This window comes from Pezoporus occidentalis, unplaced genomic scaffold (assembly GCF_034315485.1).
Source record: "Pezoporus occidentalis ecotype Australia unplaced genomic scaffold, CSIRO_AGI_Poc_V1 ctg115, whole genome shotgun sequence".
Classification (NCBI taxonomy): Eukaryota; Metazoa; Chordata; class Aves; order Psittaciformes; family Psittacidae; genus Pezoporus; species Pezoporus occidentalis.
Window position 1 is genome coordinate 1976646 of NW_026912940.1, and position 56322 is coordinate 2032967.

At 39.6% G+C, this 56322-nt stretch overlaps 2 protein-coding genes across 3 annotated transcripts; one reads left to right on the plus strand and one right to left on the minus strand.

Moving 5' to 3' along the window:
• The first annotated feature begins 8078 nt into the window (after nt 1-8078).
• On the plus strand, nt 8079-37709 carry NRDE2 (NRDE-2, necessary for RNA interference, domain containing). Of its 2 annotated transcripts, none has more exons than XM_062638433.1 (14): nt 8079-8245; nt 15039-15156; nt 17151-17378; nt 18266-18415; nt 19878-20340; nt 20546-20948; nt 24495-24628; nt 26651-26771; nt 27011-27189; nt 27888-28274; nt 30002-30930; nt 32786-32924; nt 35830-35901; nt 36841-37709. In XM_062638433.1, the coding sequence occupies exons 1-14, from the start codon at nt 8167-8169 to the stop codon at nt 36964-36966; spliced, it is 3528 nt and encodes a 1175-aa protein (XP_062494417.1). In that variant the 5' UTR covers nt 8079-8166; the 3' UTR covers nt 36967-37709. The 2 variants fall into 2 exon arrangements, with proteins under 2 accessions (XP_062494417.1, XP_062494427.1); XM_062638443.1 differs by having other exon boundaries at nt 8080-8245; nt 15045-15156.
• Nucleotides 37710-40419: 2710 nt separating this feature from the next.
• On the minus strand, nt 40420-49209 carry PSMC1 (proteasome 26S subunit, ATPase 1). The gene is made up of 11 exons (XM_062638553.1): nt 49185-49209; nt 48473-48526; nt 47549-47645; nt 47008-47132; nt 46314-46499; nt 46001-46129; nt 44981-45077; nt 44609-44798; nt 43139-43290; nt 41520-41674; nt 40420-40742 (listed from the first exon to the last, which is right to left on the minus strand). Exons 1-11 carry the CDS (start codon nt 49185-49187, stop codon nt 40608-40610), a joined length of 1323 nt encoding a protein of 440 aa, XP_062494537.1. The 5' UTR covers nt 49188-49209; the 3' UTR covers nt 40420-40607.
• Between the last annotated feature and the right edge of the window lie 7113 nt (nt 49210-56322).

Here is a 56322-nt window from a genome sequence, read left to right on the forward strand (position 1 = left end):
GTGGTGAGGCACTGGAATGGGTTGCACAGGGAAGTTGTGAATGCTCCATCCCTGGCAGTGTTCAAGGCCAGGTTGGACAGAGCCTTGGGTGACATGGTTTAGTGTGAGGTGTCCCTGCCCATGGCAGGGGGGTTGGAACTAGATGATCTTGAGGTCCTTTCCAACCCTAACCATTCTATGATTCTATGATTTTTATCTCAGCAAAGCACTTGACAACATAGTACCTGTGAGATTATTAGCTGAAACAGGAAATAACACAACAAAATATAAGTTAGATAAAGAAGTGGCTAAAAGAAGGATGAAAATAGGTCTGTGCTGGAAAGGGCACTATGAGACCAGAGAGGGATTTCAAGTGGGGCTTCTTATACCAGCATTGGGCCCAGTCTTATTTTCTAAAGGCACTGGCACAAAAATAACAGCATGCTAACTAAACTTGCTGATGGAAAAAACAAATACACCTTGCTCACAACAATCCATATCAAGAATTTAATTCCTAGAAAACAGGTGACCTAGCAACCTGTAGTAACAGAAGTAAAGTTAAATTTACTACAAAATACAAGGTCATGTCCTTAGGGATTAATAACAAGATGTTCTGATATAATGAGGGATTTATCAGAGGAAGTGATAGACTGGAAATGCTCAAGTGTAATTATTGAACCTTATGAGCCACTAGTATGATTCAGCAAACTAAACAATAAATGCAGGGCTGTGGAATATTTTCAGTAGAAAATGAGATGCAGGCCATCCTGCAGACAACCACTTTGTCTGTGTACAATTCTAGTTCAGAATATGATCTGAGAAAAGTGAAAAGAATTCAGGGGACTGAGCAACTGATTTTACAAAATTTTAAAATTGCTTAATGGAAGAAAGGCTGAGTGGCATATGATTACTGTCTGTGCATAGATTACATCCAGGTTAGCACCCTGGTGAAGCGAAGAGCTATTTTAAGCCACAGGAAAATGCTGGCCCTGAAACAGATGGATATAAACAGAGCATGAATTAAATTAAGGAGGAAATCAGGATGTTTCTAAGCATCAGAAAATGGAGGTTCTGGACCTGTTTTGCAATGGGGGTTATTGGTAAAAAGCCCAATAAATTTAAAAATTGCATATATGAACAGACTTATGTGGTAGGTTTTCTGCAGAGAAAGCTAAACTCAGACCATCCCTTCCAGACTTACGTTCATAAAAGCTTACAGACTAGGGATAAATGGCTAGAGAAACTTGGGGAAAAATCTAATGAGAAATTAGCATGGATTTTACGTAAGAAATCATGAAACCCAAGGAAAATGCAGCAGAATTGCTAACTGCAATAGAAAATGGAAAATCTCATCAGTTAGTATATACTATGTTTTAAAATGCTAACTATTTAAGTATGCTAACTGTGTTTCATAGGCTGCATTTTAAGAGTTTCATCAGGAATATTACCTCTCCCCCAAATGAAAATATCTGAACCTATGATCCCAAGACACAAAAAGCCCACCCCATTACAGGAACTGGAAGCTTCACCTGTGGCTGCATGATGAAGTCACAAAGCCACATCAAAATGCTGCAAGAAGTTTAATGTTTTCTGTTGGAATGGTATCTAATGCTTCCTTGTTTTGATTTGAGAATAAAAGAAGTATGTCAAATGCAATTTTCTATTCTTGTATTGTTTTAAAAGGAAGGATGGTGGGTCTCCAGGGTGAAAGATAAAAATAGGCCAAAAATAAGGGTTGAGGTGGGGTAGATTTTTTGGTTGGGTGGGTTGGTTTTTTTTCAGGAGTCAAACTCCTTGCCTTGTTTCTCTATGAAAAGTGTGTAAAGTGGCATGGTTTGGGGTATATAGAAAGTTCTGATAATTCAGAATTTCTTATAATTCTCTAGTGTTCATCCTGGGAAAGCTTGTGTAAAATGCTAGGGGGTATTTCTAGCAAACAGAATGCTCTGCTTTTTTCTGTAAAATACCTGCTTCCTCTTCTCTGTGTAGTTTTGTTCACAGCAAAATTCTCAGTAAATACACTGGGAGCAATATCAAGACCTTCAGTTTTTGTAACCTATATAGAAAGACAGATTTATATTCACATATGCGTACATGCATGTACATCAAAAGTTAAAATACAAGTCACAGGTTTATGTCTAAACTAATAGGCTTATCTACAGTATGGCTTTGAAACAAAGGTTTTTCATATTAATTTGGTTGCTTTTTCTGTTGTGTATTATGGAACAGCATACACGTATTTCATACATGCACACAGGGTCAATCTGACCATGGCTTTAGTTCAAAATTCAAGGAAAGCACTATCATGTGGCTTCAGTAATCAAGTGCAAAAATCTGCTTTAGGTTTTTGAAGTGTAGAACCAGAAGGTATTTCTGAACTGATCCAGTAATCATTATTACATATCCATCAAACATAGCTGTAATAGCTGGTCTACCCAGCAAGCGTTTGATAACCCACCAAGTTTCTCATAACTGAAGATTTTACAGATAGAACTTGGATCAGTAAATAAATCTTCAGATTTATTAAAACATCAGAAAGATGGCCTGACAGCCTTTGTAAAAGTATTAGCAGTAATGCATCTCTGAATAAGATCAACTTATATATGTTTATTTTCTATTTAATTTTATATGTTGAAAGAAAAATATTTGCACCACTTCCCTGCAATTTTATATTCCTTTTTTATTAATAATTTAAACTGCTAAGATTTTATTCAAGTGTTATTTATTAAATTGTAAGAAGAAGGTGGGAGTAGAATTGCATATTTTCAATGAGCAATAACGTAATTTTCAAAATCTTTGTATAAGACTCTACAAAGTATATACACAATGACCTGCAAAATAGGTACTTCACAGGTAAAATATAATGCATAAAATTTAATAGCGGTATAATAGCCTCATCTAGCATATTTACTGTAAGTGTAATATAATATATAATTAAAACCTGAAGAGAAAGTTAGTAATTGGAATTTGTGGCTAAATATGAGTCAGCTCATTTCCCTTTAAAGATACAATTGAAATGTTTTTTGAAAGACAGATGCAAAATTATTACACCTTTGTATCAAACTGTGTTCAGTTTTGATCTGTTAGTTTTGAGGATTGGGAGAATAATATCTAGACATTTAAGAATATTTTCTTAGAAGACGTCTTCTTGAGCTGCTACTCTCAAACAAAGGCAATGCATGAGAAAATGAAGAGCTCTACAGTTCCCTATGCAAAATGATCCAGCGATGCCACATCTAATGTTTACAGAGTTGAATCTGGTTGCCTGGGAAAGAAAGCAGGCGGGGAGGAGAGCTGGGAGCATGGCAGTGGTGCTACAAGGCCACATCCAGATTCAGGTGAGGCCAGTCCTCTCCCTCTTCAAGTGAAGGGCAGAGATGGGAAGGGTGAAGGGGTGGGAAGTGCAACAGCACCTTCAAAGGGGAACGGCATCATTAAAGTCCCAAACACACAATGCTCCTGCAGGATATCATCTCTTCTGTGCTGTTCTTCTGGTGCAGCTGGCCATGGGACAGTGCTGAGGTTAAAGCCCTGTGGCAGTGCGCTGCACCTGGCAGAGCTGAAACTGGAGCTCTCACGTTTCTGTCTGCTGAGTGGGTCTCAGTAAAAAATTAGCCCTTGATAAAATTACTCAGTAGATCTCAATACATCTGAGGAGTGTTGGCATAGACAAAAGGATTTCTTAGTGAGAGAAACCTGAGAAGGGGCTGGGAAAATGCAGAGGAAGGCTGGAAACTTGGCACGCCATCAGAACAGGAACGTGTTATTGGAAACCCTGTTGTGCTCTATAGGTCTCACTGCAGGGAGATACAGCTATAGCACCCCGTTTTACATTTGCCCAGTTCCTCTCACTGTTGGAACATGCCAAACATGTCATATTAAAAACACGTATTTTCTTATTAAGAGTAACCTGCATAAGCGTTATTATCATGAGACAAGTACATTGTCACATGATGCTGGCAACACTCGGTATGTCAACAAGGCTTGAAAAGGCTGGTGGAACACTGAGGTGAAAGCCTGGTAATCCATCCCATGAGGGTTGTTCAGGCAGGCCAAAGGCGGCACACATAAATACATCAAATTGTCCCTCTAGCTCTGTGTGAACACAGAATTCCTTTTTTTGTCCTCCCTAATGTGATCACTGCTCCTACAGTCTTACAAAATTTTATGCTATTTTAGGGATGCTTATTCCTTTAAATGAGTGCAATGTAGCCCTTACTCAGAATAGCTGCCTTTACTTCTGATGCTTTTATTCACGGTACCCGCTGTGTATGTTTTAAATTACACCATTTAATAGCTCTATACTATTAGCACTTGTTCTGTAATTTTCTGCATACAAGAACAAACCCTTGTTTGTAAAGAGGACAATATTTTGATGTTTTATAGAGAGATATCAAAGAGAGATACCAAAGAGAGATGAAACTAGCAGCACCTCCTCCATCATCAGACTGGAAGGAAAAACTAACTACAGGATTTACTACAGAGGAAGTAGAAAGTCTGGAGAAGCAAGAGAAAATATGAAAGATATGAAAGGCATGATATCACAGGCTGTAAAGTTAGGGTGTGGAGAGAATGACAGAGAAAAATGTGAATGTGTGAGGCCAAGAATTAAACCATCCCTTTGTGGCCCTTCAGGCCCTGATGAGGGGCCTGAATTACTGCCTCATATGGCACCCATTCAACAACAGTCAGATTCACAAATGTCTGCTACAGTTTTATTGTAATAAGGAAAATATTATGGACCTGATGAGAGGTTTGTGGTGGTTTTTTTTTTTTTTTTGGTCCCTATAGATAGAATGTTATAATTTTCATCAAGATATACAAAAAAATTCAAGTCCCAAATCTACTGAAAACTGTTGCTCTCACATCTGCTTAGGCAGTGCAGTACATGACTCACTGTAAGGCTTGTAAGGCTTTTCAAAGAAGAAAAAATCTTAAAATGGATTACTAATTAAAAAAAAAAAATTTAATATGTTAAATAGGTAGATACTATGTAAAAAAGTGGACCAGAGTGTTTTTAAGTAAGGAACTTATTAGTTCCTCTAGTTAGTTAGTTGTTCCTTCTTATTAGCAAGGAATCCTTGTTGTATACTGCTCCTGTAGTTTTGTCCATCTTGTAAAAGGCTTAATGGTTTGCTGTTATTAGGCTAGAGCTGAAAAAACAATGCTGAGTGCTTCGGGTAACTTAACTGTAGACATAAAGAGATGTTTTGGTCATGTCCTTCATTAAATCCTAAGAAACATCTTGGCTCAACAACTGTTGAGGAAAACAATTTTTTATAATATTACTTTTTGCCAGTAAAGACTTATAAAATATCTATATAAAATTATTAAAATGTATTTTGCAGAGTTTTAAGACAAAAGGTATGAAATAAAACTTGGCAGACATGAGGCTAAATAGACTACAGAAAACTACATTTCATCAGAATGGGCATTGCTCAGTCAGTAAATCAAGGAAATGTCAATGTAGAAGATTTTATTGCATAGCCAATTTCTACTAATGATAAATAGAAATTACTTGTACAAATAAATGCAATAATCTAAAAGCAACATTCATGCCAGTTTAACTTCCACTTGTGGTAATGGAAAATACTGCCTGCATTTATATGGTAGTGTTAAATATGGTGGTGGTGGGGTGTTGAATTTTTTTCTTGTTTTTGTTTGTTTGTTTGTTTGCTTTGTGGTTTTTGTTTGTTTTTTTTAAATGTCACAGTAATATATGTATGGCAACAATAATAACACCTTTATTAATTTATCCATCTATCCAGATTATGGACTGATTTCTAGGGATGCAGGGCATAAATCTGTAGTTAGGATTCTTATAAACTCTTTCTTCATTTACTTTACTCTTGAAAAGCACATTTTCTGTATTCTCTTTGTTAAGAAGCTGTTAGCTACCATCACTATGAGCAGCTGAGAGACAATGTAATGATATCCAGTAAATAAAATCAAAGATTTTGTTATGAAATCCATTTTGTTTATCCTGCACCTAGAGCATTTTGAAAGGGCTTTGAGTTTGGTTCATAACAGAATAGGAAAATAATTCATTTTTTATATAGGTGGTAGTTTTCCCAGTACGCAAGCATGCAGAATAAATGCAATCACAAACTTCCATAAGTACCCAAATAAGATTATAACAAGTGTTACCATGAGCAGGAGAGTTCTGACTCAACTCTCCCAGTAGGTTAGACTCCCAACATGAACTACATGCACACTGGTGTTTTCCTCCCACTGAAAATCCTGCTCTGCATTGCCATCTGTTTTCATGTAATTTGAAGTAATGTAATAACCTGTAACCTCCTGTTAAACTTGGTTGAAATTGGTCACAAGTTCTAAAAGTACTTGGAGAAATTATGCCTGGGAGACAGAAAGACACATGTTCAGGTGGCATAGTTACACAGGCTTTCTCTTCTCAGGAAAAAGGCTAAAAAGTACATGTGACGAGACAGGTTTTATTTGGGTTTTTAAATTGACTCTTCAGAATTTGGTCACAAATTGGTAATGTGCTTCTTTTAGATTTTTTCCTTATCTTCTGTATCAGTTCTAGGCAGATAAATATTTCTGTGTTTTATGCACTGCATTTTCCACATTCTAATGTTTTACTAACAGACTTGAACAAAAACATTGCTCCACATCAGTATGTAAGCATATATTTTAAAGCCCGTTCTTTCCAAGCTAGCAATCAAGCCTTATTCATTTGATGACTTCCGGACTATTAGCTCCCAGGACCACCATTTTGTTCTGAATCCTTTTTTCTCTGTACTTAATATTATTCTCTCCTGTTGATAAAAATTAATAGCATTTTATGGATTATTAATAAATTAAAGGTGGGAAACAAGGATTAAGGAACAGTTTTATAGTTTTCTAAAAGAAGAAGCCACCGACGGGATCCTTCGGAATCTGACAGTTCAACATCTACAAAATGGCTGCAAACAGTAGTGAACATAAAGTTGTAAAAGTCTGCAGATGGTGCAAAAGTATTCAGGCTAATCAGCTGGAAAGCTGAGTGAGAAAAGTTGCTGAAGTATTTCAGAAATAAAGAATGATCAAATAGACCAGTTTGGCAAGTGCGAACTGGTGTGTATAGGGAAGCTAATCCTGACATCTATACACAATAGTTACTTATTATCTTTTGCCACTCAGGAATAGGCTCTTAGGAGACACTGTAGCTCAGGAGAAGCCAAAAGCCAAACAGAATGATCAGAAGGTAGGTATTGGGAAAGGAGCAGAAAGCGAACCAGCCATTGTAATTCCATATAATCCCTAAACCCATGGTACATATATATCTTAATCACTACATGAAATTCTGGTCATGCAGTAGTATTAGTGTAGGAGTTAGAAAAACAAAAGAAATTCAACAAGGAGAACATTATGGATTAGCATTAATACAGAAAGAAAAAAGGCAGACTTTCCAGCCCAGACAGGAGAATACTGAAGCGAAATATTTTAACAGTGTATAAAATTTTGCAAAGAAAGTGAGTATGGACGCTTATTTTCCCTCACAATGCAACAATCAGGCACTGGGCTTGAGAGAAAAAGGAAATACTGTTTCAGACAATGCATAATTAATTTTCCTTTCTGCCCAAGAAGGCGGAAATGTAACAGCATAAAAAATTATTTTTCCAGTTCCTTTATGGAGGGTAGGCTCATGAATACTATTAAACATGATGGGCAACTCCCTGGTCAGGAGCTCACAAAGGACTAAGTGCAGGAAGTTGTTTGTTCCCTAAGCCCTTGCTGCTGGCGTTGAGGCAGGCTGCCTGGCTAGATGAGCCTTCAAACATTCAGTGGCTACTAACTGAAAGGATGCATGGCTTCTTACAACATTCTCCTTTATACAACTGAACGTTCCAGTCCCAAGGAGACTTGTTGCTCCTGTGTTCCCGAGAACACAGGGTGGTAAAGGAAAGGCTAGCTCTGGAAACCCCATCCCCTCCTATTCCCCCCGCAGTTCCCTTCTCTAGTCCCCTTAGTGACGGCAGCGGAAGGCGCAGGATACGCAAATTCCACGAAAAAACAACCCCAACACTAAACCTTATTTCCCTCACCAACCACCGGGAGCCGCAGCCATTTTAAGAGGTCGGTAGGGCGAACTACACCTCCCAGAGTGCCCGGCGCCGCGGCGCCATCTTGCCCCGCCGGCCCGCGGGTCAGTTCGGGCAGACAGTACTGATAGTAAGCTGAGACATGGCATTGTTCCCGGCTTTTGCTTGTGCCGCCGAGCCCGGGGAGCCCTCAACCAGCAGCGGCGAGGGCTCCAGGAAAGGTAAAGTCCTAGGAGAATCCTCTTTCCCCCAACAGCCCTCCGCGGCCCGGTCCTCGGGAAGCTCATCCGCTTCCCTTCGCCTATTACACGGAGTCGTATGCACCGTGGGGCCCTTCTGCGTTCCCCGCCGGGCCTGCTCCGGCCGCCGGAGCCCGCGTTGCAGGCCGTGCCGCTCCGCCCACCGGCCCGGCTTGTGGCATGGGCGGTGCTACCGCTAGGGCCCGAGCTCCCGACAGGGGTGGGCCGTACCCCGCGCTTCTGGAGGCTCGTGGGCGCGGCGCGGGGTTTGTTTGCCCGGCCGGACCCCGCTTCCCCAGTGCCGTGTGCCCCTCAGCCGCGTTCCGCTCACATGTGCGGTGTGCCCTGCGCAAGGCGTGTCGCTCTCGCGCTGAATAAAGTTACTTTCCGTGAGATAACTTTGGGGAGAGCCTGAAATAGGGTACTTTTTTTTTATGAAAACTGTGTTGTTCGGTCATTGGCGGGTTCTCAAGGGTGTTCAGATTTCCTTCCAGCTGTCGGTTGGTGGGTGTTGGAGGCATGGTTGTTGAGATACTTTTGGAAAAATCAATGTATGTTAACTTCATGTGTGGTGGAGCAGACTTGCTTTATGCAGAAAATTAGGTGATTGTGGTTTTATTTTTAACCACTAGCCTTGGGTAACTTGAAAAGTGTCTTTTCATTTCCGTGTTTATTAAGCCAAATTTTAATGTTTGTTTTTTTTTTTTTTTTTTTTTTGTGGAAGATCATGAGATTATGATTCAGTTTATCACTTTGACTGGCATGGTTGCTGTCTAGCAAGTTGAGGTTTTATTAAATGAGTAAAGAACCCTGTGTGGTCTATTGACAAACTGCAATATACACATTCCCTAATTCTACTGGGTGAGGTTTTGAGCTAGGCTTTCTACTCACCAGCCTCGAGTCTGCCCATCCTCTAGGCACTACAGCAAGGGGAAACACTAAGATAATTGTTTACCTAGGCTGAATTTATTGTATATTTGGTTCAGTCAGTATGGTGACTTTTTGAAGCTTTTAGCAGTGCAGATGGGGGTTAGTTCTTGTTCACCTGTTGATACTTAGTCTGCTAGTACAGAGATAAGGAGCCTTTCTGGTAATAACACTTGGTGCAGGGACTAGTGGACATAAGATCCCAAATTACAGCTTCTAGGAAGGGAGGAGCTGCTCTGCCAGGCAGGAGTACAGTAGCATTCTCTAGAAGTAAGACCTTGTTTATATTGTAAAACTCTGGGAATTTATCCTTTAGGACAGATGTATTAGGTTTAGTCTGTGTCACTGCAGACCACCTGTCTGGAAGATGAGATTACACTGAAAGGATGTTAAAACTATTTTTTTGATCTATATTTCAGTTATTAGCACTGTTTGTGAGCTGTATTTTGATCTACTGGAAGTTTTTTGTATAAGAATTACTGACAAAACTTTAAGGAACATTATTTATGGAGCTTTTTTTAGTTAATATTGTACTCTGTTTTTAACAGCTGCACTTCAGTACAAATTATAAAAATTAAGTATCAACTCAGAACCACATTTATGGTGGCATATATCAAATTTCACACTTTCAGCTTGTGAGAACTTGAGAACTTGATGAACAACTTTGGTATCTCTCTGATAGATGGCTCTCTTTCCTCAGAGCTGATAGGAAGCCAAAGTCTATCGTAATACAACAGTCAGAGTATGTTGTATTTATGCAACACTGAGGTATCTTTTGCAGTCATTTAGGACTGCTTCATAGTTTTATTGTAGAATTTGAGGTAATAGTGTAAATAATGCTGGCCATGTTTCATTCCTCTGTATCATACTCTTACAAACCTTCCTAAACCATTTGTAAGTGCTACCTGGAACAGAAGTGTTGCTGTACACTCTTCCAGCCCTGCTAGATTGCAGCAGCAACCTCTAGAGCACAAAGTAATTTTGTATATGGTTTCTTACAATTATGTTGTCAAGCTTAATTAGCTTTAGATAGAAGATAAATTGCAAGTTTATCAGTAGCCATGAACAAAATGGGGGTAATAATTAACCCTACTGACAGTAGTAAGCATTCTGCACAGCATTATTTTATTTAGAATCTGAACTATTCTATGGGTAGGATGATGCAGTGATTTTTTTTTTTGCTGAAAACAGATTTTCAGGATTCTGAGAGGCAGCAAAAGGCTTTGCATAACTCTTTACAATTGCCTCTGTAGGCATGCACTGTACACTTAATTTTCTTGGATTTTTTTTGCTTGGGAAGGTATAAAAAGAATGCAGTTGGATTTCTTCTACTGTTGTGCTCAGAAATGTGGGTGATAGAGTAGAACAATAACGGGTACAGGCATGTTATCACAAAAGAAGTTTTATAATCCTTTTTATTCTTTTTGCTCACGTAAGTCTCATCTGTAAAAACGATAAACTTTTTAGACACCTGACAAGAAAAGATAACAGATTGAAAGGTAGACTTTTAAAGTTTGGAACGCATTTTGATTTTTCAAATGCTTGTATCCAGCTAACTGATTCACTGGAGATTATTTACAAGGAGGTCTGGACTTGCATGTTGTGTCATGGAAAAAATGGTTCAGCGCTTTCCAAAGTATTAGGTCAGTTTGATTAAATTGCTCAGAAAATACTGTAATTGGAGAATTCTGAACATTTCCCTGGTGTATCCACAGAGGCATACTGAGTATGCTACAGGGTTGGTTCTTGCAGCGTGATCCTTCAGTGTTTTAAAAATGCATTTTGGTCTCACCTGCTCAGGTAGAACCAAGTTACAGGCACAGTCAGGGGATTAATGTTTATGACTCAATTTCTCAAGGTGAGTTTTCCTTGGAGGCCCTAAAACAGTAATTTAAAATATAAAAAAAAACTTTATTCTCCTTGTGCTCTTTTAATTGTGTTGCACCAACTTAGTGAGTAATTTTAAGTCAAGATGACATCTTGGAAGTTTATTTCTAATAGTTAATGGTGATAATAGACATTATTTTACTATATTTAAGGCAAATATTCTGTAGAAATTGATCTTGTGCATGCTTGGTGTGCATCTGTCTGCTAGCTTACTTCCTCAATATCTCTCTCTTCCTGGTCACATTTTAACTGTTTCAGTCATGTTTGTTGTAGTGAGAGAGAGAAATTGCGAAAACAGAGGAGGTCTGTGAAAATCTACATTTGCTCAGGAAAGATAAGTCTAGATAAAGTGCCACTGCTCCAAGAGAGGCTATAATATGAATTGAACTGTTACCAGGATAGATGGGCTTGGCAATGAGCGTCTGTACATTAACCAAGTAGGAAACATTTTTGAGATCACAATCTGACATGGCAGAGGCACCCTCTTGCCCAGCTGATAATCAGGGGACCTGAGAAAGTACTATAGAAGGGTCTAGAGAACCTAGATAAATTCCTGAAGCTGTGGTAGCAGTGGGGAGTGTAAAGGATGGGAGGGTACAATTCAGAAATACAGGCTTCATCCTTCTGTTTGAACACCTTAAAACCCTTAATTCTGAGTTAATTTGCAGAAGGGAAGAGGGGAATTAAAAACTTTACCAATGCACTCTTTAAGAATGTGGTTTGGTCTTAGAACAGGCTTTTAAAAAGATAAATATAAGGATAACTGCTTTCCACTGTTCTGCCTGTTCAGGTCTAGCCTCTTTTGTTTAATTTGTGTTTTGTGCCTCAGGGAAATTTATATCATTGGTCAGCCCCATGTCTTACTGTGTCTTCTAAACAGCTGGACCTTTACTGCCTTTTTCTTTTTTTTTTCCCCTCTCCATTTTGTCAGTATGACTGGTAATGTCATTTTAAAAATAAATCTGTTGCTTTATAGTTTTCAGTTTTTAAGACTGAAGCTCTTAGTGCTCCTTAGGATCTGAATCTCCATTTGGAGGTTATTTGGCACTGTAGTGCCATAAGGCTGAAGGTTATAACATTCAGCATACTTGATGTTGTTTGCAAACACCTTTTTCCTGGTTCAGGCTGGTCTGTATCTAAATATTATTCGTCACTGATGAATAATATTTAAGAATGCATTATTTGCATCAATCTTTGGAGGACCTGACATTATTCTCTTGAAATTAACAAAAAGCCTGTTCTAATGTATACAGTGTTTTAAGAGATTTTGGTCATGATCTTAAATGTCAAACATATTGAGACTTTTTTCTTAGTGGTCTGAATATTGTTAAGTCTTGAATTCGAAACTCTGTATGTCTAAAGGCAAATTATTTAACTTCATTCTGCCTTCGAGCTTACTTTTAGAAAAACACATAACCCAGTGTTTTGTTAAGCATCATGGGTGTCAGTATTAATATGTATCAGGTGATTTCTGAATCATAATTCTTCATTCAAATCACTGCAGAACTACCTTACAATAAATTTATTTCTATCAAAAAATAGAAAGCAGATCTGTCTGGCTAATAAGTTAGTTTTGTGCTGTTAAGTGATACACATTTAGACCAGAGACTGCCAACCAGTAATGTTTTGTGTTTTGTTAGGTAGATGTGGGTAATACAACACAAAACAAAACAAAGATGGATTTTTGTTTTAAGGAACTGTCTCCTTTATTTCTTAAATAAATAAAAGGCTTTATTCACAGATTAGTTGCATTTACTGAAATCTGGAGTGCTCTGGACCATTGTAGTTTCTCTGAATTTGTCTGTTTAATGAAAACCAGTGTGAATAGTGGAAAAACATTGTAGGGTTGCAGTTTGTTCCTGCATTCCTTTACACCTGATCCTCATTACCAAATGAGCAGAAATAATTGAATATAAGGAAGATAATAATTTTTAAAATCAGTATCACATTTAATAAATGTACCTCAAAAAATTCGGGTATAAAACGGCACTTAGTATACTGTGTGACATATATTGAATTATTAACTCAAATTTAATTATGTAGTTACCAGGTACATGAATTTGACTCCTTGTGTTTTAAATATGTAGTAGTTACAGAATTATCCATGAGAAACATTTTAGTATTTCATGGAGAAAATACTAAATGCAAGTTTTCTAAGAAGTAATTCTGATTTTAGGTTGGCTCTTAATACATCTCTTACAAGATTGAAATAAGAAAGTAACATTGTTGCATAACACTTTATCCCCCAACAGGGGGGAATAATTAGGCTAGTGAAGTGTTGCTTGGATTTTATCCTGCATAAATCTTTCTCCTCTAAGCTCACCAAAGGTTATGGAAGATTGTAAATCTGCTGTTTACTGTTGTGATAGATTTACAGTTTTGAAGTCACAGACATATGCTTAAAAGGAAGGCATTTGTGCCTGGGTGGGTTAATTTAAATGGTAGATTTTGATGATATTTTGGATAGGCAACTGAGGATCATGGTTTTAAGGTTTCAAATTTTATTCTAATTTTGCATTGATGTATCTTAACTATTTTCCTGGAAGGGAAAATAAAAAATCTCCTGTTGATTTGCAGGTTTTGAGATTCTGCTTTCCAGGCAGAAGGTTACAATAATATATGTGTATATTACACAGCTGAATTTTTATTTTTCAGTCTTTATATTGTGTTTTGGTGAACTGGTGCATAGTGTGGGAGTGTTCTGCAGCCTGTTATTGGGGTGCTCGTGGGTTTGTGTTCTGACAGTGCCATGAATGGTGGGTTCTCTTCTGTCCAGAGGTGGAGGTTCAAGATGAACCAGGGAAGGTGGCCCTCCCTGCAGGCCTTTGGTAGCAGGGACAGTCTCTTGGGAAATGTGAACTGGAGCTTTGCTTGGTTGTGCATACCACTTGAGTTTAATTTAGGCTAACAGACTGTTCTGCAGCCTGCTTCAGTTTAAATCCTTTTGTGGACAGCAATTCAGGGACTTGAGACAGAAGAAAGAATTTGGTATGAAGAGCTATTTCTGAAAGAAATACTTTAGAAGGAGGAGAGATGTATGGCTTGGCAGACAATGAGTTCGTGCTGTTTAAGGATTACAGGTCAATGTAGTCAAAAGCACAAAGACAGAAGTGTGACAGGAAGAACACCAAGGCAAAAATGGTTGTAAAGAGTGTGCAGAACAGGCGGAGACCAGATTCTTTTAGTTGTTACCTTCTGTGGTCTGGCGCCAGAGAGGCTGCTGTTAAATTTTGTGCTTGTGAGAAATAATGTTGTTAATATGTTAGAAAATTTCATATACTTAAAAGAATTCTAGAAATGAAATTGCTATTAAATTTGTTATGAAAGTTTTAATATAAGTAAAATTATAGCAAAAAATTCCCCCTCCACATCCTGCTAGTATCTGATCTGATGACTGAAATGGCTGAGGTCTAGATGCAGAATGCTTAATGCTAATATATCAAAATTAGCATCAAATAACCTTTTCTCACACTATTTAAAAGTCTAATACATTCTGTAGTTAGAGAACTGAGAATCCGGTAACTTATTTTGACCTTGTATAAAACATTTGAGTAGTATTATTAGTACTGGGTGTCCCTATCAATAACATTGTGTCCATGCTGTGAGTGAAGTACATTTTATAAAAATTAATATTGGACAGGTTGGGTTTTTTTTAAAGTATATAGCAGTGTATGAAACATATTATCTGCTTTTGGTATGAACTTTCAAGTACTCTTGTATAGTGGGTTTTTGAAAGCTTATATTGATGTCAAGGGAAGATTCCAGCTCCTTAAATATTTTACCTCATTACAACCTCGTGTTCTGCTAAATGGGAATTTCATGGACTGTTTTCCAATATGCTCCATTTTTACGCATGACTCAATGACATTTGCTGTGAATTTAGCTGTCTGTCAACTAGATTAACCCTGAACTTCAGAAAGCACAGCATGCTAATTTATATAGATCTCACACTTCTCTTTACCTGCAGAATTGGACTGGCTTAGTAACCGAAGCTTTTTCTCAGAAGATGCGCTGTTATTGCATCAGCGTGCTACAGAAGGTGCGAATCTTACCCGTGAAAAATCGCCACTACTGACAAGGTAGAATATACTTCTGTATCCTTTAAAACAGGCTCTTTCTTTTGTCCTGCTTATCTTTTGTTATGTGAGACCAAAATCAGGAGATTTTAGGGCTGCTTTTCATTCCACTGTTCTCTATTTTAAAAGTCCTGAACTGAGTCATGTATAAAAGTATGAATAATGTTTCCATGTCCTTCGACTTAAAATAATGAGAAGTTATGCAGTTACATTCCCATGTTCTTTTTCTCACAGCTGCATTTACATCATTTTTATCTTGGAATGGAAGGGGAACTGAGTGATCGTAATTCTTCATTAGCTTTTGAATGTCCTAAGTGACCCTTGAAATAATGTAAAGATTAAGCATGATCTTTGTGATTTCTTTGTGAAAATCAGTTCAGTCAGCCATTTCATAGTCGAGTTTTTTTACTTTTTAAAAATCAGTTGAAGATGTGAATTAATGAAATAGTTCATGTATCAGGTTGTGCTGTTAAAACATGCTGATCACTCAAGTGGGTGATTGCATTTTTTACAAAAATTAGCTTTAAGCAACCATGTTTGCTGAACAACTGATTTTAATACCTTCACTAGAATAGTTGCTATACTTGACATATCTGCGCTGTAACTAGTACTTAATAATTAATGGAATCAAGTTGCAGTTGCTGAGTTCAAAATCTGAGTAATTTTTAATTTGATACAAGCTGCTATGTTTACAATATGTGTTGGTGGTCATGATAGAATATACCTTTATACTAATAAGCACTGCTGAATGCATTTTTTTTGTATACTTATTCTTACATTTATATGCATTGTGTGATTGAAGTGCAGCATTGCTCTGTTCATCAGTCAATATATTCTGCTTGCATTTCTTCAAACCTTTTCTGGACTTTCATGTCATAAACCTAAGGAATTTGCAAATTATCATTCAGATAGGATGACATAGTAAACCCACCATATTTAATTAATCTTTGAAAAATAATTTGTCAAAAACTAGTGTGCAGGTAAATGTCTTTTTGCCAATTACTAGGGTGCATTCTTGGTTTACTATAAACCAATTACTCCACATGATTGGTATTTTTGTGGAGAGGTTGTTCTAGTTTTTTGGTTTGGTGGGTGTGTTTATTTTTAAGGTCTGCTAACGGTTCTCTCATGGCTTTTTTTTATCATGGTGCCCTTAGACTGTGTAAGTTGGTTGGGTTTTTTTGAGATGCCTTGCTATTGAAATGCTGAATTTCTTTTATTGACATATTAGGGATATTGAGACTTGTCACTCCTTTATTGAAAGACTCCAGAAAAACTGCTTAAAAAGAGCTTGTGCTTGTAAGGGTTAGAGAAGACCTCCATTATTTCAGTTGATTATTAAATACAGGAGTGTTAATAGTATGTGCAATGCTATACATATGTTTTGCCAAAACTATCTGTACTTTGAGTGATCTCAAGTCAGTTGTCTGTTGCATGTAGTGTTTGTTGCTACATTATATTATGTAATAACATTAATTCAGTAGTTATCAAAAATGGCTCCTTAATTGGTGAGATTTGTGTTTGTAATCTGAAAGTGATTTTAAAAGTATGTTTTTTGATATGTCTTATGTAAATCATAAAGAAACAAGGAAAAAAAGAAGTGAAGATTTTTTCACTTTTGCAGATCATCCTGAAAGATTTCTTATCCTTTTTAGCTTGACCTAAGTTGTCCTGGCAAAATCAGGAAATTTTATCAGCTCAGTCATATTCTTTAATTTGGCAGTGATAACAGATGGATATTTATACAGATCACACATCAAAATGCTTTTGACAATTAAAACTTAAATTGGTTGTCAGTAATTCCAGCAGCTGAAAAAACAAAGTTGTTATTTAATACAGATTTATATTCTTTGTATTTTGTGTTGCTGCTAATTCTTTTCTCAAAAAATACAGAGAGAATAAAGGGTAAAATGATTCTGAACTTCCTTATGGTGGTATTTCTTTACAGTTCTACTGTTCAGGTATGTATAGCTATATATGTACTTGTTTCCAAGCAGGAGTACATCAAGATCAGAGTTGTCAGGGGAAAGCGATACAGATGAGAGTCTGAAACAGTCAAGTAAGAAAAGAAAAAAAAAAAAGAAGAAAAAGCATCACCGCTATAAGAAGGCAAAAAAGAAAACCAGAGAGGACTCCAGTAACAGTGAATCGGATGTGGACATTAAGGACATCAAGGACAAAGGTGCAGGAGGTGGCAGAAATCAAAAAAAGGGAGCAGCAGCAAAGTATGTATTTATTACTAATATGAAAGATGTAAATTCATTGTATTATTGTACTTGGTACTCATCTCTTCAACTTTATGGATGAAATTCTTACCACTGGGAGGATTTGATTTTTTTTTTTTTTTTTTTTCTTTGCTAAGCTGTATATGCTTAAACCTGCATTCAGAGCAATGAAAATAGAATTAAAACCACTTGTTTAATATGCCCAGATGAAAGAGTTGAAATCGTTTCAGGGTGCTTATTTTTACTTTTTTCCATAAATTGTTGTTGCCGAGAGAATAGAGAGTTTTCAGGAGACTGTTATTGAAACCTGAACCACAAAATTGCTCTAAATGCAGTAGGTCTATTGAAGTTTTAGAAAGCTTCCCAGGACAGTAAAACTCATTTACTTAGTTACATATTTGTAGCATGAATTCAGATTGGAGGTTCATAGTTGTCTACAGTTTGGAGGCAGGTGGCAATTTCCACTTACATTCTTCTGCATAACTGTAATCCATAAACCACTTTGATGTGCATTGTTTTGTCAAATGCATGGGTATAATTACAGCTAATCAGTAAAGTTTTCGTACAGATGATCCTCTTTTTTCTGAATTGTAGCATCTTACTAAGAAAAGTAATATATGGCTTTTAGATGATAGTTTGCCAAGTGATTGATTTAATCTGACTATTGCTTTCCATAATCATAAATCTAATTTTTGGAAGTGCAAGCAGTGTTTGTGTTCTGTTTTGATGGTCCTGTTAATGTATTTCTAGTTGTTGCTTATCCAAGCATGTGACTGATTTTGCAAGAATGGTCATATACCATAACTTTGAGAAAATTAAATAACTGGCAAAATGTAATGTTTCCTGGGTTTGGGGAATGCTTAGAATATACTTCTCCTTCTCTGCAGTTTAGATAAGAAAACATCAAATCCTACCAGCAGTCGCATTGTTTGGCTTGATGATATCCAGGCTTCTACCACCGAAACCTTCATAATAGACAAGAAGCCAGACCCTTCAAACTGGGCCTACAAATCCCTGCATCAAAGGGACATACCAAGGTACAGTATGTTGGTTTCTATTGGTATTCAAGCTATCATAAAGTCAGTATCTCAAGATTCATTAACTTAAGTCTGGCTGTGACATTTTGGTGTTGGAGACGAGAAGTTAGGATACCTGAATAGTTTGGTTGGTTTTTGTTTTTTTCAAAATTTTGCTTTACACTGGGCATAGATATTTTCAAAGGGAAAAGATGGCATGAAGTAATGGAATAAAGTGCATGATTTTAATTTTTTTCTAAAAGTATTCCCTGTATCCTTGCAGACTACAGGCATGTGACCTTATAGAACTTCCAGCTGGAGGTGCCCGCATGGGGCAGATTCAAAAGCATGATTTTGCTGTCAGAAATCCCAGGTTCTGTTATAAATCATTGGGCAAGTGCCCCTTTTGATCTCTGTTGTTCTGTTTCTGTCAGAAAGAGAAAAGAAGGTACTGATTATTTCATGTTAGATTTTTCAGGTTTCTTTAGTAGCTTGATATCCTTGCACAGAGTACAAGTACTTTGTTAGCAAACAGATTCTGTGTTAGATCACCCAGACATTATACCAAAGGGTATCTTATGCATTGCTGCATTTCAAATGAGTGTAGATGAAATTGCATATTCAACATCGTTGGTGGGTTACTGGTACTATGATGACCCTTCAGAACATTTCGCCATGTTAACAAGCCCATCCAAGGGAACCTATGCTGGGCTCATGCATTATGTATGTGCACCCAGTTCTTGATGTTTTGTAAGAAAATTGTATATATAAAAAGTAATCATCTGTAGAGGAGGGAGGATTTATGGATTTTATTTTTGTAGTGTATATACCTTTGCAGTAAAATTGCCTGGTTACAATCCATTCCAATTTTCTGCTACCTTCAGATTGTCTGCTGTTGTTTGAGATGAAAACTGTTATTTTAGCATTGCACATCACTATGTCTGACACTTTACTGAAATGGCATTCTTGCTAATGGTTTAAGATGTTGTTTTCCTTTCTTAATCCATAATTATTGTCGCCTTTATGAACCTGGTCTCTCTTTCTTCTCCAGCCCACTGCCTACATGGTGTATAGTATGGATAGAGGCTTAGGGATACAGAAAGATATTACCAGACTGAACTACTGTTAATTTCTTAATTAATTACTGAATTTCAGTTTAAAATAATCTAATTTAAATAGCCTCAAATAATGTTCTCTGATGTTCTTTGTCCAGGTTTGTCTATATGGCTTAAAATGATAGGAGAAAAAAAATCTTCTGAGTATGGCAGATACTGTTGAATTCTGAGGAAGCTTAGTATGACAAAAATAAAAGTTATGATGGCACTGAAAAAATACATAATTTGAAATCTTAAATAAAGAGAAAGTCACCGAGTTCCTACACTTTTAAAGGTGTATGCATACATTATTTGGGTTAATTTGTATTACTTATTCCATTTTCTCATGTGTATTTTAGAAGATGTTTAATTGTATTTTTGCTTCTAAGATATAAAAGGAAAGGAGAGTCCTATCGCGGCATAGATGCCAAGAAACAGTCTGTAACTTTGGACAGTTCTGCATCAAAAAAGAAGCAATCACAGAGGCAACCTGAGCGTTACTTCACAAAGGACAATGTGAAGATGCTGAGCACTGATGGTGTGCCTGTTTGCAGCAAAATTTCTCCATCTGGCCCAACTACTTTTATACCAATTTTCCAAGTGGAAACTGATGATCCTTCAGACACAACAGAGTTAAATCCTCTTGGGATTTATGATTCATCAACTTTACAGTGGCTACAAGGAAAAGGGTGCAAGAGTGCAGACCGTGAGCCTGAAACTACACAGCAAACAATTCAAGAGCCTGGGATAAACATTAAGTCTGAACTAATGACAAAAGTGGAAGAACATAACAAGAAAGTCAGAGAAAACCCAGGAGATATTAATGCTTGGATGGAATTTGTTTCTTTTCAGGTATGTGTTCTGACAGACCTGCTTGCTTATTGTAAATAATAAATACATGAACATTTTAATTGTAGTTTCATTTGTTAGGACTGTGTATCTTCCATTGGTGAAGTAAGAGCTGTTAATTCATCTTCACAATTGTCAGCATTCTGCTTGTGATTCTAGTGATGATTCTTTCTAATGTAAAAATGTTGATTTTCCTTTTTGTTTTAAGGATGAATTGATGGGAGGACCTGGCCCTTATGCCAGTAAGGGAGAGCAGGAAGTAAGACGAAAATCACTGAAGTTTATCTTAGAAAAGAAACTAGCAATTTTGGAGAGGGCAATTGAAAGCAATCCAAGTAATGTTGATCTGAAACTTGCCAGGCTGAAGATTTGTGCAGAATTCTGGGAGCCACCAGCTTTGATCAAGGAATGGCAGAAGCTAATTTTCTTACATCCCAATAGTCCAGAGCTGTGGAAGAAATATCTCCTGTTCTGTCAAAGTCAGTTTACTACCTTTTCCGTTTCAAAAATCAATAGCCTCTACGGAAAATGTTTGACTACATTGGCAGCTGTGCAGGATGGCAGCATGGTATCACATCCTCTTCTGCCTGGTACGGAAGAAGCTATGCTAGGTAAGGCTCCTTCTGTTTCACGTTATGGTCAGAACTTCATAGGAGTTAACTAGATTTTCTAGAAGAATAGACTTTCCTATGTATTACAGGAAGTGTTTATTCTCTTCAAAATGCCTGTCATCCTGACTCCTTAGCTGAGAATTAAAGCAGATATTCCAGCCAAATATGGATATAACAGATGCTTTTTTTCCCAAAGGGAATTTGCGATATAACATCCAGTGAAGTCTAACGTGCTGAGTGGTTTACAGTACGAATGTCAAGGCTGAAGAATTGCAGCCCACAGCCAAGAGATATGCTTTTACCTTTGAGAAATATTTATTAAGAAAAATAAGAAGTTGGCTTGTGAAAGAGTCAGTTCTCTCTTGTTCAGAGGTTTTATAGGTAATTACTTTAATCCAGAAAAGAGAAGGGACATGAGAAGTCTCTTGTGAAATTTTCTTTAGCATCCCAGTAGATGAAGAATTCTAAACTTTGTGATCATGTCTTTTTATTTACTGTATGCATGTATCTACTACTTACAATTTATGATGTAATTATCCCTGGAAAGAAAATTAGTCGGTTGGGATGCTGGACTGGATTCAGGGAAGAAATGAGTTCATGCTCAGTTCTGGCATGGCCTTTAAATTTATTTGAAGCTAAATGACTTAACCTATCCCTTTTCAATTTTGCTTCTCTGCCTCAGGGGTCATTGTGATTATTAATCTATGAATACACTGCGGGTGGGAAAATATTAGTGTTACTATGAATATGGTAGGTTTCTTTCCTTTTAGAATTTATCTTAAATATAGAGGAGACTATTATGAAGCAGTCCACGTTTCTTCAAGTCCTGTAATTGCTGTTTGAGCAGTGATGCTATGTTATGCAATATCTAGTCTGGACTTACAGATCGAGATGCTGGGTTACAGATTGTTAGATCGAGATGCTGGGTTACAGGTGTTCAGATCTTTTGTGGTCTTCAGCTGATTCCTCTTGGATCAAGCACTGGAAAACTGCTGGAAAGGAAAAATCCTGTGCTGACAGGTGGATATTATATTGCCTGATAGCTTCTGATTTCCAAAGCTTCAGTCCTTTGGGCACGTGGGTGCAATCACAATGAATGATTCTCAGGACAGATTTTTATTCAGCATTACCCTCCCCACCCCACCCCCCCCCGGCCGGTCAGGAAGGTTTTCCTTTCATTTGGTTTGCCTGCACAGAACATACTTGACATGTTAAATACTATTTATCCATTGGTATAAGGTTACTGTTTTTTTAAATTGAGTTTCTTTAAACTGATTTACGTATTTTAAAATACTTGTTTGCTGGCAATGCCTATAGATAGGTTAAAATGAAAATGAGCTGAACTTTGTGTTTCTGTTCCACTCTTAATGTCTTGTTCTGTATTCATACGGCAATTTGTTTCTGAACACCGAGGTTTTTTTTTGTGTGTTGTTTTTTTTTTTTTTTTTTTGTTTTGTTGACTTACTGATCTGAGATTTTTTTTTTTAGTGACTCAGCTATCTAATTCTTGGGCTGAATTTGCATTATCAGGTTTAGGAAGATTACCAAAATTTTCATTAAGATAAACATACAAAGAATTTCACAGGTTAATTAGGATGTAAGTAGCAGTGTGGAAATCTGGTAGGCTTGTCTTCAACCTTTGACCTTTGGGATGACAAAGTGTAAGAGGCAATTTTAAATAGTGGTGGACCCTGCCATCTAGTGTTCAAGTCAGTACGCTGTACTACCTGCTTGAATAGATGGGGGTTTTTTACAACATGAAATTTAAGACAGCAGGTCAAAATTAAGTTTAGATCAGTTTTACTTAAATTTTGAGATAAGTTGTAATGTTTTACATTTACTAAGACCTGTTAATATAAAGCAGATGAAGGTAAGCATTCTCAAATTTTGCTGTGAGAAAGGAGTCTTGATTTTCATATTATACCTACTGGCTGGGGAGAAACAACCTTGTATTTCAGGTCAGTTCAGCTGCAGAACTGTCATAGCATCATGACCTGAATTAAGTGTGTATTCAGGATTTTTTCAGCTTTCACCACAAAAACAAAAAAAAAAACCAAAAAAACCCCAACCAGACAAAAAGCTGATCTTTGCATTTCTTCAAATATCTTTCTTTTTTATCCTGCAGAAAATCTTATGCTAGAATTTATTTTTGGCTTCAGTTTGGCAGCAAGTCCTGATGAGAGATTCTCTACATTCAGATTATTTTAATCAAAGCTGTTTGAAGCTGAGAGGCGAGGAAAGGACAACTCCGTGTCATTTGGATACACTGACTAAATGGGTTAAAATACTTTGGAAGGTTCTGTTATGTACTTAAGCATACTTTCTGTTGTTTAAATACCTTCAGAAGTTGCAGGGTTTTCGTTATCAGAAACAATCACTGACTCTGAGGGAAAGTCAGATGAAATGCCTAGTTTGTATATTCTGTCTGAATTCAGATTTTTGTGTGTACGCATCTGATGCAAATCTGAATAGCGGTAAAAGGAGGAAATTATTTACCACTTTGTATTAAAAAAATAAGATCTTCATTAAGAAGCAATTGATGTGTCTATGTAGCCACTTAAATATTTTGATTGTTTAAAATCCTCCAAAGCAAATTAATTTAATGAAGAAACAGTAGTTTTTGAAGAACTGTTTTCAAAACTATAATTATTTAAGACTTGATTTATGGGGTTTGAGTTTTTTTCTTAAGCCCATTAATATAATAATTTAAAGCAATTTGGTTTTTGAACAGCCACTGTTTTTTAAGACTTGAGTGTAATTTGGAGTGATGGAGTATCTTTGAAATGTCCTTGAACAACATAGAGGTTTTCATAATACTGTTATTTCTCCAGCTCTTTAGTTTAAGACTCTGGTTGCAAATATATGAATAGAGAAGCTGGGGCTTCACTTCCCTTTCTAAGCTGAGAATTGAGACTCACTGTGTGGTAGGGATATGACAGTGATTACAGAATAATTTATTGAAAAGCAAGGGTAGTTTTAAGCAATTTTAAGCTAGTTTTAAGCAGTAATACTTTGACCAAAAGACCAGACTTCTCTTAACAGAGTTATTATGTAAAGGAATAGAAAACAGGAATGACAGTTGAAATGAAATGGAATGTTACTGACATACTACTGATGTAAATAGCTCATCCAGCATAGAGGCACAAAGGGTTTTTGTTCTGATCACTTACTCTGTGAATTGTAATAATGCCCAGCATCTTCAGAGGTGGCAGTGACCCGCTCTAACAGATGTTGGATAAACCGAAGTTAGGACCATTGAATATATACTTTTATTCATCAACAAGAACAGTGCTTGTTTGGCATGAATAAAAACTCATCTCTTGGTGCATTTGAAGTGGGAGGTCTTAAAGTTAATTAAACTATAACAGTTTTGACATGAATTTTTGACATGCAATTTCTGCTCCCTGTGTTTTGGATTTTGATACTGTTCAATAACATTTACACTCTACAGCACTTACTTATGTCTTCTTTATTACAGCCCACAAATATACAATACTTGACAACAAGATTTATTTGAAATATTAAAATTTTATCTTTATTTTACAGCTATATTTGTTCAGCAGTGCCACTTTCTGAGACAGGCTGGTCATTCTGAGAAAGCAGTGTCTTTGTTTCAGGCTCTGATTGACTTCACCTTCTTTAAACCTGACAGTGTAAAAGATCTGCCAACAAGGGGACAGGTAACAATTTCTATTTAAATGGATGTTATGTCCTTCTGCATTACAGAGAATGTTGAGACAGATAAATGTTGATTAATTTTAAAGGGCATGGGGAAATATTTTGAATCACAAGTTACTTTGTGGTTCTTCAAGGTGATGCTTGCATTGGAAAAATGCTTCTGAGTCCTCTGGAACTACCTGCCAAATTGCTGCTTCTGCTGTATGTAGTGGAAGTGTGATAACCAGTCATTTCATGTCTCTTTTTTTTTTATATATAATTACACATGAAAAAAAATGAGCTGGGTGACCAGTGTCTGTATCTAGTTAGCACTTCCCCTGCTTCTTTTCCCAAAAACTACTGCTGTGTTTTGTTACTGTTGATGGAGAAAGCTAATAGGACCTATAATCTCTGTTCCGCACAGTTCTTGCAAACTTTTCTTAGGTTCTCCTTTATTTAATATTTTCAGTAATTCTTTGATGGCTACATTAGGAATACCTTTATTCTTTAAAATATCTTTTATTTGACGCATGAGATTCTATTCAGTTTATTCTGTTAAAGTATTAAATCACATTTTCTCTTCATTTGCTCAGGAGGATATTGGGTGTGAACCCCAGTAATAATCAGTAAGTTAATATTAGAGGAGGCAGTTGCCAGTGTAGCAGTACCCCACTGAATTGCCAGGAGGTGCTTTCTTTTTAATGAGTGGTAGGGAGGGCCACCAGTTAGGCAGCTGGGCTACCACAGAGGACAGAAATGCGATTTCCTTCTGTTACCTCACTTCTTGCCCAGCAGCTACTAATGAGACTCCATTTTCGCTCTTTAGATTAATGCACCAATGGGCCAGTCTTGTAGTTCAAATAATAGCAGTGTTCTCTTAAAGAGCCAAAACTTTGAACGGAACAAGAAAATTGTAAACAAGAGTCCAAATCATAATTGCCATGCAGGATAGGAGATTAGGTGTAGTTAAACAGATAAAGCTAGAGTTATACTTCCAATAATTTGAAAAACTTCAGGATTATCTATAATGTTTAAAAACTCTTAGGAAAGCAGGATGCAAAGGAATCTCAGTTTAAAAGGACAGTATTTAGGTTGGAAGGTGCAGTTTTTGAAAACAGAAAATGCCAGTTATACAGCTGATTGCACATTCTGCCCTGTTACGGAAGTGTTATGGCTCAGTCTTGAGTTACTTGTTTCTGTAATGTTTTCACATTTCACTTTCTCACTTGGAGCAAAGAATGAATCCATGAGGAACTGCTGTAAGCCCTGCATTTTCTGATATGTTGATAATTTTTCTTGGAGTAAAATCTATTGTTAATATTTGTATTAACAGTGACATATGTGTGTCCAAGCCAAGGTTTGGTATACAGCAGAACATACAGTAGGAAGGTGACAATCATTAGAGCCAAGTATACACAAAGCAGGGGCAATTGATGATTGTGAAGGTGACAGATTGCATACTGGCATTGACAAAATCAGGACTAGAACTCTGGACCTCTGATTCACTGGAAAATGCCCTGAAGTTGTTGGCTATCCTGAAACCTGAGAGGTGAATGGCCTTACTGATCTTTTCCTCTTGTCCTCAGTCTGGTCATATTTATGTTCAACTTTAACATTTCAATTTGACCATAGGTGTACGGTTGTCCGAATTATGATTCCATTAGCCATATTCTTCATGGTCCCATGGAAGATAGGGAGAAGGAGAGATTTGGTTTCTGAAAGCCACATCTTGGGGACTTTGGCACAGAAGTCTTTTGCTTTCTTTAAAGCCTAATACCTTTAAAAAATAATCTTGTTTCCGTGTTCATGTTTCATGTTCATGAAAAGAGCTGATGACAGTCCTGCTGTACCACAGGCATAATTGAAGTACTCAGTTGTTACTGCTGATTCTTTACCAGCATCTAACAAAGCCTTGAAATACAGAAGTTGCACCCAGATAAATGATTTTAGGGTCTGGAAAACTTAAGTTGACCCAGGTAGTGTCTGTACAACAGCAAAAATAATTTTCCTATGTTTGTTTTGGTTGCCCATGCCCAAACCAGCAGGTGGAATTCTTTGAACCCTTTTGGGATAGTGGAGAACCACGAATTGGAGAAAAAGGAGCAAGAGGCTGGAAAGCATGGATGCACCAACAAGAAAAGGGTGGCTGGATTGCTCTCAAGGCTGGTATGCCCATATCAATATGTGTAGTTGTAAATTCATGTGTTCTTCTGAACATTTTGATTAGAATGATACAGGCTGTTTCTTCTCATGTTTTTGCATTGAACTTTTAAAAAATATTTAGCAAGATGAAGACGTAGTATATCGTGCTTCACCGGGAAAAGCATGTAAGTGAAGTCTGGATTTGCATTTGGTGGATTAATTTTCTTCAGTAATTTTGTGTGCTTGTCCTGATTTGGCTTTAGATGATGATGATGATGATGAAGAGATAGATGAGGATCAAGAAATAAAGGATAAAACTCTTCCCAAGTGGCAAATTTGGTTGGATATTGAACATTCTCGTGAAGCCAGGCATTGGTTACCTTGGAGGCCAGACAAAAACAAAACAGAAGCTGAAGAAGATTGTGAAGATCCAGAAAGACAGGTCACTGTGATATAATAAAATAATAAGATACATTATCCTTTCATTTGAATTCACTGCCAGTGGGTATTTTAGTGGAGTAATCCTTCTCTTCATTTGGAAAAAAAATCTTGTCTTTGTTTGGAACTCAAAATATAGCTGAGGATTTGTGCTGAGACTTGTGAAATCCATGTGAAGCTCAGAGTAAATTTTGGAAAGGTTTGTAAGCAAATAGTCTTGTCTTTGCTCTTCTGTGATTTCTCTCATCTGTATGTGGAAATGTCACAGAAGACTGTCTCTAAGAAGATGCATGTGTTAAATCAGTAAAGATTTTGTTGCCTTCAAGTCAGATAGTTGGATTTTTAATTTTTTTTTTTTCCGTATTGGGAGAAAGGTCAAGTCAGGCATTGATTTTCAAATAAAAATGTGTTAAATGGCAAAAGCAGTAATATTTTCAGACCTTCATTTTGCAGGTTTTTTTATGGAGGTCTTTTGATACTCAAGGGCAAAGAAGTGTCTTGATAGCAAATTCACAGTCTGACTGGAAGAGCACATTGCTTAAGCTGTCTGTTTTGAATTTGAATGACATGCTGTTACCATTTCATACTAATTCTAAATCTTTATTGACTTGAAATGGTTATTTAATTACATAAATTACAAAATTTCTAATTCTATTTGATTGCATAAATTAATGGTGTTTGTTTCAATTTGGATTTTTTTAGGTATTATTTGACGATCTTGGACCATCTTTAATCCAGATTTCTAATCCAGACCTTCAACGTCAAATACTGTACTCATTTTTGCAATTCTTGGGAGTTCCATGTACAAGGAAGCTCTTTCCTTCCAACCTCTATATTGCCATGGATGAAAATAACATCTTTGACAGTGTGCTTTCTGATGAAAAGCCACTCACTTCTGTTGATTTTCCCCTTTCTGGATTCAGCAGTATTGGTCATATGAACACAATGCTACGAGGGAGACATCACATAGGCCACTACAAAGAAGGAGAGGAGTTCATACAGAATGTTTTTCATGTTCTGTTTCCGCTGTTTTCAGGAAAGGAAAAATGTGACCTGTCTATTTGTTGGCTACAGTATGAAATATCTAAGGTAATGAGGAATCTGCATGTAATCACTTATGTGATGTATGGCTTTCTTGTATATTAACGGCTATATTGAATTAGAATAAATATTGCTGAAAATTAAGTCTTGTAGGACTAAGTATTCACATCAGGAAATGACGCTTAAGATTGCGGTGGGTGTAAAGAAAAAAAAACAACCCAACCCTTCAGTATGTGTTACACATGGCATACAATTAACAAAATATTGTTTTGTAATTTTGGATAAAAGTTACTGTATGATGCATCCTATGCTAGCCAGGAATGGATGCAAGTGTTTTTTTTTTCCCCACAAAGGCAAAGTGAGTCAGCCAAGTACTCTTACCAAACTATACTACTAAGCACATAATCCCCAATACCATGTGAGAGCTTATCAAGTAACTTACTACTTCCTATACAAGTTAAATTTGTAATGTTATTGAAGGAAATAACACCTTATCACTTAAATATGGATTTATTTATGTAAAACTGCTTTAATAGATACCCACAGAAGGATGAGAGACCAGGCTGTCTTCCTAACGCTTCAAAAGTCTAGTATTGTGTTTGCTTGTGGAGAAGTTCTCTGCCTCTTACCCAAACATTACCTGACCAGATCTCATGTAATTTTCCCATCCAGTCTCCACATTGGTCTGTTAGCACATTCCCCGGTGGGAAAAGTTACTTAGAGGTTTAATTGTGTTAGTCATAAGCTGCATCTGGCCAGACAGGATCATTTATTTCCTGTTTCTCAACCATTACAGGTTAGCAGCTCTTTATTTGAGCAGTTGGCCTTTTAGAAATGTGAGATTTGATATTACTTAATGGCAGTGGCAGGAGTAAGAATGATAAGCCTGTGTAATTTGGCTGTGTTGGAGTGAACAGACAACAGGCAGGTGTGACAACGTAGAATCATAGAATCGTTAGGGTTGGAAAGGACCTTAAGATCATCTAGTTCCAGCCCCCTGCTGTGGGCAGGGACACCTTACACTAAATCATATCACCCAAGGCCTCGTCCAGCCTGGCCTTGAACACTGCCAGGGATGGAGCATTCACAACCTCCCTGGGCAACCTATTTCAGTGCCTCACCACCCTAACAGGAAAGAATTTCCTTCTTATATCCAATCTAAACTTCCTCTGTTTAAGTTTTAACCCATTACTCCTTGTCCTGTTACTACAGAGCCTAATGAAGAGTCCCTCTCCAGCATCCCTATAGGCCCCCTTCAGATACTGGAAGGCTGCTATGAAGTCTCCACACAGCCTTCTCTTCTCCAGGCTGAACAGCCCCAACTTCCTCAGCCTGTTTTCATACGGGAGGTGCTCCAGTCCCCTGATCATCCTCGTGGCCCTTCTCTGGACTTGTTCCAACAGTTCCATGTCCTTTTTATGTTGAGAACACCAGAACTGCACACAATACTCCAAGTGAGGTCTCACGAGAGCAGAGTAGAGGGGCAGGATCACCTCCTTCGACCTGCTGGTCATGCTCCTTTTAATGCAGCCCAGGATACAGTTGGCTTTCTGGGCTGCAAGGGCACACTGCTGGCTCATGTTCATTTTCTCATCGACCAGTACATGCAGGTACTCAGTAGCAGCAGATCTGGCTGGTGGTGAAATATGGAACAATATGAGAACAAACATAGTAATGAAATCTAAAAAATGCTGTGAGGTTGTGTTTTGGGTTGTTTTTTGTTTTTCCTTTGTTCTCCACCCCTCTCAATTTGTTCTGTTTATTCTCGCCTGCAGGTAGTTCAGTGTCTCCAAGGAAAAAACAAAAAGAAGCTGAAAGCGCAAGGGAGAAAGAGTAAAAAGTTGGCCAAGAGTCTCCTTAAAGCACCTGACAACCGAAACCACCTTTCGCTCTGGAAGCTGTATGCCTACCTGGAGTGGCTGCTTGGTAACATTGATGATGCCAGAAAAGTATTTGACACAGCTCTTTGTGCAGCTGGAGCAGAAGGATTGAAGAGTCCCCAGCTCTGCAGCCTCAGTCTGCTTTATGCTCAGCTGGAAGTTGAAATACTAGAAAGTGTAGAAGTAGCTGTTATGTCACGTGCTGCTCATATATTGACCACATTGGCTGAGGGTGGACCATATGTGCCGTATAGTGGACAAGTGTTATCAGTGAATATGTTGAAAGCTCGTAAAACATACGAGAGAGCACTGCAGGATCATTTAAGTAAAATGCCAGTTTCTGATCAGGGTCAGGGAAGTGATGCTGATCAGCTGGTTAACTTGGTTGGTTGTTATGCACTGTTCCAGTATTTGACTGTTGGGATTGATGCTGCAGTATTGATATATGCACAGACTTCAGAAAAACTTGAAGTTTCTGGTCCACAGAAAGGTGAAAATAATGAAGAGAATTTTGGCATTCAGAATCTTACCACTGCTCTCGAAGGTGTCAAACTGCTGCATACGAATTTACTGAGATTCCACATGAAAATCAGTATTTATCCTTTGAATCCTCTGCGGGAGGCACTAACGGAGGCTCTGAAACGGTATCCTAGCAACCAGTCTCTTTGGAGGTCATATATCCACATCGAAAGGAAGTCTCACAGTGCTAGCAAAGCACGAAGATTTTTTGATGGTGTCACAAGGTCTACTAAGTCTTTAGAGCCATGGCTGTTTGCAATCCAAGCAGAGCAGATGAGAAAAAACCTCACTGACAATGTCCAGAGGTAGTATCTTGCAGCTCTTTATGTTTATGCTTTTTTTTTTTTTAATCTGTCCAATCATTTAACAGAGGAGAAGGAATGCCATCATAGTTCTCGTTTTGCAGATGAAGCTGTAGGTGGGTAAGGTTATTTGTTTGAGAGTCAGTGACAGAATCCTACATAGCATTAAAAGACCTAGGTGATAGTCTCATGTTCTTTCTGCTGGATCACACTGTGTGTGGCTTTGTGTTTGATTACTTGTGACTGATATCAAGATGGTACACACTTCTTGAAGTATTTTTTAAATAACTAATAGCCTGCTTAGATGGCCAAGATAGACCCTGTGAGCTTATAAATTGCTGCATTTTAATATTACAGCAACAAGGAGTGTAATACAGGGCTACGCTGCAGTTTCTGACTGAGCTCGCTGCCCTGCTTTACTCCTGGATCACAGGATACAGTTGTGGCAGATCTGTTTCCATAGTGAGTAGTTTTCATATGGGGTTGTTGCTAGGTAAAAGAGGTGAGAAATTTCCTTAATTCGCAGTCTGGTCTGGGCCCAGATTTTTTGCTCACAGTGCAGGAGATGTGGGGAGCAGAGGTATGCATTCATTCTTAAAGCTCAGTCTGTAACAGTTGTCTAGCCATTGCTTGGAGTTACCTATATGCTGCTACATTTGTATCTCTAATAGCGTTGGCAGTTTGGTTCTTTGTGTCTGCACATAGCAACAGTGATTTCTAGGAAAGTGTTATCTGGAAGCTTTGCATAGCTGTAAGCTTACAATATTCACACTTGATGGAATTACAGAATTATCAGTATACTTTCAAATGACAGTGCGCCCACTGCTTTGATTGCCACAGTCTGGCAAGAGGCATGCATGCATGATAGTGACATTCCTGAGCTGTCAGTGTATGTCATCCTAAATTGTAATAAGAATTCTACAGACACAAAATGTAAAGAAGAATTGTAATTTAATTTATTGTTAATTACAGACTGACACTGTGATAGCTTTTCATTATTGGTACTGGAAACTGATGTTAAAATTCCAGAACAGTTATTTTCTCTGTGACATTTAGTTTCTTTCCAGATTGTTCTCTGCTAGTGTATCCTTTCCTATAGGTTATATTTTTGTAGGGATAAGTTGGATGTTGCAAGAGGAGAGCTGAACTACTGCAACAGAGAGAGAAATGTCCTGTCAGTCATGCATAAAACTACTGGTTTATGATGTTGTGACAAACCAAGAAAACGTCTGTACTATGTGGGACTTATTTCCTATTCTGTTTTGTATTTCTGCTTGTTTAAGTGCTTGGTATTCATTCAAAGACATGAACACAAAGAGTAAAGCAGTAGTCTGTGTAAGCCAGTGTGAGGTACAGTGCTTTAAATGTCTGACTCCCTGCAGAGTAAATTTCATCGTTTTCCCTCATGGAAAGTTTGAGAAGAAATACAACCTCAGAGTCCCTTGAAAAAAGAGGCAAGTTAGGAGCAAGTGTTAAGGGTGGGTAGAGGAACAAGCTGGCAGGCTGAGAGAGTGCACACAGGCAAAAGTGATGTTGCCATGAGTGCTCCAGGCTGTCTCTTCAAGCTTAAGCATCAAAAATAAGCCTGTCTGTAGATAGAAATCAGTGCTTCAATGAAAGATACATATCTGCTTTTGTATTATACTGATTTTCCTATTTAGAGCTGTGTTGACTAGATTAGCAAGTGCTAAAAGTCTGCTTTATGGCATTCACAATTTGTAGCATGAAATGCAAAAAAATGGCAGTACACAGTGCTGTGTGAACAGAGAGTACATTAATCTTTATGATCTTTTACCTGGGTGTGGTCCTTTATCTTGGATTTAAGGGATTCTGGTTTCTTTTTTCCTCTGTGTTTCAGGGCAGATGTTGGTGAAGTACATTCTACTATTCCTGAAACTGGACTAACAAATCGGATTGTAGCTCTGTTTGAACACGCGGTGCAGAGTGAAAATGGTACCCATTGTCCACTGCTGTGGAGAATGTATTTGAACTTTCTGGTAAGAAAAGTAGTAGCGGGTTTGGGTTTGGTTTGTTTGGTGTTTTACTGCTTTTGTTTTTTTTTTTTAATCATATTTGAAATTTCTTATGAACACATTTACAGTACTGTAGATTGAAAAGGAATACTAAATGCTGCCATACCTCATGATTTGCAAGGTGATAATGTTTGAATTTTCATGCTTTTATTGCTGGGAATATTAATGAAATGTAATGCTATGGATTAAAAAGAATAATAGCTTCTGGCACTGAAGCGTTAACATAGATGCAGGCAAGTTATTGTGTCTGCCATCTTACATAGACAAAAAATACATCATAAGATGTCAATAGATGGATTGCACCCACTCTTAGTAAGAATATAAAAGTAAGTGGGCAGGGAACAGCAGTCAGCACGCTGTGAAATATGCAGAAGGTAGGGGAAGGAGAAACTTGGTTTGTGTTTGATAACATGTCTTGTGTAGCACTATTACAGTGACCATTTCTAAACAAATCATAGAAGCATAGAATGGTTTGGGTTGGAAGGGACTTTAAAAATCATCTAGTTCCAGCCCTCTGCCATAGGCAAGGACACCTTCCATTAGACCAGGTTGCTCAAAGCCCTGTCCAACTTGGCCTTGAATACTTCCAGGGATGGGGCAGCCACAGCTTCTCTGAGCATCCTGTGCCAGTGCCTCACCACCCTCACTGTAAAGGGTTTAATCCTAATATCTAATCTAAATCTCCCCTTTTTCATCTTAAAGCTATTACCTGTTGTCCTATTATTACTTGCTCTTATAAAGTAAAAAGTACTATAAATTACTATATGAATTACTATAAAAATATGTGCTTGTAAATATTTTATACAACTTGTGTATGGGGATGTACAATTGAATTACTGTTATTCTTTACAAACTACTAATTAGACTTCAGTATGCACAAATGCTGAAGTGAAATCACCCAGTATGCATTCTATCACTAATGAGGCATTCATGGAAGGTATCTTCTTTACAAGAACAAGTATTTATTAGATGCTAATAAGATGGAGGAAAATAATGCTTTTACAGTAATAGCTTTGAATAACATTATTCAGAGAAGAAAAATCAACTAGAAACATTAACATTTTCAGATTTGGAAGACGTTGTTATTGCCCAATATTACCTTAAGATCTGTAGATCTGTTTTTTCTTTGGGTAGTTAGTCTTTGGTATTTTGGGAAAAAGCTTCTCGCTGTTTAAAAACACAGAACTTTTATATATATTTTGAAACAAAATTTTTCTCTCAAATTCCTATTTATTGTTTATGAAATCATGCTTGACCAATCTGGTAGCTGCCCTACGGTGAGATGACTAGCTCAGTGGATGAGGGGATAGCAGTGGATATTGTTTATCTCAACTTTAGCAAGCCTTTTCCATCGTCTCCAGTAACATCCTCACAGACAAGCTGATGAAGCATGGATTAGGGAAGTGGACAGTGAGGTGGGCTGACATCTGGCTGCTCAAAGGAGCGGCTACTGGTGCTGTACCCCAGGGAGCAGAGCCTTTTAACGTCTTCATTAATGATCTGGATTCCAAGAGGACCATCTTCTGCTGTTGGCTTATCCAGGTCCCTTTGAATAGCCAAGAGCCATGAAGATGAGTAAGGGGCTGGAACATGTATTGTACAGAGAGAGGCTGGGAGACTTGTGATCGTTCAGCCTGGGGAAATGAAGGCTCCTGGAAGATGCTGTCCCTGTGTATAAATACCCCATGTGAAGGTGTGAAGACAGAGCCAGACTTCTCAGTGCTGCTGAGTGACAGGACAGGAGGCAATAGCCACTAATTTAAATACAGAAATTTCCATTTAAGCATAAGAAAACGCTTTTTACTGTGTGGGTGATGAAACACTGAAACTGGTTGTGCAAAGGTTATGGAGTCTTCATCATGGAGATACTCAAAACCCAAATAGACATGGTTTTGAGCAGCCTGCTTTTGCTGACCCTGCTTTGAGCGAGCAGAGGGGTTGAAGCAGATGGCCTCCAGAGGTTCCTTCCAAATTCAGTGATTCTGTGAAAATGTAGAGGCAGAATGCTACTGACAGCTCTTTGCGGAGCTGCAAAAGATGTGTGTGCATCTGAGCGCACAGCTCTGGCAGCAGGGTTTGCAGCGAGTAAAGTGCATTGCAGTTCAGTAAAGGAAGATCATGGCACACCAGAACAGCACAAGTGTCTTCTACAGCCAGTGGTTTTTAAAGTAGCCAATTAAAAAGGTTTCTTCACAAGAAATCGGAATTATTTCTTCCTGTAACTGGTATGACTGAAGCTGGGGAGGTTGTTCAGCACTGACTTCTGCTACTCTTCTCTTCATGGTAGCTGTATGCTCTATACTTGTATCACATCGTGGAATGAGTACTTGGAGGAGGAAGTTTTAAGTCCTTCCAGATAGATGCTAATTTGACATATCCATATGTAAGGGTCTTAACAAGCTTCTGCTGAGTAAGGGAATGTGTGTGGCATGATCTCTCCAGTGCACAAAAGTAATGTATTATTGCCTTCAGTGTACTAAAGATACTCCTGTGTAGTATAATAGGTGTAAATTTTGCTAAATGATTTGCACTCCTGCAGTATTGTTGTCAAATAATAGGCAAAGGTACTGACTTTAACTGAAATACTTGGCAGAGGCTCTTTCTGCTTATCCTTGTTGTGTTACTTGTCGTACAAGTAAAGCCCTGCAACTCCTTAAAATCATCTCTTCGATGACTTTGGAGAGTGAAAGCAGTATCACGAGTGTAACCTGTCAAGTTGCATAACAACCACAATATATAGTAATAAGGATTCCTCTGCAGAGCGCTGAGCTTTCCAGCAGTAGTTTCTTTGTCTCAGAGATAATTGTTTCATTATTCTAGCTATTACTGCATTGAAACATGAACATCTGTTTTTTCTTTTCTCACACAGGTTTCAGTAGGAAAAAAAGAAGAGAGTAAAGGATTATTTTATAAAGCCCTTCAAAACTGTCCTTGGGCAAAGGTAAGCACAAAAAATATAAACCTGGCATCATACTTTAATTTTTGACGTTCTGTATTTGAAAAAAAAAAAAAAGGAAGAAAAGACACCGGTAGTTGTTGTAATGAGTTACGTTCAAATAAAAGGAGAGGTTTCTGCAGAGGTACTGTAAGATTTTCTGCAAAGAAGAGACGCATCCAAAATGGAAACAGTGGTCAGTGCTGTTTGCATTTCAGAACAGAAGGGTGTTGTATTGCATGAGGCAGGGAGATAATTCCCCTCTGGATGAAGTGATCATGTCTTTCAGACGCTGTTACACTGTGAGCATAGTAGTGACAAATATATAGGCAAATAAACTTGAATCTAGAGGTTAGTATCAGAAACTATTCAGGAGCACATGCAGCTCCTCAGTAATGTCTGTGTGTGCTGTAAATGCTCCAGCGCCTCTTGACCTACGTTGTATCTTTTGGAGTGAAATTATTTAGTAAAACTTGGAAAAGACTTGATTAGACATTGGTGTCACTGCAGATGTAGTTAATTCTGTTTGTGTTATTTTAAAGTAGCATATGCAGCAGACGGGGTGATGCCAATCTCTCTCTGGTGACCAGTGATAAGACATGAGGAAATGGCATGAAGCTGTGACAGGGGAAGTTCAGATAGGGAATTAGGGAAAGGTTCTCACTGAGAAGGTAGTCAATCACTGGAACAGCTTCCCAGAGAGATGGTCATGGCACCGAGCCTGTCAGAGTTCAAGGAGCATCTGGATGATGTTCTTAAGTCATATGGCTTCATGTTAGGTAGTCCTGCAAGGAGCGTGGATCCTTATGGCTCCCTTTGAGCTTGAGATATGAGATTTCTGACATTGTTTCTATGGAGTTGTTTGTGTATTGCTATGCTTCTATATACTATGTTTCTTACTGTGATAGAAAGATGGCATAGAAAATGTTCTCATTGTCTTTCTAGGTGCTCTATATGGATGCAGTGGAGTACTTCCCTGATGACCTGCAGGAGACACTTGACCTAATGACTGAAAAAGAACTGAGAGTGCGGCTGCCTATGGAAGAGCTGGATCTGCTATTAGAGGTTTAAAAAAGGACTGGAGATGAGCAGGGGAAGTACAGAAGCTAGTTCCAAAATGAACAGTTGGACCTCTCTCTTTCCAAACAGGAACTCTGTTGGGACTGGATTCTATGTTGTTTGTTTGTTTTTTTGTTGTTTTTTCTTAAGATTTTTCTGGGGATTTTTTTGGTTGGTTTTCTCTGTATTTTTTTTAAGCTTTGATATACATTGCCAAGCAAATGGAGTTCTGTTAGCTGCAAGTACTCTGGAGTCAAATACTGCATTTTGCCCACAAAAATATATCCATTTCTCTGAAGTATTGCTGGCTCCTACAGAAGGATACCCTCATATAAATAGCCTCCTGCTGAATGTTGCCCACACTTCTTATTCTGTTGTTTGAAATTACATTCCCTAGAGTTCAACAGAGTCAGTACATGCCAACTATGGTTTGGTGAGCAGCGCAGGAAATAAACATCTGCCAAATAGATGCTTCACTGTCCTCCAGTTGGCAGGCTTCAGTAGTTTTGTTCAGCTTGGTATGCGTGTGCGTGTATACATAACTAGAGTCAAACAGCCATTTACATCTGTATATAAACTGTTAGTACAGGCTGAATCTCTGCTTGAGCAGGCACCTAGTTTGGGCTCGTATGTTTTGACAGATGACCCTTTTAATATGAATATTTATGAAAAATATACCTATTTGAAAAATCAAAAGGAACTTGAATTATTTTTATTTCTTAATTTAATAAACTGTGATTGTATTAAAACTGAAATTGTATCCATAATGCATCTCTAAGCAGCTCACTTTTAAACAAGTTTTTGTAACTGATTACTCGCTTTTGACCTAAATACAGGCAATCATCATAAGGGAAGTAGATGTCTAGTCTGTATTTAATCCTCACCAAAGGTGGCAAAGCAGTCAAAACATGAATATTAAATTAATAGTTTCTATTCCAAGAGTCTTGAGGCAAGCTCCTAGAGAAGTAATATGAAATATAGTAAATTTAAAGATATGGTTAAACTGTGATACTTACAGATTTGTTTTGTAAAACTGACTGTGCTGAAATACGTACCAGGCTGTTTAACATCCATGCTCTTGAGACCCAAATACTCAGAAACTGGATCTCATCTGAAAAGAGGGCACCTGCAGCCACTGAATAGCCAGAAGTGTTTCAGAGGCTTTTCAGGGGAAATCTGTCGCTAACAGCACTAAGGCCATTGGGATCATCCAGCTGGTGAAATTTGACTACATGGAAAACTGTGGCTTGACAAAGCCACACCAACCTGTGGGTCAGGTTTCCCTGTAGCACCACAATATAAGATATAGTACATCTTAGTTGAGGCTGCACTTCATTTATTTAATTTCTAAAATGATTTTAAACATTACAGGCAAGATGTGCAATTCTAAATGGCATTACAGCACTTCCTGAGACCCATGTAACACTGCTGTGGCTGCAAGTGATGCTGGTTTTGCTACAGAAGTAACTGATTAGCCTGTGTGAAAAAAAAAAACAAAAAACTACGTATTTTTAAAATCTTTCAGGAATTTGAGAGCCCCTGAACTGGAGGTGGGAGTCACTCTGCGCACTGAACATCACAAATTGTGTGTGTGGTTTTCTCTCCCATCAAAGTGGAATGCCATTTCCTGTAAAGGGACACAGAGATGGGGGAAGCTCAGTTGTGCTCCTGCTTGTGTTTCTCTTCAAAGGCATGGAATCAGAGCAGCTCAGATTGCAAGAGACCTTGGAAGATCATCTGGTCCAACCTTTAGGGGGACAGGTGAGGTCATCTAGCACTGCACAGCCCAACTGCACTGTGGAAATTGCAGTAACGGAGGCAGGAATGACTCTGGTTTCAGGCACTTTTCTGTACATCCCCTCCTCAGCCCTTCTTTTTGCACAGCTTCAGACTGTGCAGCACTGGTGCTGCCCCTTCTCTTGGGGCGCTTGGAGGCTGCTCCCTTCCTGGAGCCAGTCTTGCCTTGTAATTGAAACTCCAGTGGCTTTTTTGTGCCCTTATGGGAATAAGTGAGCTCACTGTTCACTCGCTCCTGATCTTTATTACCTTTGTCTTGATCTTTGTGACTCAAGTTCAAAAATGCTGGAGAAAATGGCAGAAGTTAAATTCTGTTACTGGTGTGGCAGACAGCATACCAGGACCCAGTTCTTGGTTTAGCTTAATACATTGCAGCTCCTTCAGTTGAACCAACTGCTTTGTAGTTGTTGCTTCCAGCCAGCATTACCAGCCATGTCCCAAATAAAAACCCTTGCTTGCCACACATCTGAGCTCTCCAGCCCCTCCAGCGATGATGAGATCAACAGCCATGATTAGAAAGTACTAAAACATGGCTGGCTGTGACCTTTCCAAGGAGACAAATCTCCTAAGGTTTGTAAGAATGGGTAATAAAACTCTGCTTGTTGTTTTTCTGTGCATCTCCAGCTGAAAACCAACTCTATTTCAGGGTTCCTGTCATCCGGATTCAAGACTCTGTTCATCTGTAGGGTTTGTTTTTAACAACGAACCACATAATTTTTACATGAAACCCAAAATCTCTTGGCCTTGGCGCTGCCATTGTTGCTGTAACACTGGCAGTTACCAAACGGATTCATGTGTGTGCAACTCCTGATGTCTTACTGGCCAGCATTTGTTCCACAGAAAGTTTCCAGAACAAAGAGTGCACACTGGTTGGCTGTCTTCTGTGTATGGGACTTTACATAAACCTTAAGAGTCAACAGCTGGAAATTAATTACTTGGAACTTAACAAAAGTGCATTACACAAAGTACTTTATAAGCAGTACGTGCATTGCCACCACCTAGCAAAATAGAAATCCAGCTCCTACGGGGATGGAGCTGCAGCCATAAGTTTGTTCAGAGGGCCAGAATTCATTTTAAGGTTAGGCTGCAGAACGCCATGTATATGACTTTTGAACTTCTCCCTGCAGAGCACCTTGGCCTTAGTAGTACCTACATCTTGCTGTGGACAGCACTAGGCTGTAGAACCTCCTACCGTCTTGGTTTCTATTGGAGACATCTAACTCAGTGAAGAAAGCATGCTTGTAACGGTAATCCTGTTGGGAAAAACAAATAAATGTATGAACTCTGTAATACTGCCTTACCCAAAAGTGTTTAGATCTTTAAGAATACAAACAAGTGCCCACTTTACTTTCCTGTAAGCACAAGTGGTAAAAAAAGCTGGTCTTTTTAAAGCATATTTGAATGTTTTTCATTAATTTATATGTATATGACATAGGACAGAGAAGGGACTGTAGGCCTAGTTCCTTGGCCCCTAAGAAGAGATATAGAATGGTAATTAAAACGAACAGCGGCAGCAATTAGCACTTGCAAAAGACTGGTGCCTCGCAGTGATTGAGAGGTGGGGCTCCTGCCTGTACTGTGGTGTGGAGCACCAAGGCAAGCACTCATATGACACGAGCACTTCAAGTCTTACAAAAGCAACAGCCGGTGCCCTGTAAAGAGCAGGTCTTTGTTTCCCAATAAAACATTTATTTGAGTTGGACTGCTCTGGTAGCAAAGTGTTACACTGACTGAAAACCCCCAGCAGCAATTAACCTCTTCAAGAATGACAATTAGCCAGACTGGTTTTACATCATAGATATCAACTGTCATCAATGCAGAAAGAGTTCCTGGGAGGCCCCAAAGAAGCAGGTGACTTAAAGATACAGTCCCTCGGGGGTTCCCTCCTGCTTCTTATAGAGAACGTTCTCTTTAGACTTCTTGAAGTCTTCATTTGTTACTTTCATTCGCCGTTCCCTCAGAGCCATCAGTCCAGCTTCTGTACAAATGGCCTGCAACAGAGAGCAAGTCACCTTTCTGCACAGCCCCTTCAAGCCCCACCTCAGAGGGCAGCAGCACCTCCACGCTGCTCTGAGTGACTCCAGCAGAAGGGAAGAGCATTAACAAAACTTGCATTCTGATGTATGATACTGTTCAGGAGCACTGAAGCACACAGAACACTGGATAAAGCCAGAAGAGCACATCCTCCTACAGGCAAGAGTAATGCTGCTGTAACAGAAAAGCACTTTCATAACCACTCTACTTTTCTCTTGTGAGGACATGCACCTCCAGCTTGGTTAATGTGGACTGTATTACCCTTCTGCACTGAGCTGAGAGTAATGTCGTATGTAGTACCTCTGGTAAGGGCCCCAGCTACTTCAGAAAAGCAGACTGCTTACATCTGAACCTGCTTAAGCTACAGCTGCATTTTTAGCTGCTTGCAACTGAATCCATAAGATGCATAGGATAAGAAGCAATTTTAAGTAATAACTAAAAATCTTGCATCTTTGTGCAAGATTCCACATTCCCCTTCTAATTTCCACTTTTAACAGGTAACAGATACGCGCTATTCTCAACAGAAGCTACGTCATTACAGGTCTGATAAATTCCCCCTGTGTAAAGCCAAGTGCATGGCACTCATAAAAGGTATTTTAAAGCCAGCCAACTGTCCCCCAGCGATGGAGCCACAGGTCATTAGAGAACAATTTCAACTGTTAGGTTTTGAATGCAGTAAAAATGAGGTCCAATTTTTGTGTTTTGAAGTATAAACAATGGTCATGTATACTGACCTTAATATCTGCGCCACTGAGATCGTCTTTTGCCATAATCAGCTCATCCAGAGTCACATCATCTGCCAATGTCATCCTGCTTGTGTGAATCTGAAAGATTCGTTTCTTGGTCTTCTCATCAGGTAGGGGGAACTCTATTTTCCTGTCGATACGTCCTGTGCAAAAGGAAAGCTCAGGCTTAGGGTTTTTGCACAAGGCCACTGGGAAGAGCATAGGAAGAACATCTCAAGGTGAGGCTGACAGCAACTGTTCTTTCCCACCACAATCTATCAATCACATCTTGGCGCAGAAAGCAAGATCAGACCACTGGTCATGAAAGGAAGCCATGGAAGCTGACAGATGCCACACTGCTGGAAAAGCCTGTGTCACTGCAAGTAAGTAACAGACTCCTCACCTGGGAAACATGAACCTCCCCCCCCCCCCCCAAAGCACCATAGTATAAGGATTAATCAAATACTTAAAAGAGTTTTGTAATCAATTTCATTCTACACTGAGATGACACTTAGATCTCAAATTTGTATTTCTGCCACATTCACATACACAAACCACCATGGCAGCTTCCTCTCCCTGTGTAACCAACATCCTAAAACCAAAAAAAACCAAAGAAAAAACCCAAACCCTTAACTGATGGCAGCAGGTTTTGCCTGAAGAGTTGTGCTGTGAGCCCCTGCCAGATGTTTCCTGTGTGTCAGCAGGGGCTTTGGATGTTCTGGTACCCATTGTTCCAGTTTAATGAGCAATCTTTTTAAAGACATTTTCCATCTCTGGATCATTCCTGCTTTTCTTCAGTTTTACAGCATCTTCTCTAAGGGGTTGATGGCACCACTTACAATACCCCAGAAGATCTTACACAACAGCAGGTCTGTCAGTTGCTAGACATGCCCCGATTGCTCACAGGATGGTTGTAATGTAAATAGCTGACAGGTGTAGGATGCTTCCTTCCAACAAGTTTTAGATCATCTCAGCTTGTCTTTCAATACTGATGTAACAGTATCTCCTCTGGGCTCTCCTGCTGTGATTTGGAGGAGTGTGGTGACAAAACCAGACTTCTTTTAAAAACCACAAACACACCTCAGCACCTCCACACTGTGGAGGTTTGTATAAACCCTGCAGTCCAGTGAGTGCTCAGAGCAATTTTTGCCAATTTCAGCTTAAATTACCTTTTCTTTCTATCTTACCTCTATTACTTTAGGAGAATCTTCACAATCTCTTCAATACTGTGGATTTTACTTGAGGACCCCAAGGGGAGGCTTAGCTTATTTCTTTTATCTCTTGTGTTGCTTTCTACCATCCAATCAAACAGACCCCAGATGTGTTACATTCCTGTACATTTTTAGTGGCTATTTATAAATACTTCTTGTGCCTCTTCAAGCTCTTGGCTCAACATGTAATACATGTGCCAAAATAAGGCATTACTTGTCCCCTGAATGACAGCAGCAGTCCCGGTCAGTAGAGAAGCAGACTGGCTTCCTGGTGTCAAAATCCTGGACCAAGTTCTGACCTGTGAGGCATGAGTGGTGCTGCCCCACCTCCCCCAGCTGCTGAAGGCAGGAATGAAATGCTGCTGTTGCACCACACCTTGCCCCAACAATGACTTCCCACAGCAGGAAGTCTCTTACCTGGCCTAATCAAAGCTGGGTCCAGTGTTTCTATTCTGTTCGTAGCCATGATAACTTTAACATCCCCCCGAGAGTCAAACCCATCCAGCTGGTTCAGCAGCTCCAGCATTGTACGCTGGATCTCTCTCTCACCACCCGAATTTGAATCATATCTATAAGAGAACAGAGTCAAAAAAAAAACACTCGGCAAACTTAAGAACATATTTCACAAAACTGCTACAAGCACACCAGTGTAACAGTGTGTGGTGCTTTGTTGGGGGTTTTTAACACCCATAATAGATTATCATTTAATTTAATGTTAAACCATAGAAATTAAAAAGCATCTTTTCAGAATCATACTGTAACATCAAGGTACAAAGACACACTGAACTATTCTTGTAGCTGGGGAAAGTAATAGCAATCCTGCAAAGGAAATCTTGTAATTTTTCCAAACAAAATTAACATATAAAGGAAAACCCCTCATTATTTAAAGCACATGCATCCACTTCATAGAAAAAACACCTTGTCACACCTTTTTCCATTTCAGAGTTTTTCCTTACATACACAGTTGTGACTGAGCACCCTTCAGCCCTGCTAGTGTGGATCCTGGTTTAACCCTCATCTTCCTGAAGCACAGGTACCAGTGGCCACAGCTCTCCACTTTGTAGCTCAGCTATTTCGTTTTGCTAGTACCAGACTAGACAATCTGCACCCAAACCAGTGCAGCCATATTCAGCAACTGTGCAAAGCAACGTAAAGGTTATGAATAATTGCATGTGTTACGCACTTCACTATCAGTCCAATCCTTTCTACATGCTACATGGAGCAGAAGCTGCCTCAGGCTGGAGCTTCAGGATAGTAGCTGTTTAGCAGTATGTATGAGCACATGTTTACTTATTTAAAAACATCTGACTACTTTAAAGACTACTTGTATTGGACAGTTCCATGCAACCTATGAAATTTTCAAAGTAATACTACTCAGATACAGGCTGAACGATAGTGTGGCACAAGCAATGCTTCTCCATGGTATCACGCTCTGTAGCTTAATATGCAATACTTTAAGAATGTAAGTATTTAGCCACCTATCTGCAATGCAAATGAGAAATGGATACACTCTGCATGAAGGATGTTGCTTTACAGTTGAACCAGTGAAGCTGATAACTGGATTTGGATTTGCCCTTAGGGGATGCCCTACGAACTTGTACACAGGGTCTCCTTCTGCCTAAGATACTGTGTCATAGAGATGCTAACAGGTAGCTAGAGAACATGGGCTAAGTTTCTGGTCATACCTATTCAAAATGAAAGGGTTGTGATCTATTTTAGTTTTGGAGAAGTTATTTGAAGTCTCACTTGTTAAAAATGCTTACATCAAAAAGAGTATTATGAGATGGTAGCAGAGTTACCAGTATGGTTGCAAAAGAAATGTTTCTAGTAAACCGTTTACTGTCCCTGGTAACACTTGTGCGTGAAGCCAGAGCTGGAATACTGTACCTCTTTGTGCCAATGGCATCAATTTCATCAATGAAGACAATGGACGGGGCATGTTCTTCAGCCACACGGAACAGCTCGCGCACGAGCTTCGGACCATCACCCAAGTATTTCTGTATAAGTTCTGAACCAACCACTCGCAGGAAGGTTGCTGAAGTCTGGTTGGCCACTGCTTTGGCTAGTAGAGTTTTACCTAGGTTTGGATGGGAAAAAAATACTGCAGTTAGTCTTGGGGGGGAGGGGCGAAGGGAGGTGCTTTAACAAAACAGTCACACGAAATCTGTGACAGACTTGGCATTGCTTTAGTACTAACCAAGTATATTTATTTCACTTGTGTTAGCACAGCAGAGCTGTTACTATACTGTAAAAAGATACCTGTGCCAGGTGGGCCATACAGAATGACTCCCTTAGGTGGCTTTATACCCATCTCCTCATAGTATTCAGGGTGCGTGAGAGGAAGCTCCACAGACTCCTGCAGCACAAGAAAAACAGTGAGTGAATGCTCTGCACAGTTCCTTGGGGGTCTCAACAGCATTAAAAGAAGTAATGAAGGCAAAAAGAACTTAACTGATTTCAAGACAGACCTTGAAAAGCCTGTCTCTCTACTGCCTCAGTTCTAAGGCAGACAACTACTCTATCTGAACAGTCTTCCTATTGTTCCCACCTAACATGGGGAAGAGAAGCAGTGAGTGTTCCCCCTCCTCCAACACTGAATCTAGAGCCCTGGAGTCCTTGACTCCCAAACGCTCATGGAAGACTCCTTATGAAAAGATGTTTTTCACCATGAGTTATCAGACACTGCAGATCTCATCAGTGATTTTGAAAACATGTAAATCAAAGCAAAAGGGTTGAGTTTTATGAGGGATCAGACAGAGATCTGCTGGTAGGGACCCCCCCCCCAAGAAAAAAAACAAACAACCCCAAAACCAACCACCAGAACCCAACTGAACACACACCCCCCCCCCCAACCCACCAACAAACAAATGCAAACACAGAACAAGCCCCAAGCCCCTACCCACTAAATCCTCAGACTGCATGGCACCACACACTCAAAACCACCTCTGCACTTCTTTAACTGTCATCATGCAACAATCAGTAACTTTGTATGCTGCAAAACAATAGATTTGCAAAAGTTATTGCAGAGATCTTATGAGCTCAGGGCTCTACAGATTCCCCAATGAAAGGTTTCTGTATGTACTGTTGTGGATGGGTACGCTCCCACCTTAGAGATTTAGGCCTATGGGCCTTCCTAGCAAAACCAAATGAAGAAAAGCTCTAGAGCAAGATTCAGAACGCTGTGTGAGCAGCAGTTTCCTGTGGTGACACTTACAAGCCCCCAGCACAGCAGCTCCATCAGTAGCTTGCTGAATAGCACAAATCAGTAAAACCAAGTACCTTGATTTCTTGAATCTGGTTGTCAAGGCCACCAATGTCAGCATATGTTTCTTGAGGAGCCTTCTCCACTTTCATCACAGTAACTAAAGGGTCTGTGTCATCCATCAGGACTCCAATCACAGCATGAACCTAATTCAAGCATAAGAGTTGTCAAATCAAGCAAGTGCTGTTAATACAGGCTCAAGCCTAATCCCAATGCCCATCTACTTAGATGCATGAAATAAACAGCATCAGCTCTTCTGTGATTCTCAGAAAAAAGGGCCAGTTAAAAACTGCACAAGAACTTGTGTTTCTTTTTATAAAACCAGCTCACCTTATGGTTTAGCAAGACAGAGCAGCCTGGCTCCAGCAGATCCTTGTCCACGAAAGACAGAATACTGACGTAGTGTTCTGACCCTACTGATGTGGACACGATAGCATGGTTGTCATCAATGATCTCCTCCAAGGTACCCACGGACATCGGTGTTCCTCTCAGATCATCCACTTTTGATCTTTCTTCCTGTTGCCAAGAAGAGCCCAAGAAACAACTCAAGAACACAGGCAAAAACATTCTTGTACAACACTGGCTCAACAGTTCACACTGAACAGAACCGTTTTTTCCTGTGGTTGATCGTCTGCACTAGAAGGTGTAATAGCAGAGGCCAGTAATGAAATCCACTACTGTTTTCATCCTATTCTAAAAACACTACTATATGGATGTGCACAGCTAGAATATTCTTTCTGTCTCTGCTGATGGCCACCTGGGAGCTGCAATTGGACAGAACACTAACAAGCTAAAAACCACCATGGCCTCATCTGTAGTAACCAATACTTGGACTAAAGCCATTACACCACTAGAAAAAAAGTCTTCTGGTTTTTGGACAGTAATTGAGATTTAACAAATAACTGTAACAAATACAGTATGTTTGTACTGACTTGCATATTCATGGCACTTTATTCCCACTGCTTGTATTTCACATTGGAGCACTTACTGTAATATTAGACGTAACAGTTAACCCAAGCCTCACCTCTTGTTTTTCTTCCAAAGGTTTCATCTGTTCTTGATTTCTGATAAATTCTTCCTCCATTAAGAGGTAATCTTTAATTCTCTCCAATTTCAACAATTTGAGTCTGCACTGTGTGTGAGGAGTCACTGCAGTTCAAGTGGAATCACAATATTTTAGATCAAGTTTGACATATTACCAATTATTCACTAATTCATTCCCAGAAACTCTGCTTTATTTTTTACCAGTAACTTCTATGTGAGCAGCAGCCACTATTTTACTTGTCTCACTGTAATCCTACATAAAAAAAACCCCATCTTTAAAGATAATGTTTCCCCTGCATTTCTCCTCATTTCAATTTCTGTCTCACTCATGAATTCTTGGGCTACATCTTGCATAACAATAATTTACTTCTAACTAATGTAAAAGAACAAAATAAGATTAACATTTGCCCTTCTGTCACACCACTTGTACACAACACCCAGCCAGCTCAAGGGGAAAGGGCAGCTCTGTACCTCTCAAAGGCCACTGTTCACAGCACTGCTGGGGCTGGCAGGACACTTACCCAGGGGGAGTTTGCTGGCAGCATCTGGTCCCTTTGTTTTCTTCTTCTTTTTCCCCACTCTGGTTGGAACTGGAGGTTCATATTTCTTCTTCTTATCCTTATTCATAAAAATAAAATTCATGAAAAAATAATTTGGGTTATTAACAATGAAAAATACAGACGTTAGGTGCATAGAATGAGAGTGCTCAGCTGAAGTGAATGGACACATAACAAAACTGTCTCCTTTATGATACACAAGAAGCCCAAAAGAAATATTCTTATTCTTTAGCAAAGTTCAAAAACGTCTTCTCCTGCTTATTTGACATTTAGTAAAAAATTTAAATTTCTGCCAATTTTCAGTGAATACAGCACACAGAAGGTGAGGCCTGAAGGAAATCACAACTAAAGCTAAAGGATGAAGCAAATGCTGAATCTGAACGTTTCTGCTGCAGTTTAATCCACAGGTAAAGCACATTCAGTCAGCTCAGACATAGCTTCTCATGTGCATTGTATTTCCATCTCCAAACAAAACTGGAAAGATCTCTAATGGTCCACAACACCAAGTACAGACCTTATGCAGATGAAGGTATGATGTCATTTTCAAACCAAAACTACTGACTTGACAGCTTGAAGGCAAGTCATCTTTCCTAACCCTCACAGATTTATAGTTTAACAAATATAGTACTAATGTCAAATAACTTCACTTTTCCTTTACAGTTACCCTCTTTTTCTATTTTTTAACAGCAACCTGTTCTCTCCATTGTGCACCCGTAAAAGAGAAGGCATTTCATCAAAGCCAGCAAGAGCAGAACTTTGTGCGGTTCTGAGTACAAAACCAAAAAACAGTTGTAGGTTGTAAAATAAAGCCTATTGCAGCCACTCTCCGTAGTAAAGCCATACTTAGTTCATCCCACAAGTAAAAGCCTTTGTTGTGGTTTTAGTTACCTTGTCATCCTTCTTACCCCCACCAGGACCGTGTCCACCACTCTGACTTTGACCCTAAGAAAAACCAAAACAACAGACAACATTATCACACTACTGTGAATTGTGAAACCCATGGGCAGGTCCATGTAAAGAAATGACATCATTAGATTCCTCTTATTCAAACATATCACCAATATATTTCAATTTATTGCCAAAAATAATTAACGAGAAGTGTGGATTTATGAGACAGGAAGGCCATGTTCAGTGTTGTCTGCACTGTCGTAGTGCATCGTGGGTTTAGCTCATTCCTTGCCAGTGTAAATTCACTAGCAACATGAAGCACCACGTACCACAGAGCTCCCAACATCTCCCGCGAGCAGAGCCGGCCGGCCCCGCGGCGCGATCGACGGCCCTGCTGTCGGGACGCTGCAGACCCACCGCTACAAACCCACTTTCCTATCAGAGCAGTGAGGCGAGCCTCCAACAGCACCCGCCCGGCTCACAGCCCTGCTCGACCTCAGGGCAGCCGGTCGCGCTCCCCGGGCCGCTGCCGCCGGAGCGGCCTACGGGCCCGGCGCTGACTCCGCAAAACCCCCGAGCAATGGCGGGGCGATGCCTGAGGAGGCCTGCCCCCCTGCTCAGGCACCGCCAGCCCAGCTCCTGCTCCTGCTCCTGCTCCTGCTCCACACGGCCGCGCTCCCGGCCCGCCCCGAGCACCGCACCGCTGCCTCACCATCCTGCCCAGCCGCCACAAAGGAACTAAAGTACCGCACCGTGCGCGGCTCCTGGGCTGCCGGGGAAGGCCGCCCGCGTTGGGGTGACTGCCGCCTGCGGGCTGGTCACACCGCCTCTGAATCGGTCCTCCTGAGTGCAGCGAGACGTCTGTTGGGGAAGTGGTGGTTTCTGTCCCGTCGGCAGGCACCGCGTGGTCACATTTCAGCTACAAGAAAAGTCGCGGTAGCTTTTGAATACAGCTTCAGGTTACCAGCACTTTTCACCATGGTTAAGTAGGAGATGTTTCAAACAGTCTGATAGACCTAGACAAAAGCAGAGTTCCTTCCGTATGAGGTATTTCACAGGTGTTCTTACAGCGCAGTTCATTATGAGCTTCATGATACACACTGAAGCTCATAGTAACAAGCTGCGGCAATGTTAACATCTATGAAAATGATGCTTAAAACCTCTGAGTACGCCGGCAAAGTATGCCTTCACCCTGGTAGTCTGGGTTACCTCCCTTAAGCACTACTACTTAACCACCGAGAGATGGCTCTTCCTGGCAAGACCAACGCTCTCTGGCTGTGTTGTGCCACGAGTGAAAACGTTGAGACACTTGAAGCCTTTGCCTGGTTTGTACGGCGGCTTTGGGAGGTCCCTGCTCCTGCCGTGTGTCATGGGAGGCTCTTTAGCAGTCACAGCTTAGCCTTTTACCTGCTGCAAGCTCTGCTTTTAACGTGTGGCCCTGTAGAGGACTGCAGCTTTAGAGCCCAGGTGGGTAGCCTGAAGTACAGAAAAGAGCAAACCCAGAGCCAGTGTTTTACCACAGTGATCTTCTCCAGAGACCGCGTCTGGACTGCTATGCTGAGTTCATTGCAGCAGATGTTTTCAGAGTGCTGCTGGTGCTGGTTGGTCTCCACCTGTAGAACGATCTGCCATGTGTTTTGGCTGTTCCAGCAATATAAACAGGCATTCATTTGTGTACAAAATGCCAGTAGCTCTTCCAAAAGTTTGTTTTCCTGTAATATTTCCCCATCTGTGTTTCTAAAACAAATGGAAGCATACAACCTTGTTTTTAGGTTATTTGCAGGGGTAGTAACCAGAAAAGCTTCTCTGTAATGAAAGAATGGAAATACAAATCAAAGAGAGCGAGGGAGGTTTGTATGTCCAGGGATTAACATCTACACTTCATGAGTTTTAACTGCCAAGAAAGAAGGGACACTGACCTTTCTGTTAGGATTTATTACTGCTGTGGAGAAGCAGAGGAGGAAGACCTGTATTTAAGGTTACAGGCTTTTTTCCTAGACCTGATGCTTCCTTCTGGCTCTTGCATTGGCCAGTCAATATGAAAACATAATTTTTAGTGTGTGAGAATTGCTTTTCTTATGGCTAGCACTGTAAGAACACTGGTAGTTTTAAGGAAATCCCTCTCTCCAGATAAACATTACACTTGTACCTACAGTGAGCTCCACCAATCTGTAATATTCCTGCAGAAACACAGTGCAGACTTTTGGTGTCTGCCTTGGGCACTCCCAAAGGCAGAGCACAGACTAAACACAAGCATGTGCTCACTCCAGAATCAAACACCTGCTTTGCGTCCAGCCTGTTTCACCCTGTGTCCCCGCAGCAGAGGCCCTGTTGTGTGGGACCCACAGCAGTGGCTGTGTTTCTGCCTGCCACAGAACACCAGTGCCTGCCTCCTCTGCAGGAGCACTGGTGGTCAGCTAATGAACTTGGGGGATCTTTGGGTACTTTCTCTTTTTTGGTGCTGAAAACTGCAGCAAGATAGTGTGGGGTTATGTGGGGAGTCAGTGTGGAAAGACAGGGTCTTCTTCTTCTGCACCACTAGCAGCAGAAGACTTATAACAAAGATGAGGGTGTAGTCTAAAAAATACTTCTACTCTGCTTTCAAACTGTGGACCAGGACCACAGATTATATTCACATCTGTCACTGTTTTCAGTGTAATGATCAGGAGCGTTCATGAGCCTTCACTTTAGAGCAGTCTGTAGGACGTGGAGGATGTCTTGCTTTTGCTTTTATGTTTTTTCTTTCACACTTTCTCTAGAATTCATGTCCAAGTATTGTCTGGATGATCAGGTAGTGAGGTGGACTGTGAACTGGCTGAAGGAGAGAAGCCAGAGAGTTGTAGTCTATGGGGCTGAGTCTAGTTGGAGGCCTGTAACTAGTGGAGTGCCTCAAGGGTCAGTACTGGGACCAGTATTATTTAATATATTCATCAACGATTTAGATGAGGGAATTGAGTGTACTATCAGCAAGTTTGCTGATGACACTAAGCTGGGAGGAGTGGCTGACACGCCAGAAGGCTGTGCTGCCATCCAGCAGACCTGGACAGGCTGGAGAGTTGGGCAGGGAATAACTTGATGAAATATAACAAGGGAAAGTGTAGAGTCCTGCATCTGGGCAGGAACAAGCCCAGGTTCCAGTATAGGTTGGGGAACGACCTGTTAGAGAGCAGTGTAGGGGAGAGGGACCTGGGGGTCCTAGTGGACGACAGGATGACCATGAGCCAACACTGTGCCCTTGTGGCCAAGAAGGCCAATGGCATCCTGGGGTGTATTAGAAGGGGGGTGGTGAGTAGGTCGAGAGAGGTCCTCCTTCCCCTCTACTCTGCCCTGGTGAGACCCCATCTGGAATATTGTGTCCAGTTCTGGGTCCCTCAGTTCAAGAAGGACAGGGACCTGCTGGAGAGAGTCCAATGCAGGGCAACGAAGATGATTAAGGGAGTGGAGCATCTCCCTTATGAGGAAAGACTGAGGGAGCTGGGTCTCTATAGTTTGGAGAAGAGGAGACTGAGGGGTGACCTTATAAGTGTATATAAATATATAAAGGGGGAGTGTCACGAGGATGGAGCCAGGCTCTACTCAGTGGCAATCAATGATAGGACAAGGGGTAATGGGTACAAACTGTAACACAAGAGGTTCCACTTAAACTTGAGAAGAAACTTCTGCTTGGTGAGGGTGATGGAACACTGGAACAGGCTGCCCAGGGAGGTTGTGGAGTCTCCTTCCCTGGAGACATTCAAAACCCACCTGGACACATTCCTGTGGAACATTATCTAGGTGTTCCTGCTCTGGCAGGGGGATTGGACTAGATGATCTTTTGAGGTCCCTTCCAGTCTGTAGCATACTGTGATACTGTGATACTGTGAAGTAGGGAACTTGATCAAATGTTAATGTGACTCTCTCCAGAGAGGTGTGAGGTTTTGATCATTTACTTTGGTTTGGTTCCATTTGTTCACAAGGGTTACTGGTTTGCACTGTGGATTTAATGTGGTTTATCTATTTTTATTCTTTTAAGAACTAGCTATGGGCTTTTTATGGCATCAGCTGTTCTGTAACTTTTAAGGACACTTGGAATGAAATTTAAATAGATGTTCTTTAATAACATTCATTTCATGGAATTTACTGTCTTGCAGGATTGCATCTATATTTCTTGTACCACTACCATGTACAGTTGCTAGGACATCCTCTCCCTCAAATATATGCAAGTTTTCCTCTCTTCAGCCTCACTTTAGATACAGAAATACCCAAGTTTATTTAGAATTATACTTGTAATAGGTAGTGCTGGTATTGGTTCAAATTTCTTGACACTTGTTTCTTACAAAGTTTAGTGTATTGTAGCTCTGCAGTCATTTGAAGTGGGAGAATTATTTTGTAAGTTGACCAGAATGGTAGGGGTGTAAGGTGAAGCTAAAAGCTCAGCTTTGCATTTGTGAACTCACAAGACACATCTGTGACAGCATATCTGGTTTTGTAGCCTTTACAAATATTTGGAGATTATGTGTGGAAGCAACAGTAAAAGGATGTCCTCAAGATTGTCTCCTAGCTCATTTTCTTAAATACATGCCATGAAACAGCTGTGGCAGAAAACACAAATCACAAAAGGGAAATGCTGTGGGTTTTGAACCAGCTTCCCAGCTTGGGGGTATCTAGTTAATGGCTTTCAGTTGTTGGGGTTAGTAATGCTGCCTGTCAGTGCTGTGGAAAGACAGTTCTGTGACCTGGCTGTTTCTCTTTGCTATCCACATCCAGATTTTTGGTTTGTTTGCAGAGTGTGGATAATGTCAAATTAGGAAGCTTAAAAAATAAATGTTTGATGTTCCAAGTGTCTCTGATTTTGTGTGTTACCCTCACTTGGGAAACAAAAAAAAGAAACCCACAACAAGAGAGCGAGCAATTGGGGTAACAGGAAGGAACACACAGTCCTTGTTTGCTACAGATGAACATAGCCTGGGGGGTGTCAGAAAGCTTCTTTTCATATCAAAAAATGCTAAGAATTGTTCAGGAGGGATGAGGAGGGTTGTGCTTTGTTTTTCTTAGTGTTTCCTACTCGCTCTTCTTTTTTCTGAAGCCAGCTTACTGCTGATCTTTTAGGCATATTGTAAAGCCCCTTTCTCTGTTCCCAAGTTTTTGAGGAGGAAGAAGGCAGCTGAGGGCTGCGGGAATATTTGGACTGGGATTAATACATAGCAGAGAGGTTTATTTTCCCTTTACACATAGAGGAAATTACTAGGATTGCTCATGTTGTTGATGTTAATTTGCCTTTCTTATTATATGTTTAGATGCCTAGAGCTTTTTATGTTTCCATAAATCCAGATAATAAAAAGATTAAACTTGCTATTGTAGCTACATATAGTGGGTTACATACTCAAAAGTTGCAATCTGGACTCCCTAAGTGGGTTATGAGCTTATACCACTTCAATAAATGAGTAAATAAATAAATGAGTAAAACTGCAGGTTATTAAGGGCCATTTAGAAAAGATCATTTGTTTTAAGTGTGCATGTGTCCAAGTACCCAATTAGCTGTTAAGTTTCTCTGCTGCTTGCAAGGTGTTCAGACATTTTAGCAGGGGAAGGTACTCCCACCACCTACTAACCAGCATGTAACTATGTGAAGGGTAGTTATTAGCAGGGTATTTACTCCTTGTGTGCTCCCTACAGAATCAACTGAGAGAAGTTTCTCTCCCAATTCAGAACAAGGCGCTTCACCTTCTGGAAGAGTCTTACTTTAAATTGGCTATCCAGGGAACTAAGAACATGGCTTTTTTTAACTAAGCTGCTCAAATAAGCACCTTATGTGAAGCAGCATGGTTACTTTCTCCTTCTCCCATCAGCAAGACTCAGATATGATGATTTTAAACCCAGGAATGTTACCTTCACCTCCATCTTTTTTCCTGAAGTCCGTATTGTACATTTGCACCAGTTCAAATGGAAGCCTCTTAGCATCAGCCCAAACTACATCAACAACTCTTAGCTAAAACCCATTTGATTTGAATTACTTTGTATACACAAAGTCACCATTCCCTTAGAAAAGATTCACCTGATGTTTCACTACTTGAATCATCAGTCACAACTTTTGTGACCTTTCTTGACATAGTGTTGTGTTTCTAACCGGTGAAGGGTGGTGTCCTTATGCCTTCCTGATATTCTGTAACCGCCTTGCTCCCAGTGTGGATGAGCCTCCTCTGATCTGCAGTGACTCTGCAGCATCCCCAAGGCACAAATTGCTCTTGACTTGCCTTCCTTTCCCTGACATAACCACTATTAGCTGTACTTGAGCTGTTACTCAAGAGAAAAGAGACATCGGGAACCGAAGGCAACCTGCTGATCCCTCACTTCAGTGGAAAGCCCCAAGATGGGTCCCCAGTCTTTGCACTTATAATTAAAAAAATTCTTTGTGGTACCAAAATTTCCCAATAGGGGCTTTAATCTGTCTCATTCCTTTAGATGACGAGATTACTGGTTAATAAAAAATTCCTCTTCATTAAGAAGATTTAAATCACTTTAAAAGCAAACCCTTTTTTTTTTTTTTTGTTAGTCAGAGGAATCTATTTGTTGTCATGAAGTCTAAGGACCTAGTTAACAATTTAATCTCCTAAATTACTTATGCTTTGGAAATACAAGAAGTTTCAGATTATTTCTTGCTTCCAGTGAAAGCCACGATAAAGTCATATTTCTAAAGGCAGGTATGAAAGCTTTAATATTATTCTGAATGCTACTTAGGCTTTGAAATCCTTAGACAGTAGTAGATGTTTGCCAAGTCTGTGTGTTCCATTGAAATATTATCTGCTAATGATTTGTACGTGTTTCCTCATGAAAAGGGCAGAGTTGTTGTAATTACTTATCTAATGCTGCCAGTGCTCATGCTTTGCAAAACCAAGACAGGCTACACCTGCTCCACGGGGCTTCTCCTCTCAGTGCAGTACAGGAAGGAGGCCAGAGGGCAAAGCACATCAGCGGAGATACAGCAGAGAAGGGTTCCTTAAAGACAGTAGTTTCAAGGAGAGACTTGGTCGGAAAGCATCTAGGAATCGATCCAAAGCCCACTGAAATGGATGGGAAGAAAGGCTGAATCTAACAACAAATAGCGTAAGTGGACTGAATGCACTGGAGTATTAAAGAGAAGCAGAATGCAGAGAGAAGGGAGAAAGCTATCATCAGTGTAGGAGAAAGAATGGAAAGTCATTGTCTGAGACATCAGAAAAGCAAGCAGGAAAAACTTAAAGTCCCTAGTAATCCAGGAGTCACCAGGTTCACCACTGAAACTGAGATGTTGGTTTTAATTGCTCCTCACTGAAATACTGGTTCTGCATTAATCTGTTGGCTATAATGTAATCACTTCTCTCTGTCATTTCCTGCAGCACGGTAATCCAGTCCTGCACAAGTGTCTCGCCATGTTCACATCCTCTATTGAATAATTGTGGCTTCAGTTTCATGAAGCACAGTCTGTTCAATCAGGCTGTGATTGCAGCGCTATCAGGAGGTATGGTTGGTATACCTGTGTAATTATATTTACTGCTAATAATGCAAATTGAATCTGTTGAGTTAGTCAAATCAGTTATCTTCACTTGCAAGCAGCAGTTTCTGCAGACAATTTCTTAAGCTCCCAAGACTATTTTTCTAGTTTTACTTTGCTCATTCACACCAAGATACTCTCATTGAAAAATAAGTTTAAAAATAAGAAACAAAGCCCCATTGAGGAAATGTCAGTTCTTACCATAGAGGCTGTGCAGAAATCTTGTCTGCCCAAAACAGCTGGAGAAGGCCCTGAATTTAGTGGAATGAGGGTGGTACTGGCATGCAGAGTGACAAATGAAAAGTGCATGAATTTCTGTTTGCTTTGGGTATTGTTTCCT

Excerpts from the sequence above, each read along its gene's own strand:
- NRDE2 (XM_062638433.1), top strand. The coding sequence starts at position 8,167 with ATGGCATTGTTCCCGGCTTTTGCTTGTGCCGCCGAGCCCGGGGAGCCC. Across the intron at positions 18,416-19,877 it reads CATCAAAGGGACATACCAAG|ATATAAAAGGAAAGGAGAGT; the intron begins GTACAGTATGTT and ends TTTGCTTCTAAG. Across the intron at positions 28,275-30,001 it reads TACAGTATGAAATATCTAAG|GTAGTTCAGTGTCTCCAAGG; the intron begins GTAATGAGGAAT and ends TCTCGCCTGCAG.
- PSMC1 (XM_062638553.1), bottom strand. Across the intron at positions 47,133-47,548 it reads TGCCAGCAAACTCCCCCTGG|TGACTCCTCACACACAGTGC; the intron begins GTAAGTGTCCTG and ends CTTGAACTGCAG. Across the intron at positions 44,799-44,980 it reads GTATGGCCCACCTGGCACAG|GTAAAACTCTACTAGCCAAA; the intron begins GTATCTTTTTAC and ends ATCCAAACCTAG.